Source organism: Phacochoerus africanus, chromosome 13 (assembly GCF_016906955.1).
Source record: "Phacochoerus africanus isolate WHEZ1 chromosome 13, ROS_Pafr_v1, whole genome shotgun sequence".
NCBI lineage: Eukaryota > Metazoa > Chordata > Mammalia > Artiodactyla > Suidae > Phacochoerus > Phacochoerus africanus.
In genome coordinates, this window is record NC_062556.1 from 47,095,621 (window position 1) to 47,167,709 (window position 72,089).

The following is a 72,089-nucleotide window of genomic DNA, read 5'->3' on the forward strand; positions in this document are numbered from 1 at the left end:
GCACAAAAAGCACCTCAATTTTTAACTACTGTATGTATTTTCCACTGGGTATACATACTGCAATTTAACCAGTCTCTTACCAAAGTACTACAATAAATATACTTGGGTATGTTTTATTTTGTGTGTAAATAATTATATCTAAATGATTCTATTTATCATTTATTGTTGTGTAATAAGCTACCTAAACAGTCAGTCGCCTTAACCAACAATTATTGCTACAGCCCACAATTTTGTGGGTCAGGAATTGGAAAGCCCTTGGCTGGGAGATTCTTCTGTCCCAGGAGGCACCAAAAGAGGTCACTTTTTTTTATTAAGTCTGTTGGACAGGTTGGTTGGATAGACCAACATGCCTCAACCACAAATCTAGCACCCGGGCAGTGATAGTTGGAAGGTTGCACCTAACTAGAATAACTGCCTAGAGAGTTTCATGTGACCTCTCTGGCATGGTTTGAACTCAGGGTTATTGAACGTCTCCCATAGAGTCTTGGGACTTCAAAAAAGAACATTAACTCACATTAGTCCTAGCCCTGCCAGTAGCATTGTCTTGAAGTCCAGGTGACTGTCATCCATATAAGATCCAAAGACAAGAACAGGTGATACTTCTCAGCACAGTAACTTGAGTAAGGTTCTCCTTGATCTGATAATTTATGAACTAAAAGAAAAAAAAAGAAAAGAAAAAGGGAAAAACAATTATCTGGTACTCTTATAGTGCCCCCTCAAACACACACATAGACCCAATACACAATGACAACATGGAGACCCAATAATTACAATAGATACTCTGTCAAAAATGGGGCAAAAGGCAATAACAAAAAAATATGATCTGATTAAATATGGGCAAAGGACCTAAGCATACATTTTTCCAAAGAAGATAAACAGAGAGCCAACTACTACAATGAAAGGTGCTCGTTGGCATGAATCCTTGGGGATGCAAATCAAAACCACAATGAGCTACCACTTCACACTCATTAGAAAAGCTGTCATCAAAAAGGTAAGAGATAAACAAGAATTGACAGGGATGTAAAGAAAAGAGAACCCTTGTACACTGTTCGGGAGAATTTAAATTGGTGCAGCCACTGCGGAAAACAGTATGGAGGCTCCTCAAAAAATTAAAACTAGAACTACCATATAATCCAGCAATCCTGCTTCTGGCTATATATCTGCAGGAAATGAAAACAGGGTATCAAAGAAACAGTTGCACTCTCATGGTAACTGCAGCATTATTTACAATACTCAAGATATGGAAACACCTGGTGTCCATCAAGAGATGAAGAGATAAAAGAATGTGGTATGTATAATGCAATTTTATTCAGCCATTAAAAAGTCCTGCCATTGGTGACAACATGAATGAAACGTGAGAGCATTATACCAAGTGAAAATAAGTCAGACAGAAAAAGACAAATACTGTATGATCTGACTTATATGTGGAATCTAAGAAAAACAAACTCACAGAAACAGTAGATTAGTGATTGTCAAGGGAGAAGAGGATATGGGTGGTAATGGTCAACGGGTACAAACTTCCAGTTGTTTTTTTTTGTTTGTTTTTTTGTCTTTTTGCCATTTCTTGGGCCGCTTCTGCGGCATATGGAGGTTCGCCAGAGCCACAGCAACGCAGGATCCGAGCCACGTCTGCAACCCACACCACAGTTCACAGCAACACCAGATCCTTAACCCAGTGAGCAAGGCCAGTCATCGAACCCTCAACCTCATGGTTCCTAGTCGGAGTCATTAACCACTGTGCCACAACAGGAACTCCCAAACTTCCACTTTTAAGAGGAATAAGTTCTGGGGATGTAACGTGCAGCATGGTGACTATAGGTAGCAATACTGTATTGCATACCTGTATATTGCTAAAAGAATAGATCTTAAATATTCTCACTGCAAAAAAGAAATGTAACCATGTAAGGTAATGGATGTATTGCCATGATCATTTCACAATATATGTATATCAAATAACCACATTATAGACCTTAAGGTTTTACAATGTTACATGTCAAATATATCACAATAAAGCTAGAAAAAAAGTGGAGAGAAAGAAAAGCATATGTTGCCAGTGTCTTGATTAGGGGCCAATTCCATTCTGTAGAAATGTTCTCTGTGACTCTTGGCTTCACCTTCTAGGTCCTGGGAACTCCCTTCTTAGTCATCTGTTATTTTCCATAATAAATAGCCCATTTTACCTCTTGAGTAACCTTTTCATCTTTCTGTTCTTAGATGGTCGAGGACTCATGGTTTGTGTTGTTTGAAATACTTCTATCCCTTTTATTCCAAGCTGATGCTACTAATACAATTATCTTTTAAACTTAGTGGGATTCCTCTGAATCTTAGTAAGTTTCTCTATACTAGACAAAAACTGTACAACAAATCTTTCAAGATTGGCTCTCTTGGGCTTGGGATACTGGTCAGGATGCTAAGGGAAAATGGCTTTAAATTTCCTAGAAGGTGTTTTGTCCAGTTGGGAGCTCTATGAGACAGGTCATTAAATATTTATGGCTTTTTTTTTTTTTTGTCTTTTTGCCTTTCCTAGGGCCGCTCCCGCAGCATATGGAGGTTCCCAGGCTAGGGGATGAATCGGAGCTGTAGCCGCCGGCCTATACCAGAGCCACAGCAACGCGGAATCCGAGCCACGTCTGCGACCCATTCCACAGCTCATGGCAACGCCAGATTCATAACCCACTGAGCAAGGCCAGGGATCGAACCCGCAACCTCATGGTTCCTAGTCGGATTCGTCAACCAGTGTGCCTCGACAGGAACTCCTATTTGTGGCATCTTAATAAAGGATCTCACAGGCATATCCTTGAGATGATCTTTACCCTGTAGTCATTTCTTTATTTGAGGACCTTTCAGAGAAGCTGAGAATGAGAAATACTTATTTTCAAATGACAACTACTCTCTATTTTCTCTAAAGTTTTCTTGAAAGCTGACTTTATTTTTCCTTCTGCAACTCATTTACCGCTATTTGTGCTTTATTATATAGGGATATGAAATGGCACTTTCAACATTGTTCCTGGACAATGGCTCAGCCAAATTCACCAGTTAATTAGTTACAGATACATGTTATCACAGAAGATAATGCTGCCAAATTTCAGGCTACTATATCACAAAGTTGCCCTTTTACCCAGATTCCAACAACAATTTCCTCAGTCTTCTTCCAGCTTCACAAGCAGGATCCGCAAGGCCTTCCAGCTTCAATCTCCCACCTGGTCCCAAAGTCAATGCAACATGTTTTAGCTTTTTGTTATGGCAGCACTTCATTTCCATATATCAGATTCTGTATGGGTTATCTATTACTGTTAACAAAATAGCCTAAAACTTAGTAACGTAAAGCAAAATAATTTGCTATCTCTCAATTTCAGGGGGTCAAGAATTCGGGCAGTGCTCCAATGGGTAGTTCTTCTCCAGCTGGCATCAACAAAAATCTTTTCGTGGCATTCAACTGGCAGATGGGCTGGCCTGGACAGCCCAGGATGGTTATACACATGTCTAACTGGTCTTTATGTTCAAGGTGATTTCTATAAAAATCTTAATCAAGTTCGTGAGAAATTTAATAAGCTGATGCTGAAATCCATATCGAATAACAAAGATGCAAGAACAGCCTAAAACAATGAAAAAATATAGAGAGGAAAATGCCCCCACTAAATCTCAAGACTTATCGTTAAACTACAGTAACTAAGAAGGTATATTATTGGCATACAATTTGACCAAGAGAGCAGAATTAAGAGCCCAGAAGCAAACCTGTGCACATATGGAGATGAATATATGTTAAAAGGATTGTAGAAAATATCATTGAATAAATTGACCTATGAAAATTGGTTAATATTAAAAAAAGAACTTAGGATTTCTACCTGACCTCACTCACACACACACACACACACACACACACACACACACACACACACACATCACAAACAACTCCAGATACACAGGAATAAAAGTAAAATTTGTGAAAGAGCACAAAGGAAATTTTTCTATTACTTCAAAAGAAGTAATAATGAGAGGGAGCTAGCTAATTAATGTGATTGGATTTACATTTTGTTCAAACACACACACACACACACCGAAAGAGAAGTGACAACCACAAAATTGGACAAGTATTTTAGATGCACATAACTGACAAACCTTAAGTATCCATAGGCATATGTAGCTAAGTAGATGGATTGAAGAAAGGGCGGCAGAGAAATATTCCACTTATGATTCAATGGGAAAACGTAGTAGAAAATGACAAAAGATACTGAGCAGTAAAATCCAGGAGAAAAAAACACAGATGGTTAATGTAAAATAAGAAGCTCAATCTTATTAATGATCAAAGAGATTATTAAATTCACAATGAGCTGTAATTTCCTACTCAACAGATTTGTACAAGTTAATAATTGCAAGACTAGGAGTTGAGGCTTGCAGAAAGAGAAACTCCAGTGCAAATACAAATGGGTACAACAACCTTGAAAATCAGTTTGGTATTCTCTTACACCTGAATATTCACATACCTCACTATCTAGCACCCTCAATACCAGATATATACAGAACAGTGTTACTAAAAACATGTTCCACAGGTAGGTACTGGTTCTCAAACTAGCAACTAATAGATGTCAATAAGATAAGGGGTTTGCACCAGAAAATTAAAAAACACAAAAATTCCCTCTCTGAGGAAATCTGAAAATAACAACAACAACTTGGCTGAATTAAAGAGTAGATCTTAAAGACAGAGTTGTTCTATATTTGAATACAAGCTACATAACTCATTTTAGACTGGTGTTTTGAATAGCTCTCATCTACAATGTTGGTGGTTGATAGTCATTACTGAGATGTGAATTAAACTTGATGGATTACAAACAGCTTTTTAAAAATGATATAAAATAGAATCAACTGGAATAGAATATATATAGTAAACTGAATTGAACAAAGAGTACATTATACTTTTGTTTCAGATGCAAAAGTAATGCCTCCCTACACACAAATACTTATATATTCACACACACACACGTATACTGGGTTACAGAATCACAAAGAACAAAGTACTTTGGAAAATATTTCACAAAATTATAGGACAAACACATTGAACTACAAATATTTTTGAAAAATATTAGGACAAAAAAATGAAAAGACATCCGATGTTCATGGATTGGAAGAATAATACTGTAAAGATGGCAACATTCCACAAAGTTGATATACATATTACAGGTAATTGCCATAAAAATTACCTTTTTAGGAGTTCCCATTGTGGCACAGTGGAAATGAATCCAACTAAGAACCATGAGGTTGCGGGTTAAGTCCCTGGCCTCACTCAGTGGGTTAAGGATCCAGCGTTGCCGTAAGCTGTGCGGTAGGTCACAGATGTAGCCTGGATCTGGCATTGCTGTGGCTCTGGCATAGGCCAGAGGCTACAGCTACAACTCGACCCCTAGTCTAGGAATCTCCATATGCCAAGGGTGCAGCCCTAAAAAGACAAAAAAAAAATTTACCTTTTTAAAGAAATAGATGAGCTGATTCTAAAATTTATATGGAAATGTAAGGAAACCAGACTAGTCAAAATCTCATGAAAGGAGAACAAAGATGAAAGACACCTGTTCTCAATTTGAAAATCTACTACAAAGTTACTACAAAGCTAGCTATTTAATGTGGTTGGATTTACAGTAATTGGGATAATGTGGGACTTGTCTAAGGATAAGATTATATGTCAAAGGATTAGAATTGAGAATCCAGAAATAAACCCATCTACATATGGTCAACTGATTTTTGAGAAGGGTACTAAGATTATTTGTATTAGTTTTCTATTGCTGCTATAACAAATAATCTGTATAGCTTAAACCAACAGAGGTTTATTCTTTCACAGTTCTAGAAATGAAGGTGTTGGAAGGCACTCACTCCTTCTGGAAACTTCAAGAGAGAACTTATTCTTTGACTCTTCCAGTTTCTGTTGGTTGCTAGTTTCCCTGGCCTGTCACGTCACTTCAATCTCTGCCTTCTCTTCTGTGTGTCTGTATCTCCTCTTCTTAGGTTTTTTATAAAGACACTGGACATTGAATATACGACCCTCTTGAATAATCCAGGATAATTTTATATCAAAATCCTAATTAAATTACATAAAGATTCTTTTTTTTCCAAATAAGCTAACATTCATAGGTAATAGAGATTACATCATTGACATATCTTTAAGGGTATTACCATTCATCATTCAATGGGGAAAGAAAATTCTTTTTGGTGCTAGGAAAACTGCATATCACATGTTAAAGAATGAATTTGGACCCCTACCTCATTACCACATGTATGTAACAGTTGAATCAAAATGGATTAAAATCATAAATTGAAGAGCTAAACCTGGGAGTTCCTGCTGTAGCACAACAGGTTAAGGATCCAGCCTTGTCTCTTTGGCAGTGCAGTTTCAACCCCCAGCCTGGCACAGTGAGTTAGGGATCTGGCATTGGTGCAGATGTGGCAGGTGCAGCTTAGATTTTATCCCTAGCCTGAGACCTTCTATGTGCCACAGGTGCAGCCAAAAAAGAAAAGAAAAAAAAGAATTAAAGCTATAAAACTTATAGGGGAAAAGGGAAAAATCTTTATAATATTGTATTAGGCAAGAATTTATTAGATATGACTTCAAAAGCACAAGCAACCAGGAGTTCCCTTCGTGGCTCAGTGGTTAACAAATCTGACTAGGAACCATGAGGTTGAGGGTTTGATCCCTGGCCTCGCTCAGTGGGTTGAGGATCCAGCGTTGCCGTGAGCTGTAGTGTGGGTCACAGACGTGGCTCGGATTTAGCGTTGCTGTGACTGTGGTGCAGGCCGGCAGCTAAAGCTCCGATTAGGCCCCTTGCCTGGGAACCTCCATATGCCGCGGGTGCGGCCCTGGAAAAGACAAAAAAAGGCAAAAAAAAAAAATAAAAGCACAAGCAACCAAGTCACAAGCAACCAAAGGGGGGGGAAAGAAAACAGACAAACTGGAATATTTTAAAGCTAAGAACTTTTATGTGTCAGAGGGTACTATAAAGAAAGTGAGAAGATAACCCACAGAATGGGGTTTATTTGCAAATTATATCTGATAAGGCGCTAGTAACCACCACATATAATGAGTCTTAAAAAGACGAGTAATTTATCTTAAAATGGTCAAATGAATAGGCGTTTCTATAAAAATGAAATACAAATGACCAATAAGCACATGGACAGATGGTCACCATCATTAGTCATTAGGGAAGTGCACGTCAAAGCCGCAATGAGACACTACTTCACACACTTTAAATTGGCTATTTTTTTTTAAATGGGGGGAAAAGATGTTGACAAGGATGTTGAAAAATCAGAAACTTCATACATAACTGATAGGATAGAAAATCATGCAGTCACCCAGTAAATTGGTTTGCAGTACCTCAAAAAGTTAAAAAGAGTTGCCACGTGACCTAGAAATTCTGCTCTTAGGTATGTTCCTAAGAGATTTAAAAGTACATCCACACAAAAAAAAAACCTTATACATGAATGTCTATAGAAACTTTATTCAAAGTAGCCGAAAAGTGAATATACTTCAAATGCCTACTATCTGATGAATGGATAAAGAAATGTGGTGGTATCCATACAATGGAATATTATTCATTCATAAGAGGAAATAAAGTACTGATCCACGCTACAACACGCATGAACCTTGAAAATATTATGGTCAGTAAAACAAGCCAGACACAATACTAAATGTTCAAAAAGAAAAACCCTGAGTAGTTATGTCGTGAGCCACACGGGAAGTCCATATGAGACCACTTACAACTGGAATCTAATATACAGCACAAATGAACATTTCCACGGAAAAGAAAATCATGGACTTGGAGAATAGACTTGTGGCTTCTCCGGGGGGGAGAGGGAGGGGGTGGGAGGGATCGGGAGCGTGGGGTTATTGGATGCAAACTATTGCTCTTGGAATGGATTTACAATGAGATCCTGCTGGGTAGCACTGAGAACTGTGTCTAGATACTTACATCGCAACACGACAATGGGAGGAAAAATTATGTATACATGTATGTGTGACTTTGTCCCCCTTGCTATACAGCTGAAAAAATAATTTAAAAAAAAGTTTTATCCTATGAAAAAACAAACAAAGAAAAAGAAAAACCCAAAGACAGTGATTGGCAGGACTGGGTGAAGGAGGAAATCGGGAGTTGTTAACAGGTAAGAGTTGTCTTGGTTTTACCTGTCTTTTTCGTGGTGGTAAAATGTTCTGGAATTAGACAGTGGTGATGGTTCCCAGCCCTGGGAATTTACTAGCCAGAGACTTGTACATTTTAAACAGGTGAACTTCTATGGTATAGGAATTACATACTAAAAGAAATTAAAATAAATGTTAAAAAAAAAATGAACTACAGCTACCCACCGCATAGATGGAACCGTGTAAAAACAATGTCGAGTTAAAAAATTTTACATATCACAGGAAGTTTCCCTTTGTGTAAAACTTAAAGGTGAGAAATTTCTAAAAAGCAAATAAAAAAAATAAGGTTCAGGAATCTCTTTAGTTGTGGGGGAGTCCCAAGGTATATGCAAAGCTAATGGTATGGGTTTTGTTTTTAAGGATAGTGACATACAAATGTTAATTTTATAAGTGTGCTTCCTACCAAACCTACATACTGTGCTATGCTTCAAATATTTATAATAAAATCATTCAGTGATTTTCTTTTTAATTGTATGTGGCTGAGGAACTATTACTGTCACTGGTAAAAACAGTGGTGTTAAAAGGAGATGCCAAGTTCCCACTGTGGTTTAGTGGTAACAAATCTGACTAGTATCCATAAAGATGCAGGTTCCATCCCTGGCCTCACTCAGTGGGTTAAGGATCTGGCATGGCTGTGAGCTGTGATGTAGGTCAGGACATGGGTCAGCCTTACTTCTTTCAGTCAATCTGTCCCACCACTCTCCCTCTAAAGATCACTTCTCATTAGTTCTGAGTCACCGGTCTGCTGTTGATGCCCAGCCAGCTGAGTCAGGAGTTGAGCTTTTTATAGACCTGAAGCATCAAAAGTGAGTCATCTACTCACTTCTGGCACAGTTCTTTTCAAAATTGTCTTCCACCTCCTCTCGGCTAAAATTAATCTGACTATTGTTTCATCTAAGTCTCCGTCATTGTTATTATGTTGTGCTTAATATTTAAATTCTTAATTCCCCCTAAATCATTATGTCCTATGATGTCCCACTTGTAGAATGGAAAGCATTTCAGTGCTTTATGAGAAAGTTAAATCTGGACTACATCCTTGCTCAGATTTCAAACCAAATTGAATTTTCAGGGTATGATAACCATCTTGGGAAAAAAATGTATTGCCAGAAGAAAGAATTTTTTTAATTATTATTCTTAAGGTTTTTGGAGGATTTTGTTTTTTATTTCTAAAAGCTTCTTTTTATACGACTTTATCTTAAGAGAGATCTCATAGGAAAAGAAGAGGCTGTAGTAAGCCTTCTAGGTCTCGGGAGGAACTAAGTAAGAGACAAGTAAGTTAAAGGAAGAAGTTCCCAATGTGGCTCAGTGGTAATGAACCTGACTAGTATCCCTGAGGATGTGGGTTCAGTCCCTGGCCTCACTCAGTGGGTTAAGGATCCGGTGTTGCCGTGACCTGTGGTGTAGGTCTCAGACACAACTTGGACCCCATATTGCTGTGGTTGTGGTATAAGCCCACAGCTCCAGCTCTGATTCAACCCCTAGCCTTGGAACATCCATATGTCACAGGTTCAGCCCCAAAAAGCAAAATTAAAAAAAAGGAAAAAGGAAAAAAATAAAGGAGATAAGAAATGAATGTCCCAATTTCCAGCCTTTGGACCAAACATCAAGTGTAAAAATTTACACGAAAGAGATGAAATTGATGCTGTGTGAGTCTGCAGAATTTCTCTAGCCAAAGAATCGTTAAAATGGTGAAAATTGTCAAACGACTATTTAAAGTCTCTAGAAGTTGACCTAAGGACAGGCTATAAGTTGAGAAGCATTTATTCAAAAAATTTACAGAATATCAGTAAGAACAGAGGATAATCGGTGGCACTTAAGACAGACACTACTCCTAGCCCCTGTCCCCTACTTCCTACTAAATTTTTCAGAAGGTTTATTCTGGTTGGACAAGGCCGAGAAGAGATTGACAACCTTCTCCCCAACTCCCCCTCCACTTCTCAGTTATAGGGCCATGGTTTCACTTGAGGCAGCTCCCTCATAACCAACCCCCAAGGGTTTCAGAAGATCTATTCCAAGAGAATACAGCCAAGAAGACAGAGTCTCCCAAATCTGTTCAGCTCCCACGCATAGAGTAAACGCTCTATCCCGGTCAGATATGTCAAGCCACGAGCTGTTGGCCAAAGAGACTAGGGCTTCCACCGTCACCCCCTCTTCCCCAGCATCTGCTCCTAGGGTAGAAGTTCCATGCCAATGAGGTAAATGAGACCACCATTCCCCAAGCTCCCTTTTGGGACAAAGGAATTACTCTGGGAGTAGACCCTATCCCCTCCCACCCTGCAGCCCTATCACAACTAACAGGGCTTCTGCTTAGTGGGGAAGCAAAATGAAGTCTGTCAGCTCCACGGCACTGCCTAAGGGGGGCAACCTAATTTAGAACAAAGAGTGTATGAACTCCTTCCTAAAGGCATTCTCCCTCCAATGGAGATCATAGTGGTATAAAAACAGAGAAGCAACTGGATACGAATGGCAGCAAACAAAACAGCGGACTCGCCAGAAACTTAACAAGGAATGACATGAGGGGAAAAAAGACAGCAAGAAAAAAAAAAAAAGAGAGAGAGAGAGAGACCTGATAACATTATTTTCATCCCTAGTAGTCTAGGAGGTTGTGCCCAGGTACCAGGGTCAATCCACTCTGGAGCAATTGGAGAGCTGTTAATCCCTGGCTAAAAGCAGCACAGATTTGAAATCTTCCTGAAATGGATGGAATCTTACTGGCTCTGAAGGTTTAATCATAATCCCAAATCAGTCACTGGCTAAAGACATAACTGTGCTGACCCAGAAGTAACTGCTAGATTCCAAGCTTAAAAATTTTAAAGAGGAAAAAACTCTAAGCAGTGACACAGAAATTGCACACTTTAAGAGAAATAGACTTTGCAGAATTAATTCAAGCAATCCACTAAACAAACAGAGATAGACAGCAACAACAACTCACAGGGTTAAAAATCAGAAAACACAGACACTACACTATATTAGAAAGGTCAAGGCCAAGAAGAGATTGACTACCTTCTTACCAACTCCCCCTCCATGAAAAAGTAAGACATGCAAAAAAACATAGAAGTGACCTATCAATAAGAGAAGATAATCAGGCAATGGATAATACTTTTAAGGGGTCCCATATATTGGACTCAGCAGAGAAAGAGTTCAAAGAACATTATAAATATATAAATACAGGCAAAGAACTAAAGAAAATCATGCCTAAAAATTAAAGGAAAGCAGAATTCAAATATGAAATATTAGTAAGTATATATAAATTAGCACAATAAATAAATCGACATTCTAAAGTCAAATATGAAAGTGAAGTGAAAAAATTCACTAGAGTGGACTCAATAGGTTTGATCTAACAGAAGACAGAATCAGAAAACCTGAAATATCAATAGAGATTATCTGGTATAAAAAACAGAAAGAAAAAAAATAATAAAGAAAAAAGATGAACACAGCCTCAGAAAAATTTGAGGCACCATTAAGAGAAGCACCATCTGTATAAATAGGAGTCTGGGGTTAATAGATGTAAACTATTGCATTTGGAGTGGATAAGCAATGAGATCCTGCTGTTTAGCACAGGGAACTATATCTAGTCACTTATGAAGGAACATGATGGAGGATAATGTGAAAAACAGAATATATACATGTGTGTGGCTGGGATACTTTTCTGTACAGTAGAAATTGACAGAACACTATAAACCAACTATAATGGAAAAAATAAAAATCATTTAAAAAATAGGAGTAACAAGAGGGATGATAAATACAGAAAAAAATATTCAAAGATATAATTGCTGAAAAATCTCTAAATATGATAATAAACATTATTCAACTCATCCAAGATCAACTAGCTCCAAGTAGGATGTACCCGAAGAGATGACCATCTATACAAATAGTCACAATGTTGTGAGCCAAAGACACAAAAAATCTTGAAAGCAGGAGAAAACTGACTCATCACAAATAATGCAACTAAGTTTAATTCTTACTAATATAAGTTCAAACGGCAAAGTTGCAGATAGAATTTTAGAAAATAAAACTCTCAAGTGATCAAAGTAAGGGGTCATAGGACACTTTCCAGCTAAAGAATGTTCTTAGGAGACAATGAAATCAATAATTGAATTTTTTTTTTCTCATAGTAAGCATCTAGGCTTGAAGATTTTATAGGAAAGTTCAACCAAACTCAATGAAAATTTTTTTTGTCTTTTTATGGCTGTACCCACAGCACATGGAGGTTCCCAGGCTAGTGGCCAAATTTGAGCTGTAGCCTCTGGCCTACACCACAGCCACAGCAGTGCCAGCTCCAAGCTGTGTCTGCAACCTATACCACAGCTCACGGCCATGCCATTTAATCCACTGAGCGAGGCCAGGGATCGATCCTGTGTCCTCATGGATGCTAGTCAGATTCGTTTCCCCTGAGCCACAACAGGAACTCCATCGATGAATATGTTGATTTAACTCCACACACATCTCTGCCCGAGACATGAGCAGTAGAGTATTCCCCTATTTTTTCTATGGAACTGGTATAACCTTCATACCTTTTTTACTTGGAAATGCTCCTTATTTCTTGTTCGTTTTAAAAGGCACTAGGGAGCATATACAGTTTTCCAGGGTGGGGAAGCCCTTAGCATTGATCATCACTGTTTGAACAACAGAAACTGGGATACAGAGACAGAGGTCACATAGTAAATAATGGCAAAGTTAGGATTTGTGGGCTTAGTGGTCTGGTTCCAGAATTCATGTTCACATTTATTGCTGAATACTTAGCATCCAGGTTGGCATACAGTAGATTCTCAGTAAGTGATGGGTTAAACTGCTAATGAGGCATTCATAGTTGGGTAAGCTAGCCTATCCTAATCAATACGGAGATATCTTTTATCTCCAGATGCATAAAAAGGGTTCACATATTACTCTATTTCATACTAAATTTATATTACATATACAATTACGGACTTTGCACATTTCTATATTTTAAGGACCTGGTTGTTTTGTTAATAAGAACTTGCAATTATAGAATAAAAATTCTTTTAAGGGAGTTCCTGTCTTGGCGCAGTGGTTAACGAATCTGACTAGGAACCATGAGGTTGAGGGTTCGATCCCTGGCCTTGCTCAGTGGGCTAAGGGTCTGCCGTTGCCCTGAGCTGTGGTGTAGGTCACAGCTGCAGCTCGGATCTGGCATTGCTGTAGCTGTGGTGTAGGCTGGCAGCTGTAGCTCCGATTCGACCCCTAGCCTGGGAACCTCCATATGCCGCGGGAGAGGCCCAAGAAATGGCCAAAAGACAAAAAAAAAAAAAGCTTTTAAGAATTATAACTGAATATTTTTAGCAGTCTGTACAATGTAAAAAGCATTTACATTTGCTTTCCTTGTGTCATTTGTACCGAGGAGAGATTCTGAAAAGAATCTGAAGTACTTTAATGTTGTCTTTGAGATGATTTTTAAGCTGAAACTAATTGCTTATAATGATAATTACCAAAATGCACTATAAATATAGCCTTAAAAACTAAAAACATTCTAAAAAGAATGTCTTTGGTTACCTACTGATCAAATGATACTCAATTTAAATGTTTTCCAAAGAGTGATTTCGCTACCCTTGATACTATTTCAAGTTCCCTCTGAAACCACTAACTCTTAAGGCATTTGAAAACTCTTCATTTTCTTTTTCTACGCTACCACCCTCTACAAACTCACTTTTCCTACAGTAGGAACTTTTGTGTCTTCTTCACTATAGAAATGACTGTAGAGACCAAAGCTGGCATTTCACCCACTCCACAGGGTAACCCTAGAGTCTGGAATCTTGGTCATTTTTGCTGCGATGGCAGATTGAATTTCATGGCCACATAGTATCTTCTTCAGATTTCTTGCTTTAAGATAACTAGCTTAAAGATTATATTACATCAGGTAGAAGACACAAATAAGTAGCTTACACAAGAAATAAAATGACTAAGAAACACCAAAAAATTTAATTCTACCTATAATCAAATTCAAAGAATGAGACACCATTTTGTGAGCATTTATTTTAAATGCAAATATTTTAAATGAAAACAATGCTTATAAGGCAGTAGAATAATGCAGGGTTAGACTGGAGTCTCCATAACCACATGGTTCTGTGTTGGAATTCTCAAACCTTAATTTATCAGCTGTTGCTTAAAATCCTGGGTTTAACTCTTAAAATCTTATGCCTTGGTTTCCTCATCCATGGACCTTAACAGGGTCTACCTCACCATTGTGAGGACAGAAAAATTAGTATTTGTGAACATTCTTATAACATTTCCTACGACATATTAATAGCTCCATAAGTATTAGCTACTGGTATTAAGTAGGAATTCCCATAAGTTGGTCCATGCTTTCTATGAAGCAGTTTGTTCCATGTGTATCAAGAGCATAAAAAAAGTGCTCAAAATTTTCATGCAGTTAATTCTCCTTCTAGGAAAACTATCTCCAGAAAACAGTCACTAGCTCAAACATTTTTGTATAATAACTTTTTATTAAAGCAAGAGTTTTAATAAATTGGAAACAATCAAAATCTTTAACATTTGAAACAAAATCAATAAAATCATGACATTATTATAAGTGTCATAATACAATAAAAGCTTATTATAAATCTTTTTAAACACAAAATAATTGGAAAGAGGGAGTTCCCATTGTGGCTCAGCGGTAAAGAACCCAACTAGTATCCATGAGGGTGCAGGTTTGATCCCTGGCCTCACTCAGTGGATTAGGGATCCAGCATTTCTGTGAGCTGTGGTGTGAGCCACAGATGCGGCTCTGCTTTGGCATTGCTGTGGTGTAGGCCAGCAGCTGCCCCTCTGATTTGACCTCCCTAACCTGGAAACTTCCATATGCCATGGGTGTGGTACTAAAATAGAAGAAAAACCAAAAAAACTAGAACTATTGTAGTTCCCTGGTGGCTCAGCAGGTTAAGGATCTGGCATTGTCAGTGCCTGGGCTCAGATCACTGCTGTGGTGCAGATTTGATCCCTGGCCTGGGAACTTTTGCATGTTGCAGGTGCCACCCAAAAAAAGGAAAACTAGAACTGCTATATAATCTAGCAGTCCTACTTCTAGTTACATATTTAAAAGATTTGAAATCAGGATCTCAAAAAGATATTAGTACTTCCATTTTCATCGCAGCACTACTCACAATAGCCAAAATGTGGTATATGCACACAATGGCATCTGTTCAGCCTTTAAAAAGAAGGAAATTTTGTAATATGTGACACCACGAAGATTGAGGACATTATACGAAGTGAAATAAGCCAGACACAGAAACACAAATACTGCTTGATTCCGCAAGACCATGATTTCAGTAGTAAAATTCACAGAATCAAAGAGTGGAATACTAGTTCTAGGGGCTGGAGTAAAGGAGAAATGAGGAGTTACTAATCAGCAAGCATAAAGTTTCAGTTAAGCAAGACGAATAAGCTGTGGAGATCTATACCACACTGCACCTATAGTGTGCAATAACATTGTCTATTTAAATTTTTTCCAAGAGGGTAAATCTCATTAAATGTTCATTCCATGATAAAAAGATAATTTTTTAAGTATCATCTAGAATTACTTTCCCAGTCAAAATAAAACTTCAAAGTTGAAGGTGAAATAAAGACTTTAAGGGGAGTTCCCTTGTGGTGCAATGGGTTAAGTATCCGGCACTGTCACCACAGCAGCACAGGTCAGTGGTGTAAAGCAGGTTCGCTCCCTGGCCCTGGAACTTCTGCATGCCATGGACATGGCAAAAGAAAAAAAAAAGACTCAGAGAAAAATGAAGAGATGAGAAACTGTCTAGTCTGACACTACATGAAATATTTAAGGAAGTTCTTTCAGCAAAAGACAAGTGACACAGATAAAACTTCCATTAGTAGGAAGATATTTACAGTGCCAGTATATTCATTGACAAATATTTTTAAAACATTTTCCTTATTTTATATCCTCCTTAAAAGATAATAGGTGGTTTAAAGCAAAAATAACAACAATACATTGCAAAGATTAAAAAAAGTACAATGTGGACAACAAAACAAAGGATTTCAGGGGAGAAATGGAAGTATATTGCTGTAAGATAGCTACATCATATATGATGTTGTATAATGTTTAAAGGAGACTGTAGTTAAGATAAAAATTTACCTATGGATGCTAGAGAAGTGGTTCTCAAAGTGTGGTCTTGAAATCTTTGGCATCGTCAAGGCCATTTCCAAAGTCCCACCAAGCAAAGCTTATGGCAATACTATGTTATTACTTGTCTTTTCCATTCTATTCTCTTATGATAATACAGTAAAGTTTTTCTGAGGTTAATTCATGTATGATGAGATTGTATAATGCAATATATCAACATGTGGATGATCTGCATAACTCAGGGAACTAATGAATTCAAACAAAAGACTAATGAATAAATGTTATCTAATCATGTGTAGGTAAAACATCCATTCAAGTGCAATATATCAACATGTTTTAGCAAACAGTATTTTGAAAAGTTTGAGGATTTCACTAAACATTCAAAAACTACCCACTTCTGATCTTGTGTGTAAGGAGCTTAGAAGTCTCCACTGCAACCTAATAAGTAAAAAGTTGAATAGCCTGAAAAAATCAACAACTCTTCTTAGATGTATATGAGAGAGGAGGACGTAGAGCATGCCACAGCCTCCAAGATTCAAAAGCCCAACAGGCAAATACAGAGAACAATTTACTGGAGCTGAGAGACTCACTCACAGGCAGAAACCACCCCAGGAACCAGTACCAGGGTAGGAAGACCTAAACTCTAACTGATAAATTGCTGGAGAATCAAAGTGGATAACTTGAGAGTTAAAAATTCCAGGGATGGACCTTTCATTGCGGGGGCAGGGGAGGGGGAACATTATTGTGAGTTCCTCCAGGAACTTGGCCAGATTCCCACAATAAGTATCAGAGAAAAATACTCTTGAGTTTTTCCAACAGGGGGAACAGAAGAGAAACCATTTTGAAATATACCACAACACTCTTCTTCCTAACATGGTCTGCCCTCAGGAGAGACAAGTTAACAAGAACTTAACCTGATGTTGTATTATCAGAGCCTTTCTGACCTGGCGAAGAGAACTACCCAACTCCAGTTCACTCTAGGCATCCTGTACCACCTAAGAAGAGAGAAGAAAACAGAAAGACTATGAAGCTCATAGTCTCCAGGCATAGCCACAAAATACTGAGACCTAATTACAGGACTCCGGGACACTTTCCCTCCCCCATAACTCAATGGCACATTACTAAAGCCCCATCTGCAGCATTTATTTTACCCAGGACATCATATCTGACTAAAGAGAAGAAACTACAAGGTATACCCAAAGGCAAAAATACAATTTGAAGAGACATCACAAATCAGACATGGCAGAGATGTTGGAATTATCAGACCAGGAGTTAAGACCTCTAATGGATAAAGTAGGCAACATGCAAGAACAGATGACCAATGAAAGCAGAGTGATGGAAATCCTAAGACAGAATCTAAAAGAACTGCTAAAGTTAAAAATCACCAACAGAAATGAGAAATGCCTTTAATGGGCTTATTGGTAGACTGGACACAGTTGAGAAAAGAATCTCCACATTACAGGATATATCAACAGCATCCTTGAAAACCAAAAAGCAAAAACAAATACCGAAAAAAAAAATATGACAATATCAAAGGGCTGCGGAATAATTACAGAAAGGCTTAACATGCACGTAAAGGAGAATAACAAAATTAATAACTGTGGATTTCCCCTAACTTAAGGTCAGACACCAAACTGTAGATTCAGAACACTTAGAGAACACCAAGCAGGATAAATGTCAAAAGTAACCCCAAAAAAACAAAAAACAAAGGTTAAGCGGGGGAAACTATGTTGAAGAAATAAAGTAATAAAAGATATTTGAATAAAGAGAGAAAACAAGAAAAGGAGAAATAAAGAGGGAAAAAAACATACTTAGGCCTATTTTCAAATTACAGAAAATCAAAGATAAAGAGAAAATCCTAAAAGAAGCTCACTGGCGGGGGGGGGGGGGGGGGGGGGGGACACCTTACTTGCAGAGCAACAAAGATAAAAATTACATCTGACTTCTTTTCACAAACCATGCAAGCAAGAAGAAAATGGAATAAAATATTTCAAGTGTTGAGAGAAAAAAAATACCAACCTAGAATTCTGTACCCTGTAAAATTATTCTTCTAAGGTAAAGAAATATTTTCTAAGATAAAGTAAATTTAGAAATTTGTTACCAGTATATCTGCTTTGCAAGAAATGTTGAAATAAATTCTTTACAGGTCAGAAATTCTGATGAATGACATAGAAGTACTAAATAAATGAAGATATTCCATGTTCATGAATAGGGAGACTCAGAATTCAACAGGAAGACTCAATTCTTTCCAATTTGATCTATATTCCAAATTATTCCAAATTAAAATTCCATCAAGTTATTTTATAGATATTGACAAACTGATGCTAAAAAGTTAATATGGAGAGCCAAAAGACCTGGAAGAGCCAACACAGTATTGCAAGAGAAGAACAGTTGGAGAACTGATATTACCAGACTTAATGACAATTATAAATCTGTAGTAATCAAGACAGTGTTATATTCATGAAATAGTAGACCAATTGATTAATGGAACAGAATAGAGAGCCCAGGAATAGACTCCAATTGATCCTTGACAAAGGAACAAAGGATTACAACGGAGCAAAGAAGTCTCTAACAAACAGTGATGCAACAACCACATACAAAAAATAATAATAATAATATGGACACAGACCTTCCACCCTTCACAAAAAAATTAACTCAAAAGTGATAACAGATGTAAACATAAAGCATAAAACTACAGAATTAGTAGAAAACAACATCAGGAAAAAATCTAGATTACTTTGGATGGTGACGCTCTTTTAGATAAAACATCAAAGACATGATCCATGAAAGGAATAACTGGTAAACAGGACTTCATTCAAATTAAAAAATTCTGCTCTACAAAAGACAATCTCACTAAAATTAGAAGACAGGCCACACACTGGATGAAACACTTGCCAAAAGCACATCTGCAAAAAGAGTTATCAAAAAATATACAAAACACTAGGTCAGAAAAATAAAAGCAAATATCATATGCAGTCACTTATATGTGGAATCTAAAGTATGGTACAAATGAACCTATCTGCAAAACAGAAACAGACTCATAGACATAGAGGTCTGGCTTATGGCTGCCAAGAGGAAGGAGAGAGGGAGTGGGACGGACTGGGAGTTTGGGGTTAGTAGATGCAAACTATTACAGTTTGAATGGATCAGCAATGAGATCCTACTGTGTAGCCCAGGAAGCTATATCTAGTCTCTTGGGCTAGACCAAGAAGGAACACAATGTAAGAAAGGGAAAGTATATACTCTTTCACTCTGCTGGGTCACTCTGCTGTACAGCAGATACTGGCACAACACTGTAAATCAACTATACTTTAATTTAAAAAAAAGAAAATGCAAAAAACAAACTCCAACAATACAAAAATTAAATCCTGATTAAAACTGGTAAACCTCTAGCCTCACTGATAAGGAAAAATATCAGAATGAAAGAGAGGATACCCTTACTGATACCCACAGATATTAAGAGAATAACAGGAAATATTTTGAATAATTTTATGATAATAAATTTTAGTACATAGATGGAATGGAGAAATTCCTTAAAAGGCAACCACAAAAGATTACTCAAGAAGAAATAATTAATATGAATGGGCTTATATGTATTTTAAAATTTAAGTTAGTAATTAAACACATTCCCACCAAAAAAAGAAAACAAAAAAATACACCCATCAGGCCCAGATCTACTAGTTAATTCTTCTAAACATTTAAGGAAGAAAGAAAACCAATTCTCTACAGTCTTCCAAAAAATACATAAGGGAGCTCTTTAACTTATTCCACAATGAGAATTACCCTGTAATCAAATCACAAATATTTTGGGCTATAATTTTCTTCTCATATCACTGACAGACTATAAAAGTTCCTTAGGAAAAATATATAAAAAGAATATTTTACATTATAACAAGTGGGATCTTTCCAAAAGAGTGAAGATTGGTTTAACATTTAAAAATCCAACAACAGGAACTCATAAACAAAAGAGAAAAATCATATGATCATTATCAACAGATACAGAAATAACATTTGACAATATTCAATACCCACTCATGAAAACCCTCAATATCCTAGGAATAAAAGACGACTTCTCCACTCTGATAAAGGACATCTATCAAAACCTAAATCACGTAGAGGGTGTGGAGAAAAGGGAACCCTCCTACGCTGTTGATGGAAATGTAAATCGGTACAACCACTATGGAAAACAGTAGAGAGGCACCTCAGAAAACTAAATAATAGCACTACCATATGACCCAGCAATCCCACTCTTGAACATATATCCAGACAAAACTTTTCTTGAAAAAGACACGTACACCTGCATGTTCACCATAGCCAAGACAGGAAAACAACCCAAATGTCCATCAACAAATGAATGGATTAAGAAGATGTGGTATATATACACAATGGAATACTACTCAGCCATAAAAAAGAACAAAATAATGCCATTTGCAGCAACACAGATGAAACTAGACTCTCATACTAAGTGAAGTAAGCCAGAAAAAGAAAGACACATACCATATGATATCACTTATATCTGGAATCTAATATAAGGCACAAATGAACCTTGCCACAGAAAAGAAACTCATGGACTTGGAGAACAGACTTGTGATTGCTAAGGGGGAGGGGAGGGAGTGGGATGGACGGGGAATCTGGGGTTAATAGATGCAAACATTGCCTTTGGAATGGATAAGCAATGAGATCCTGCTATATAGCAGTGGGAACTATATCTGGTCCCTTATGATGGAGCATAATGGAAGATAATGTGAGAAAAAGAATGTTTATATGTATGTGTGACTGGGTCACTTTGCTGTATAGCAGAAGATTGACAGAACACTGTAAATTAGCTATAATGGAAAAAATTAAAATAATTTTTTAAAAAAAACCTAAATCATACTCAATGGTATAAGAATTGTTCCTTCTAAAAAAAATCAGGAAAAAGCCAAGTATACCCAAACACATACCCAAACTTGTACTCAATATTGCACTGATATCTTGCAAGGGCTATAAGCCAAGAAAAAAAAAAAAAAAGGCATTAGGAAGGAAGAAGTAAAACGGGCTTTATTCAAAGACAGTTTTCACATAGAAATCCCAAAGGCATCTACAAAAAGGTATTTCCTCTAAGTAAATTTATCAAGTTTGCATTCTATGTTGACAACCTAACCCCAGGAATCTCAGAAAAATATTTTATTTAGAGAGGGTCTTTAAAGAGATGAGAAAGTTAAGATGAAGTCATTAGGGTGGGCCCTAATCAAATTTCACTGGTGTCCTTAAGACAGGGCATACATAGCGGAAAGACCATGTGAAAACACAGAAAAGAGAAGACAGCCATCTACAAGCCAAGGAGAGAGGTCTCAGAAGAAACTAAGCCTGTAGACATCACAATCTTGGCCTTCTAGCCTCCAGAACTGTGAGAAAATGTACTTAAGTTGTGGAAGCAACCCAGTTTATGTTACTTTGCTATGGCAGCCCTAGAAAATTAAATACACACATGAATATGTTCAATATCATTGGTTATAAGAAAAATGCAAATTAAAATGTACTAGAATGGCCAAAATTAAAACAGATTGTCAACATCAAATATTGGCATGGATGTGGGGCAACTGGAGATTTCATACATTGCTACTGGGAATGGAAAAGGTACAGGCCCTTTGGAAAACAGTTTGGCAATTTGTTTAAAATTAAAATATACACTCACCATAACACCTAGCAATTCCACTCTCAGATATTTACATAACAGAAATGAAAACATATGTTCACTGAGTCAGATTCAACTATTCATAGCAGATTCATTGATAATAACCCCCCCAAAATGAAAACAACCAAAATGTTCAACTGGTGAATAGACAAATAAATTGTAGTTTATATAACAGATTATTCATCAGCTATTAAAAAAGAAAATAGTACTGATACATGAAACATTACGGATGAATCCCAAAACCATTATGCTAAGTGAAAGAAGCCAGACGAGAGACTATATGCCGCATGTTTCCATTTATATGAAATTCTAGAAAAAGCGAAACGCTAGTGACAAAAAGCAGATCAGTGGATGCCAACCCACCACCTCACCATCTGTGCTCTATATATTTTTTCTGTCTCAAGGCTTTTTGCTAACTCTTGGCTTCTGCGTCTCCTTGATATCTTCTGCTGCCATCTCTGTGTGTTCCTCAGAGCTAAGATCAGTTTCTTGAGAGCAGGAATCAGACAGTTCCAGCTAATTATTGTTTGCGGTGACTCTAAACCAGAACCGACTTCTCTGAGAGGTAGAGGCTGATGCCTTCTTCTCCCCTTGAATGAGGGCTGTCATTAGCGACTTGCTTCTAGCAAATAGAATGTGGCAGGTATGATGACGTGTGTTTCTGAGACTTGGTCTCAAATGGCATATGCACTCTTGTCTTTCTCTGGGTCCCCTTGAGGGAAGGAAGCCTGTTACCATGTTATGGTAACATTCGAGATCCCTGTGAAGCAGCCCAAGAGGAATGAAAACTTCCTGCCAACAGCCAGCAGAGTCTCTCTGTCATCAGCATGCGAGGGAGCCACCTCAGTGAGGTGCTCCAGACTCACTCCCACCTCGGATTTCACAGTTCAAGCTACCACCGTGACTGCAACCCCAAACCGGTCAGGCTACCCCTAGATTTCCAACCTCCACAAAGTATAAGGTAATGAACATGTATTGCTTTCAGACACAAGGTTTGGGGTACTTTGTTACACAGCACTACTGCCTCTATAAGAGGAGTTTGTTTTGTCCTAAACTTCCCAAGACTTAGGGTACCCAGGCGCAAAAATAACCCAAAAGGGTTCTCTCAGCAAGCACACTAGGCTTGGAAATTTCCCTCAGAGTGGAGCTATAAATGGAAAGATTCCTTTTATTGGGCTATAGGTTATTAAAAAAAAAAAAAAAAAAACTTTTTTTTTCTTCTTTTTAGTCTTTTTAGGGCCACACCCGAGGCATATGGAGGTTCCCAGGCTAGGGGTCAAATCAGAGCTACAGCTGCCAGCCTACGTCACAGCCACAGAAATGCCAGATCTGAGCCACACCTACAACCTACACCACAGCTCACGGCCATGCCGAGTCCTAAACCCACTGAGCAAGGCCAGGGATCGAACCTTTGTCCTCATGGATACTTGTCAAATTTGTTTCTGCTGAGCCACGACGGGAATTCCACCAAAAAAAAAAAAAAACAACTTAATTTAAAAAAAGGCCTGACTTTCTTAGAATAATCTACTTACTATTACCTTTTAAAAAATCAGAAACATAACTTCCCAGTGTGGCTCGGCAGGTTAAGAACCTGACTAGGATCCATGAGGATGTGGGTTTGATCTCTGGCCTTGCTTAGTGGGTTAAGGACCCAGCACTGCCATGAGCTGTGGTGGCGCTGAAGGTGAAGGATCCAGTGTTGTCACTGCTGTGGCACAGGTTCGGTCCCTGGCCCAGGAGCATCCACGTGCTCTGGGCATAGCCAAAAGTAAGTAAACCCATAAAAGCTTAGGTCAGCCTTTTCCGTCTCCAATGTACTGTAATTTTTATCTAAGTTTAGTCAAAGACACCTTTGTCAGTCTAGAGGCTTTATCCTGATAGAGACTGCCCCAGTAAGTTTATAAATTCTTTGCTTCTTTTGGAAAATAGTTCCAAACTGGCAATTGTGCCCGGTTAGACTTGAGTAATCCTAGTAGGTAGGGGCCAAGTAACTCACGGTTTTGTGGCGGTTTATAAATCTGAAAAGTTTTAATTATATGGTTTACAACATACTTACTACTTCACTGGGTATGTTAACTGTATAGCCATTACATAACTGCTTTAAAATGAAATTCTTTTCTCGGCCAGTGATTTCTGTTCCCAAGGAAGCTGAGACTTCAAATTCTATTCCTGTGTTAGAATTACCCATTCTATTACAGTTGATTTATACAGCCTGTTCCAACACACCCACTTATTTGATATAATTCATAGATTCTTGCTGTTCATAAATAATAACTTATATTGGTACCAACCTAGGGAGACTAGATTTAAAGGAAATCCTCATGATCTGTTCACTACCTTTTTCTGTACATTCAGCTTTTCCTTTAATGAACCTCTTTTTATTAGAGCAGCAGCCGAGTCACTCAGAATGAAAGCGCACATTGATCAGGGATCAGCAGCATCATTTGATTGTATTAAATGTGGCATTATCCTTCCCTTTACTCCCTTCAGCTGAGTCTAACCACAAAACAGCCACAAGGACACCCTTCTATAGGCTAATCTCTTTTACAGATCAAAGATTCCTCAGGATAGAGTCCATATGAAATGAATCTATTAGATGCTTACGGTGGGTCAAAACCTCTTTTATGAAGACACTAAAACATCTCATTTGATCACTGTTTGGAACGACAAGGCAGCAGAAATCACCCTAGTGGGTTCATTTCTCCCGTATGGATCCAGGACAGAATATTCCTAAGAAGAACCCACAACTTGGCTTTCAAAAGAAAGCAAAAACAATGCTTCCCTACTTACTAAATGTTTCTATTGGCTTAAGAGATGAATTCCAATGGAGCTATTCTGGTTGGAGCCCTTCCTTATGATTTAGTTACTAATGCATACTTCATAATCATTTCACCTTTGAAATACATAATGATAAGGAGAATGTGATAATAAATAGCTACCAACTGCAACAAGTAGATAAAAATAAGCCCTTTTATATAATTCTTTCTGTTTAAGGCCATATATATATATATATATAGGTTTATTTTTTATTTTTTATTTTTTTTGCCTTTTGTCCTTTTAGGGCCATACCAGCAGCATATGGAGGTTCCCAGGCTAGGGGTCGAATCGGAGCTGCACTGCCGGCCTAAGCCACAGCCACAGCAACACAGGATCCAAGCTGTGTCTGCGACCTACACCACAGCTCATGGCAATGCCAGATCCCCAGCCCACTGAGCGAGGCCAGGGACGGAACCCGCAACCTCATGGTTCCTAGTCAGATTCGTTTCCGCTGTGCCACCATAGGAACTCCAGGATATATGTTTTTAAACTTTCTATTCCAAAGAAAGATACTTGATTTCTTTTTAATTGGAACACAAAAGAGAAACTGTTGCATAGACAATTGGCAGAGGCTATTCAAGTGGGGACATTAAATGAGTAGACACCATCTCTAAAGCTCTCTGCAACCACAAATCTATGTTCGGATAGAGGAAAAAAAAAAAAAGACAAGACAAGATGGATCTATCATAATTCAAAAAAAAAAAAAACAGTCTAGGAATTCGCTTGTGGCACAGTGAGTTAAGGATCAAGCATTGTTACTGCAGCAGCCCAGGTCTTCCACACTGCTGTGGGCATGGCAAAAAAAAAAAAAGTCTAAAATAATTTAAAAGATTCTTTAGCAATTTATGATAATGTCTAACCATATTCTTTCCTCCTAAAAGACTTTTGCCTACAATTGAATTTATTCCTTGTTAAGGTGAAATATCACTCGTCTTGAAACAGATGTGAAATTATCTTTATTAGACACTTTTCTTTGACGTTGGTATTTTAACACTGTGATTAAACCAGATGGAAGACAACCTTTTTCCCCTCTTTCTTAAAAAAAAGGGGAGGGGGAATAAAACACATGCAGAGCCAGGTACTTTCAGATTCTAGTTGCCATAACAACTTGAGCCAGCTTCCATCACTAAATCATTTTTTGATCACCCTTATGGGGTTTTTTGGTGTGTGTGTTTAACAAGTAAGGGATTCATTTATTTCACTTAATTATTTTCTATTGAAGACATTCTTCTCCTTTTTGAAAACAACTCATTGTCTCTTTTATTAAACAAAAGCAGAAGAGTACTATAAACTCCCCTCAAAACTATAAAGCACAAGGGCTCCCCAAAGAAAGCTTGGAAGTATTATACTGCACTTTCACAGACTTCTAATGATATCTTTAAAGGGTATTTTGTTTCCATGAACATTAAATACTTTTGGTAGTTTTACAATGTGAGAATTACCCACATATTTTCCTGTTTCAATAGGCCAATTCGAAAACTGTTTATGATAACACCACCAAAACATACTGCAGTAAAATGTCTTCCTTCTGGCCTCTTTCGTCTATTGTTTAATCTCTAGGTCTGAATACATCTGGAAAACAGCGAAATCAGTGGGAAGTGTGAGAAGCTGGTAACCAAACAAGTTGCTTCCTAGCAACAGCACTCAGCAAAAATAGTCTCATTTGTCAAGGGGCCCCAAAGCAGGAAATCAGGGGATCCTGGGGAAAGATACTGGCATATACAAGGTGCAAGAGATAAGTGAACAGTTACCTTCCCCAAAGTGGCTTATACAATGTCCTCTATAAACAGGGCATCCAAAGTGAAGGGAAATGGGAAGAGCCATGATGGCTAAGTGTAGAGAACTTCTCACTTTTCTGTGATGCAGAGGCCAATCCAATCTGTGTGTGTGTGTGTGTGTGTGTGAGATTCATCCCAGACTATGACTCTTGTGAAATATCATTAAAAATATATTCAGAAAAGTGAAATTAAAAAGACATGACAAAATGCAAAACCAAACTTTAATAAGAGTCACCCAACATGAGATCTTCCTGATTAACTGTTTTAACAGTTTCTAAATACTTAGCTGCCGTTTCTGCCCAGACCTCCTTAGGAGCCAGAAACAGCGGTTTAAATAGCTCAGTTTAGAGATGAGCTTCTCAAAGTTATTGAGAAGCTCACCTGAAGAGTTTAAGTGCAAATCCCTGAGCCCCACCTTAGAGGAGAGTCAGATTCAGTCAACCTAGGCAAGTGGGTGGATTGGCGTCTCTAACGGGGTCTCAGGTATTACGAGGGAGGACTTGCAGTGCTGGAGAAGATTCAGATGCGCTGTGTGGCACCAGCATCTCACACTCTCAATGCGGATAATCCATTACACTAATGCATAAAAGTCCCGAGAGCAGGTTGGGAGTCAGATGACCCAGGAGGAGAGGTGGGAAGCTAAGGCTTTAATTCCTCCGTGGTTCATCATCATTTTCAACACCAAAGGGAAACATGATGGCTTAGAACCCAAAGTTCTTCAAAATCTGTTTCATTCCCCATTTTTGCCAGTTGTTTTTTTTTCCCCCTTATTCTACACTCCTTATGGATCTGGAATGTATGCTCCAGATACAAGGAATTATGGGTAGACAGAAGCCAACAGAGAATCTGATGGTTCTGTTCCCCTGCCATCCCACCTTTATTCCCTCTACCTGGAAAGGCTCATTCTCCATTCATTCCAATTCCTCCTTCTGCTCATATTCTTCTTTCAACAAATATTTTCTTTCTTTCAACAAATATTTTGAGCTACCTGAGAAGGTTTTTATAGGAAGTTTAAATGAGATCATGTATTTAAAAGGCTTAGTAGGGACCGGGCACATGGTAAGCACTCAATAATGATGCTGACTTTGAAGATGATGCTAAAGAGAATAAGCTTGTATGATGATTACAGTACCTACTAGCCCTTTGTTTTGAAACCACTGACTTTTAAGTCGCTTCAATTAGACTGAATCTTCATGGTAGGAATTATGGTCTTTACATCAACATTTCTATTTCCTAGTGAGGTCTCTAGATACCAGAAGGTCTTCATAAATGTTTGCTGAGAGAATGGCAAAAACCTGAAGGGGTCATGACATACATCTATATTTAATCCTATTCTTTTTCCACTATGCCATGTTGCATCTTTAAAAACTTCCCTTCTTCCAGCCTATCCCAGTTAAAAACATACCAGAAAAAAAAAAATCTTTCTGACATTTCAAATATTCCTTCGGCAAAGCAATTAAGTTATTTGCTAATTTACTTGAATCATTTCAGACTTTGGAGAAATAGCTAAGCATCCATCATTCCTGCAAATGGCAGGGGGCTGTGGCAGCTGTGCAAGTGGCCCCCCCCCTCAAACTCCCCCTTCAAGAAGGAACTTTCGCTTCAGCTTCTAGTAGTATAGTTTCAGGATCTGTCTCAGCTTTCAACTCAAGCCCACGATCCTCTCCGACAGCTCCCTTCTGATGACTGAGTACAGGAAGCAGTGTTTGGCTATGTCTGCCTAGTTCCTATTCCTGTAATAAGGGTGTCTTTAAAGCTTCCTTCAAGCTGGTGGAACTTTCTGATCTGCCTTGCGGTTGGAGCTCTACCTCCCAAGTCTGCTTCCCTCCAACTTTCCTCTCAGGGGTATCCGATCAGCAATGCTGTCTGAAGATTTTCTCTGCCAATCCTGCATCCCTTAGCCTCTCATCTTTCATGGGTGTTACTTATTCCTTGTGGACGTCCGACTTCATCTCAGAGTTTCCTTCCTAGTGGCAGAGAAGCACGAAAATGCAAAGGTAGGCTTTTGGCTTCCTCAATGGGTCCAGCTAAGAAAAGACCTGAACAAGATATAGGTGAGACCTACAGAGCACATCCCCCATTTATCAGAGATTAGGCACAAAGAAGGGTAGGAATTGTGTCCTCCACCTGCTGAGAGCCCATTGTGTCTCAACAGGGAGTGGACCAAACACCCTTCAATGGCGTTCTCTCACTATTTCTATTTGAACCTAACTCTTTCCATCTTCATTCCTCTCCACTGTGTATACTCCTGATGCTTTCAGACTCCAAGACCAATATCCACAAGTCATTCTCCATCTTGTTTGTATTCAAAGAGGCATCTGTGGGTGAGCAAAGGCAATTTTAGGTGTCTTCTCAACTATTTAACAATGAGAGCAGGAAGATATAGCCAGACTTTTTTTTTTTAACACAGACAAAAGCTGCAGCTATGTTAACATAGGAAAAGGTAAATTTACTCAAACATCTAGTAATAAATTATGAGGACAGTTTGTACTAAATCAGTGGAGTCTCAAACACCTTCAAGTATGACACAAAAATCTTATAGACTCAATCCCTAGATAAAAGCACTATTATTAGAATAAAGAGCTTAAGGTATTGGTTCTACTATCATCCTTTCATTTTAATCAATGTTTTACTAATAATCCTGAGTATGTACTAGGATAATATTTTTCTCTACAAATCAATGTCTTTCACTCCCATTTGCTACTTTTACTTAATTGTTTTTCTACAAATAAAATGACTGAAATTATGTCTCAGGAAAGGGATGCTTCAGAAAAATAAATTAATAAACACACTTATACATACATATGTGTGTGTGTGTGTGTGTGTGTGTATAGGTGTTTAGTTTTTCAAAGCTGGCTTCTTGGCTTAAGCAATACCGTTGGAAGAATACCTGCCTATCCAAGTTTTTTTCATCCTACATCAGACCCCAGTGCATATGTGGGAGAAAGCAAAATTAGAGAAGTCAGTTCACATTGCTAAGAGTGACATTTCCCACTCAGAGGAACGGGACAAGGAGGAAACGAAGGTCTAAAAAGATAACTTGTACACTTGAATACAAGTATAGGAGCAAATAAATATTTATGTTACAGGAGTTCCCGTCATGGCTCAGTGGAAACAAATCTGACTAGTATCTAAGAGGACGTAGGTTTGATCCCTGGCCTCGATCCCTGGGTTAAAAATCCAGCGTTGCCATGAGCTGTGGTGTAGGTCACAGATGCAGCTCGGATCTGGTGTTACTGTGGCTGTGGTAGCTGACAGCTATAGCTCTGATTCGACCCCTAGTCTGCGAACCTCCATATACCACAGGTGTGGCCCTAAAAAAAAAGGCAAAAGAATAAAACAAAATCTGACTACTTTTGAGAATTAAATGAAAACTTAAATACCTGGTATCCCCCTAAGAGACTTAAAAAAAATCCTAGAATAGGAGAATTTTGCTTCCCCTGAGAAACTGCTTTAATTTCCTATTTTTAATAACAAGCATTATGCAGCCATTCATGTCTTCTATTTCATTTCACCTTCCAGAAAGTTCAGAGCCCATCTGAAACTCGACTGTCGCTGACCCTTATAGTCTTGGAATTTGTGTTTTTCCTTTCCCTGATATTGAAGTTTTACTTTTATGTACATTTTCCCTGATCTTCATTTTCAACTTCATTGCTTTGTTTTTAACAGGTGCATTCTCACCTCAGCTGTTCCCGATCCTTTTGGGGCAAAGTTGTAGAAGTAGAAAGTCAGAATGGCCATCATTAAGAAGTCCACAAATAACAAGTGCTGGAGGGGGTGTGCAGAAAAGGGAACCCTCCTGCACTGTTGCTGGGAATGTTAACTGGTACAGCCACTATGGAGAACAGTTTGGAGATACCTCAGAAATCTATACATAGAACTTCCATATGACCCCGCAATCCCACTCTTGGGCATCTATCTGGACAAAACTCTCCTTAAAAGAGACAACATGCACCCGCATGTCCACTGCAGCACTACTCACAATAGCCAGGACATGGAAACAACCCAAATGTCCATCAGCAGATGATTGGATTCGGAAGATGTGGTATATATACACAATGGAATACTACTCAGCCATAAAAAAGAATGACATCATGCCATTTGCAGCAACATGGATGGAACTAGAGAATCTCATACTGAGTGAAAGAAGCCAGAAAGACAAAGACAAAGACCATATGATATCACTTATAACTGGAATCTAATATCCAGCACAAATGAACATCTCCTCAGAAAAGAAAATCATAGACTTGGAGAAAAGACTTGTGGCTGCCTGATGGGAGGGGGAGGGAGTGGGAGGGATCGGGAGCTTGGGCTTATCAGACACAACTTAGAATAGATTTACAAGGAGATCCTGCCGAGTAGCATTGAGAACTTTGTCTAGATACTCACGTTGCAACAGAACAAAGGGTGGGGGAAAAATGTAATTGTAATGTATACATGTAAGGATAACTTGACCCCCTTGCTGTACAGTGGGAAAATAAAAAAATAAAGGAGGAACCAGAGGGAGGAGGGAAAAGGAGGAAGCGGCTGGGGAGAATCTAACATTTCTTTCCTCAAATGCTCAATCAGCATTTGCAAAAAGGAAAACAAAATACAACTCATCTGGTTGTTCATGGCTTCTGGAACGGCTGCACTAGCGTGTTTAATGACTAGACTTTCTATCTGGAGAGCACCTTTACTTCCCCAAGATGCTACGTCCACGATGCGAGAGTCTCACTGGTCACACAGTCCCATTATGGAGCGTTTTCTGGCACTTTCCAGCAGGCAGTGAGCAGTCTTCTCCCTCTTCTCTCTCCTTCTCTTTATCACAGTTTGGATTATTAAATATAATACACTGGAGCCTTGTTATAACAACCAATCTTTGCCACCAGCCACATAATTTATTTATGTACCTAGAACTATTCCTGTAAAACATCTATATACTATAGATGGGTAGATAAATGGTAAGTGATAGCTGAAAGAAAAATAGTCTAGACCTCAGAGGAATCTAATAATTCAAACTTACTACAGACAGCCTGAAGATAGTTAACATATATAGTATTGATTATACCAAGATTTAGTACTCGGGAAAAAAACTCATAAAAAACCAGTATTTTGCTGTCACAGGGATTTGAGAGAGAGGCAATTAACATGCAAGAAACACCAGTCTTGTTCACGTGAAATTTTACAAACATTCCCAGGAATAAAACCACTGTCTCCCAAGAATAGCTGTTTGGTAACAAATCTAGCTTCTGAAAAATCAGAGAACACTTTTTCTTCATTAAAAAAAGGCTCTGCCCCCCCGCCCGTCCAACAGCAACGTGATCCAGGCTTCTCCCCTTAGTTTTCATGTCACAGCCCCATAGGTGTTCCCTCTGAAGGAGGTGTCAGCGATCACGCCTTGTGACAACCTGATCAAAAGAGGGCTCTGGCGCTTCTGAAGACAGACTCTTCCTACACAGAAAAGCTGAATATTCCTTTGGAGCATAGCAAATATAAATAGACACCGTGTATTCTGTCCATTCATATCTGCGTATCTCTCCTTCCTTTCTTTTACATAGGTGATCTCCCCTTTCCCCCGAGTTTCTAACATTGCTTTCACGCCATGTCTTCCTAATTTACAGCTTTATCCCTGATTGCTTTTCTCTTGAACCCCAAACTCAGGGTTTCAGGCTTTCCAGGGTATACTCCACTCGGGTGTCCTGACCACATGCCAAATTTATTTGTTAGCACACAGACTCCTCCTTCTCCCTGATCCCCTACCCTTGCTGCCTCATAAGGTAATTTCTTTTCAGAAATGACTCTGGCATCCCCTGCCCATTTGCTATCAGAGAATCAGCAGGATCGCCCTGCAGACATGAATACAGGGAAGAAGCTGATAGGGTGTGTAGGACAGACTCAAGCTTTGGGTCCACACCCTACATCTCCAGATGGTTGTTTTTATTTCTGCCTCTGTGCTCGCAGAGACTGCTGCCTTCGCCTCTGTCAGAGAACGCAGCTCACCACCATGGACTATCGGATGGATGTCTTTCCTTTGGGGGGATGTGAGCTCCAAGGATGGAGAAATGTCCTTCTGCCTTAATGTAACCATCTCCCAAAAGTATGTTTCTGAATGAATTTTTCTTAATTTATTTGGAGAATCACTATTGAATACCTACAATGCACTAAGTGAAGGTTGACAGACTCTGCCCCGCCCTCGGCGTCTAGGACCACAGACCAGAAAGGCAAAATGCTGTTATAGTTATAAGTTCAGATGCTCTAGAAGTACAGAAAGATGAGAGAAACAGGGAGAGTTTGGTAAAAGGGTATAAGGTCCAAGGATCTAATGTATAACATGGTATCTGCAGTTGATAACACTACATTGTATAACTGAAATTTGCTAAGAGAGTAGAACTTTAATGTTCCCACCAAAAAAAAAAAAAAAAAACTGCATAGTAGGATGATAGCTGTGTTAACTCAGTGGGGGTCATCCTTTCGCAATGTAGACATAAGTCGAATCATCACATTGCACACTTTATTGATGTAGTGTTTTTAGGGTTGCAACCGCAGCACATGGAAGTGGAGCTATAGCTGCCAGCCTACACCACAGCCAGAGCAAAGTGGGATCCGAGCCATGTCTGTGACCTATACCACAGCTCATGGCAACGCCTGATCCTTAACCTGCTGAGCGAGGCTAGGGATCGAACCCGTGCCCTCATGGATACTAGTCGGATTCTTTACCGCTGAGCCACAACGGGAACTCCACATCGCACACTTTTAAATATCTTACAATTTGATTAGTCAAGAATATTTCTTTAAAAAAAAGACTATCTCTAAATAAAGCTGGAGGAGGGGGGCGGCGAGCAAAGGAGATGGTGCTTAATCTTCAGGAAGAACGGTGGAAAACCTGGGTGAGAACTAGGGTGAGGCCAGCAAGGGGCTTAGAGCACAAATTTAAGGAGGCGCTGACTCTTGAAGTTGAGCAAGCCTAGGATTGGCAACTGAGAGCGAGCGCCTCCTTAAATGCTGTTTCCTGGGTGCCTCACTGTAGTCCTGGCCCTGATGGAAAAACTTGCCACCCACATAAATACTGAGTCATTTGCAGAAGCATCCGGAGGAAGGCTGATAGAGTCTCAGAGACCAAGCTTTTCTCTAACAGGAAGTTAAATATTTTATAGGACCTGGGCCAACTCCCTTCTATTAAAAGGAATGCTTGAGATAGTCAGTGTAATCACTTTAGCTGGACTGGAAAGTACAACCACCACAAGTATAGGAATAATACAGATGTGCTTACACAGTATTAGTGATGAGACATGTTAAATAGAAACAGTTACAGCACAGTGACAGGTCTAGCACTTCACTCTTTGCTAGCTCTCTGGCTATGAATAACCACACTTTGTCTCTACGCCTTGACTTCCTCATATGGAAAAATGGAAATAATAATAAAACTCTATCTCATAAAGATTCTTGGCAACATTATATGATTTTATATACCTAAAGAGCTTAGAAAAGTGCCAGGCATACAGTGCATATTCAATGAAGGCTAAGTGTGAGTATTTTTTAATTTTTCTAACTAGTCTTAGCAGATACGCCCAAAGTATGTATTCCTCCGGAGAATAACAAGTTGACCACCAAGACTCTGAATCTGAGGATCAGAGAGCTCTTGAGGATTAGTTGAGGTATTTTTACAACTACTTTTAGGACATCCTGCACAGACACTTAAAATACTTCAAGGAGTTCCCATCGTGGCTCAGCAGAAACAAATCCGACTAGGAAGCAGTGAGGTTGCAGGTTCGATCCCTGGCCTCACTCAGCGGGTTAAGGATCCGGCGTTGCTGTGAGCTGTGGTGTAGGTGGCAGACATGGATCGGATCTGGCATTGCTATGGCTGTGGTGAAGGCCAGTGGCTACAGCTCCGATTAGACTCCTAGCCTGGGAACCTCCATATGCTGCAAGTGCAGCCCTAAAAAGACAGAAGAACAACAACAACAAAAAAATTTAATTAATTAATTTTAAAAAGACCCTTCCAAGGATCGAAATTGCCCTAAAAAACGAACAAATAAACAAACAATAAAACCCATCATCATGAGTCATAAGATTTTGAAAGATGCTCAGATTTCATCTCTAACTTCACTTCTCACCACTCAGGTGATTTGGTTTGAGGTGGGCCAAGGAACCTTAATTCACTTTATCCTATTTCATTAAAGTTCTATAAATGTTGTCGTTATCAATGAGCATAAGGAAGCAAAAATAATGCCACATATTCTAGGTTTCTATGTCAGTTAGCTATTGCTGTATAACAGCCTAAAACTCAGAATCTTAAAACAATATATATATATATTTATATATATATATTTTTTTGCAGGGGGGCCATGCCTGTGGCACGCAGAAGTTCTCCAGGCCAGGGATGGAACCCCCACCACAGCAGTAACCTGAACCACAGCAGTGACAATGCTGGGTTCTTAACTGCTAGGCCACCAGAGAATTCCAATAAACATTTATTACTGCACAAGAGTCAATGTGTTACTGGGGCTCCCTTATCCATGTGTGGTCAGCTATGGGTCAGTTGTTGGTGTTCAGCTGGCTACAGGCTTGATTCAGTTGGCCTTAGCTGAAACATTGAGTTCCTCCACATGGAATCACAGCCTCCAGAAGACCACTCTGACAGCTGGGCAGGGTGCCAAGACAGGGAGGAAGTGCTCAGGGCTGAAGGCTTGGATTGGCCACCGTCACTTTCACCAAACGCTATTGGCCAGAGCGCATCATAAGGCCAATCCATATTCAAGAGGTGGCAAAACTGACACCATCTCTTGATGGGAGGACCCCCAAAATCATATATGCTTAAGGTATGATGGACAGACACGGGGTAAAAAACTGGGGCAACACATTAACCTACTAAAACCCCCAAATATAAACCATTGAAACATGAATAATGCATTTCCCACTACAGCATAAAATGCTAAGGTCCTGGTGAGATGGCAAACATATTTCTAACCTAAACTCAGTATTTTAAAAAACTTCATTATACGAAGCAATGGAAAAACCACCATTTGTTAAAGACAAATGATTATTTTTTTCTGAATTCCTCTACGGTTGTACAATAGGCTAGTCTTTAAAAATCTACTGCTTTCTTCCTTCAGCCCCTTTGTCTAGGCTTAATTTGCTTTGTATTTTTTGTTCAGTTTCTGTCTTAATGAAGTAGCTTAGCATTCAAGCCGCAGCAGCCCACTCCCAGGGAGATCTATTGTTTAATATTAATGTTCACCTAAAAATGAAGCAACACCCGCTGCCTTCGCATTCATTCAGTGAGAGATCTAATTCTTGGAGAAAGGTGGGTAAGGGTGCTGCGGCTGCCCTCATTTTGTCCTCAGGGTGCAGGAGACCAAAGCGGGGAGCTGCCAGACGGAGGTGGGGAATTTGATCCCGCTGCCCAAGTTCACGTCAGTTGCAAAACTCTAATCATCCAAGTGGGCAGGAAGTCACCTAGGCAATTCAGCTGGTGGGCGCCCATGTGAAAGGGAGAGATAATCATTAATGTCACTCCCGAGATAGGAAGGTCTTTGCAGACAGAAATAGATTCTACCAGCACATTGCGTGGAGCCTATTGAAGTGCAGACAGTGATTTGTAAAACGTTATGGGAGCAGTAGAGCAGACTTAAATCAAATTCAGCAGCATGTGATTAGCTGATAAAATAACTATTTTGTTGTGCTTTGGACTCTATGGAGGAACATGACTTTAAATTTTGGATGACAAGTCATTTCTGCATATTAAGATGAAAAGCTTTTCCCAAGTACCATTTGCTCTGCGAAATTCTTTATATAAATGTTACTGGCAAAGAGTGGAAAAGAATAAAGTCTGCCTACCAGCTTACCTATCTGACACAATGCCCTGGAAAATGAAACCACGTTCTTTCCCTAAAAAGTCTCTTTTGAGGATCAATTTCAGCTTCAAAGAAAGCAAAAAAATTGTGCATTATATGGAATAAAGTCTACTGGGATTAAAGTTCTTCTTGGTGTCCATCCATATTCTTCAATAGCAATCCCTTTATTTCCTTTTTGCGTTGACTGAAGACAGGGAGAATTGCAACTAACTAGGGCAGATTTCCTTACCTAAAAAAATGCTCAAAGCCCGAAGTATTTCGATATTGATGCATATGGAAAATTTACATATGTGAAAAACAGGGGCCATATTTTACCTCGATACACAGATTTGTTCAAGCAGAGGAAGAACGTGTAGTCTCTCATACCTTAGGAAGACAACATGCAAATCTTGGTAAAACTTCAACTGCTTCTCTTACTTTGACCCCTAGTACACATGTATGATATGAAATGCCAAAAAACTCAGTAAATGGAGATACTGTACAAATAAATGCATGGAGGATTATATGTTTCTCAGTGGTCCTTTTAGGCGAAATGCATGACACGCACTGGCTTGTTCAGAAGAAGGCAGAATGTGATTTATAGGTCAAGCTGTATACATACTTCTGGACCATTTGTTCTTGTTCAATGAGTCAGATGAGATCACAAAAATATCCTAAACATATGGATGGGTGGCCAGCTACTAATCACTCAAAAATGACTCTATACATTGTACCCATTATCTACATTGTACCCATTTTCAGGATACTTTTGAATTTACAAAACCACTTGCCTCTTATTTATTTATTTTATTTAAGTATAGTTGCTTTACAATGTTTCTTCAATCTCTGTTGTACAGCAAAGTGAGCCAGTCATACACAGTTCCCTGGGCTGTATGGTAGGACCCCACTGACCATCCATTCCAAGAGTGTGCATCCCCTTTATTTAAATTTCAAATTCTTATAACATGAGGTAGAAGAGGAGTGAACTGAAAGTACTTGAGATTCAAAAGATCAAGAGGGTCACTCCAGACCCCTCAGGAAGTGGCCAAACAAGGATCCCAACCTTGGGTGCTCTGACTCCACACTGAGTTTTCTATCACTATTATTCTGATAAACAGAAAAACAGCAAACAATAAACAACAACAAAAATCCCTCAGCCTCTCTTCACCCTTGCCTAACTCTCTTTAAAGTGATTTTTTTTTTTTTTTAAGGTCACACGTGCAGCATATGAAAGTTCCCGGGCTCGGGGTCGAATTGGAGCTGCAGCTGCCAGCCTTCATCGCAGCAATAGCAATGCCAGATCCAAGTTGTGTCTGTGACCTATGCCGAAGCTCGAATCGCCAGATTCTTAACCCACTGAGCAAGGCCAGGGATTGAACATGCATCCTCATGGATACTAGTCAGGCTCTTAACCTGCTGAGCCACAACAGAAACTCCCAAACAGTGATTTAAAAAATTTTAAATTGTGTCAAGATTAAATGGAATGTCTCAAATGAAATTGTCCAGGATAAAAAGCAAAGCTCCATGGTCACAGAAATGAGTGTCTAATTAATTTTAACTGTTACTAACAGCCTTTGAAGTAGGCAGACGTGAGTACTGTCTTCCACATGACAGGTGAGGCAATAGCATTACAACCCTTTGCCAATCTGAAGCCACTCTGCTCTTCCGGCCAATTCAGGATGAGGATGGCACCCAATCCTCCTCTTACCATAGATCAAAGCCAGAGAGTACTGGTACGAATGGCTTGGAAATTAGATAGTAAGACTGAGTTGGGTGGCTTGTAACTCTGAAAGTGATACATGCTGCATAATAAAGCCATCTTTCAATGTGCCACTCCTAAAAACACTTCCCGTAAGTCCACAATGAGAGATGAAAATATGGAGCTAATACCTGGAGTTAATTAACTCTGGAGTTAATCTACCCTTTGAGTTTAAGTTCTGACCACTTCTTGAGCTCTTTGGCAGGTCTCCAATACCTCGCATATTTGAGTGAAGATTAAATGAAAGAGTATAGAAAGGGCCTGATTAGATATACCATGCTTAGGGGCTCCCCAAGTGTTTACTCTTTTTTCTATTCCACTCAAATCTCTCTTGCTGCTCTCCTCTCTTGAAAATGCTCTATAGCATGTGGCCAACTCACTGATACCTAAACTCTGCAACTAACATACCTCGCGACCCTGCTCATGCTGGTCCATCCACTTCAAATGTCCTCTCCCTACCCTGCTTAGCAAATCCAAGCCCTACCACTAATGTTCTCACTGAAGGTTTGTGTTCAGCTTCTCCCATCACCAGGTTCCACTCCCTGGCCCCCAACCTTCCTCCATCAACGACATCATGACAAGCAACACATTGTGATACAATCTGCTGATAATACATACGCCTATAAGAAATTAGGAGGAGTTCCCGTCGTGGCTCAGTGGTTAACGAATCCGACTAGGAACCATGAGGTTACCCGTTCGATCCCTGGCCTTGCTCAGTGGATTAAAGATCCAGTGTTGCCGTGAGCTGTGGTGTATGTTGCAGACTCGGCTCGGATCCCGCGTTGCTGTGGCTCTGGCGTAGGCTGGTGGCTACAGCTCGGATTCGACCCCTAGCCTGGGAACCTCCATATGCCAAGGGGACAGCCCAAGAAATGGCAAAAAAAAAAAGAAATTATGAGCTCAATTAGAGTTCCCATTATGGCTCAGCAGAAACAAACCCGACTAGTAACCATGAGGACTCGGGTTTGATCCCTGGCCCTGCTCAGTGGGTTAAAGGATCCAGTGTTGCCGTGAGCTTTGGTGTAAGTGGCAGACACAGCTCAGATCTGGCATTGCTGTGGCTGTGATGTAGGCCAATAAATATTAATTAGATTAAATTTAGCAGAAGGTATCCAGCTGACTGTATCACCTGAAGAGAAAACAAAAAGAAGAAAAGGTAGAAAAAACTAGGAAACGCATTTGACCTACTTACACTATCATTGCCTTGAGCCATGTCTAGAGGCGTATTTGGACCTATTTTCAATAATTTCTCTAAAGCCCTTGTTTTCATAACAGAGTAAGATAGTGGCTACAGCACAGTATAAATATGGACCCCAACGAGTATCTGCACATAAGTGGGTTGACTAGGATCCTTTACATTCTGTGGCTTGCTCGAGAAATAAATTTTCATTTTATCTTGAGAAAAAATCTTTTAGGATGATCAATTATTTGTTTGTTTTGCTTTGTTTCACTTGGTGATGTTTGCTCGATTTGTTTTAAGCAAGGAATGACAAACACGAATACTTCTTAGATCAACTATTTTGTACTATACTGTCTCTGCTGGTCTTTATGTATTAGGATAACTACTGGATACCACAGACACAGAATTGGGACAAAAAAAAAAAAAAAAAACAGCCTGATAAATAACCCAACAGGGTCTGAGGTTTAGGGTACATGGGCTTTGGAGCCACGCTATCTGGTTCAAAGCTTGGCATAAAATTTACAAATTGTATGACCTTGGGCTTCTGTAGGCTTCCATTTTCTCATCTATAAAATAGGGTCATTGTGGAAGCCTTCCTATGTGACAAAAGCCATTTTGTGTAAACCTCCAACTGACCAATGAGCAGCCTCGCATATTAGTCAAACAAAACAGACATGTTTCAGTTCTTTATTTGCATGGTGGGAGCCCAGAGAGGGTGTTCCCAGAGTCAACTCCCCTATAAAACAACCCCAAACCGCTGCCACTGGGTAGACAGCTCTGATGTCACTGAAGGGTCCACTGCTCTCTTGCAGTGGACTCAATAAATCTGCCTTTGCTCTACTCTGACCTGACGTGGGTGAATTCTGGCCAACTGATCACTGCCCACGACAGTAAAAGTAGAACCTAATTCATGGGCCCACTGTGAGAATTAGAATGATACCCAGCATATAACAAGTACTATGGAGTTATTCACTGTTATTATCCGACAAGTGGAAAACGTAATTTAAATCAGAGATGTCCTAGATAATCCAATACATACGATCACTGTTAACAGTCATCCACTGCCATGTAAAAAGCTCCCGCAAACTTAGGGGCTTAAAACTGTAACCATCATTTATTTTATCTGTCTTGCTTCTGAAGTTGACTGGGTGTAGCCAGGTGGTTCTCGCCCTCACACAGGGGTTCCTGTGTAGTTGCAGTCACACAGTGCCTGGGGCTGAAGCCAGCTCCAAGGATTCCTCATTCTCAGGTCAGGGATAAAGTGCTGAGAGTTGGCCAGGACTTCAGCTAAGGTGGAATTTCTACATGTGGCCTCTCCATGTATTCTGAGCATCAACAACATGAAGATCAGATTCCAAGAGCAAAGAGAGAGAGAGTCAGGGGAAAGTATATTACCCTTTATAATCCAGTCTCAGAAGTCACACGGTGTCACTTCTACTGTACCTTGTTGGTCTAGACAGAGTCATTTTTTTTACATTATTTATTTATTTATTTATTTATTTATTTTTGGCTGCACCTATGGCATGTGGAAGTTCCAGGGCCAGCGATGGTACCCATGGCACAGCGGTGACAGCACTGAATCCTTAACCTGCTGAGCCACCAAGGAACTCCTTAAGCAGTCACCTTCTAAGTGGAGGTGACACAGACTCAGCTACTGATAGAGGAGGGTAAGAGGGTCGAGTGGGATGGAAAGTACTGTTGAGCCATCTTGGGGCATTACAACCTGCCGAAGTCAGTATGCCTGCGTTAAGCATTCATTTGGTACTTGCTGAATTGCAAAGACTATAGAGTTGATGTCTTAGTTATGAATTTTTTATTCCAAGACACAGAAAAGAACACAAATGTGTTAAAACAAAAGAAACAATTTTTAGAAACTTGTTTTCTCAGGAAGTTTGAGAAAGTTATGACTCTTCGGAGACTACTGCCAGGAACTACTGGATTTATCTTCAAAATATATCTGGAATCTGCCATCTTACCATATTATTAATTCTCATGCTAACAACCATCATCTTGAAACTAAGCAGAACCCTAGAAGGCCCTTCTTCTTCTTCTTCTTCTCCTCCTCCTCCTCCCCCCTCTCCCTCTCCTCTTCTTCTCCCCACATCTGCAACCTACACCACGGCTTGTGGCAATGCCAGATCCTTAACCCACCCAGCAAGGCCAGGAATCAAACCCACATCCTCACGGACACTATGTTGGGTTCTTAACCACTGAGCCACGATGGGAACTCCCATACCCGCTGCTTCTTGTTTGCAGGGAATAGGCTTCAGTCTCCATACCATCCCTGAGTTCCAAAGGGCACGTTCAAACAATTGCTAATTGGGGAGGAGAAGGGATGCAGAGATCAGGGAGGAATAGTCAAGAAACAAGAGTGCAGCCTTGGGCCAGCACCCTGGTTCCTCCTCAAGGGGTACACATAACATTATCTTTGAGCTCTTCTGAAGAACTTAAACCCCCAACAAATGGAAGATGTTAACTCCTTGACCAAAGCATTATTCATTCCAGAGAGGTCACTGTGTGATGCTCTTGAGAATGCCAGAAGCTCATCAGGAGACCCCTGAGGCCAGATTAAAGGAATTGGGGCTCTGCACACACCCTGGTCCAGTCAACAACCCTGCCCTTGAACCACCTCTACAAAACTCTTCATCAATCCTCCTGGGCAGCGCACACAGTTTTTGGAGGCATTAGCCACTTAGTCTCTCTTCACCTGGTAAGGCAATAAAGCTATTCTTTCCTCCTTTACCCAAAACTCTGTCTCGGATTCAGCATCAGTGCACAAAGGCCAGGTTTCAGCAGCAATCTCTTGCTTGGATTATTGCAATGGCTAATCCCTAACAATTCTCTTTTTTTTTTTTCTCTTTGGTCCTTACTGTCTGTTCTCCACATAGCTGGTAGGGATCTTTTTAATATGTAAGTCAGATTTTTTTTTTTTTTTGGCTGCACTTGCAGCACATGGAAGTTCCTGAGCTATGGGTCGAGCCACAGCCACTGGAGAAGCAACGCCAAGCAGTTATGTTGTGAGCCACACGGGAAGTCCAGATTTTTTTTTTTTTAGGGCTGCAGCTGCAGCATATGGAAGTTCCTGGGATAGGGGTCGAATCAGAGCTACAGCTGCCGGCATACACCACAGACACAGTCATGCAAGATCTATGCCACAGCTCATGGCAACACCAGATCCTTAACCCACTGAGCAAGGCCAGGGATCAAACCTGCATCATCATGGATACTGCTCAGATTCGTTTCCCCTGAGCCACAACGGGAACTCTGTAAGAAAGATGTTTAACACTTCTTTGCTCAAAATCTTGCCCTGGCTTCCCGTCAGATCAAAAAACATCCAGAGACCTTTCCCTTATCCACTACGGCCTCACCTTCTAGGTATCTGTCTGCTGCCCTCACCTATCACACTCCCCTTTATCTGCCACACTCCCATCCTGGACTTTTTGCTAGTCCTTGAGCATTCTAAGCATGCTCTCACCTTGGGGTCTTTGCTTCTGCTGTTCACCGTGCCTGGAAAATGCTTTGTCTAGATGTCAGCATGGTTTGCACTCTCTCTCCATTCAGGACTCTATTCAGATAACTCCTTACCCAACAGACTTTCTCTGACCCATCATTTCCAAAGAAGCTCATACCTCAATACCTTGTTTTTCAGCCTGGATTCCAAATTCCAAAAGGAAAAAAATGTGACTGGCTTATCAGAGCTTCAGTTATGTCTTTGGCTGTTCGACTTTGGTTGGGAGTGCCAGGGCCATCATGCAGCAAAATGAGCTGGGAAACTGGGGTTAGTAGATAACAAACTATTCCATTTAGAATGTATGAGCACTGAGGTCCTGCCATACAGCCCAGGGAACTACATCCAGTCTCCTGGGATAGACCATGATGGACGATAATATAAGAAAAGGAATGATTATATGTGTATGACTGGGTCACTTTGCTGTACAGCAGGAAATGGCACAACACTGTAAATCAACTATACTTCAATAAAACTTTAAAGAATGAAAAAACAAAAACAAAAAACAGAGCTTCTAAGCCCTAGTCATACAGAGGGTATACATAGTTCTTGAGAATAGGGGCCATTGAGAACTGTTATTTCAAGGGGTCTAGTAGAGCTTAAAAAAAGGTGATCATAGCTCTGCTACTAACTGCTTGAGTGACCACAGATGAGTCAAACATCTAGGCTTCGGTTTCCTTCCCTATCAAGTGATGTTAGTATTACCTGCTACAATCACTTACAGTAAGATTGGTAAAGTGGAAAGCAAGTGAAATTAAAACACATGGGAAACTTAAAATGTTATCAATGGGGTCTTAGATGTGCTTCAAAATATTTCAGCTCAAAACAAGATATAGATAAAGAGAGTATCTTCTTTTCTTCCTTTCTTTTTTTTTCTGATTGGGGGTTGGGGTGCACCCACAGCATATGAGCATTCCCGGGTCAGGGGTCAAATCAGAGCTGTAGCTGCCAGCCTGCACCACAGCTACAGCAACACAGGATCCTTAACCCACTGAACAAGGCCAGGGATTGAACCCAGGTCCTCATGAATACTAGTCAGGTTCCTTACCACTGAGCCACAATGGCAACTCCTGAAAAATCTTGATAATCCAGGTAGTAGGTATACAGGAATTCATTATATTGCTTTCTGCACTTTCGTGTATGCTAGAAATTTTGCATAATAAAAAATGTGAAGTCCATCATAAAGGTAGGGAATAAATGCTACAGTTAGTAGTGGAGTCTGTACCTACAATCCCATGATTTGGCCTTTTATTGGTAACTGATTTTAGGATGTCACAGTTATCTTTTTTTTTTTTTGCCTTTTTCTAGGGCCACACCCACGGCATAGGGAGGTTCCCAGGTTAGAGGTCCAATCAGAGCTGAACCCACCAGCCTACGCCAGAGCCACAGCAACGCCAGATCCGAGCCACGTCTTACGACCTATACCACAGGTCACGGCAACACCAGATCCTTAACCCACTGAGCGAGGCCGGGGATTGAACCCAAAACCTCATGGTTCCTAGTTGGATTCGTTAACCAGTGAGCCACGATGGGAACTCCACAGTTATCTTCTTTTAGTCTGTTTCTAAAATAACCCAAATGTGAAAATTACTTTTATTACATGTGCCACCATTATCTTGACAAGAATGATGATTTTTTTAAGTGTAAATTCTGTGGACATTTTTTAAGATTTCAGATGTTTAGAAATGACAACACAATATTCTAAAAAAACATCTTTTTTATTTTTTTGTATATTGGTTTTGCAATTGTTTAATTTGCATCTTCCTAACGGCATATGACTTGGAGCATCTTTTCACATACCTATTTGGAATCTAAAAATATTTTTAAATGTTCTTTACAGTCATAGGGACAAAGGTTAGGAACATTTCAGGAGTAAAAGTCCTGGCCACTTCTTTTTCTATTTTTTTTTTTAATTTAAGTATAGTTGATTTACAGTGTTGTGCCATGGACACTTCTTTTCCTGTGTGACATTCCTTTTGGTGATGATGGCATCACTCCTATCAGCAAGCATGGCTCTGAGGACAACGTGAATAACTTCTTTCATCACTGCCCCCCAAAACTAATAATTTCAGACTTTACATTTTAATGTTTTTACAGCTAAGCGTTGCAGGAAGTACATAAGATGAAAAACATAACGCAGAGAAATCACAAATCTCTGGAAATCTTCCTAATGCATGGCCCAGGCACTGGTTTCAGAGATGAATAAGAGCCCCATTAAACTTCCGCCCTCAGCCTGAAAGCATGCTCTTCTTTCTCTCAAGTACCAGGGCAGGGTTTCTGCAGATCCCATGCTCCTGAGAGCCCTGGAAGAACCTAGCGCCCTTGGTCTCAAAGTCTCTTGACATCTCTTAGGACTGTCAAAGCCAGTGAGCCTTGTCCCTGGATCTCTGCCTTTCCAAGCAACATCTCCGGGGGATTTTTCAAAGCAGGTACTATAGTTATCAGGATCCCTCTGGTATAGCTGAATATTTAACATATTATCTAACCATTTGAGACGGTCCAATTTCATTTGTTCAATTAATTTAAATTTAAGGTGTCTAAATTTATTTTGTTTTATTTTTTATTATCGTTGATTTACAAGGTTCTGTCAATTTCTGTTGTACAATAAAGTGACCCAACAACACACACACATACATTCTTTTTCTCACATTATCCTCCGTCGTGTTCTATCACAAGTGACTAGATATGGTTCCCTGTGCTATACAGCAGGATCTCATTGCCTATCCACTCCGAATTCAACAGTTTGCATCTACTAACCCAAACTCCCAGTCCCTCCCACTCCCTCCCCCTTAGCAACCACAAGTCTGTTCTCCAAGTCCATGAGTTTGTTTCTTTTCTGTAGACAGGTTCATTTGTGCAATTTATTAGATTCCAGATATAAGTAATATCATATGGTATTTGTCTTTCTCTTAAGGTGTCTAAATTTGAATGTTCAATATTCAAATGTCTAAAAGTTATATTATTTTTAGTTTTAAACCAGTAGGTGCAATCCAAAATTGAGAATTCAGAATCTCATTAAATGTAAATATATAGCAAGCTGGCACTTGAGAGATATTCGGCATATCTAAAAGTAGGTCTGATGGGGGATGGAAGAGGGAAGATGCTGTAAGGTTTCCAGAGCTGGCTTACAAGTCATCTCAATGACTGACCAGGAGTTCCCACTGTGGGCCAGTGGGTTAAGAACCTGACTTGTATCCATAAGGATGAGGGTTCGATCCCTGGCCTCACTCAGTGGGTTAAGGATCTGGCATTGCCACAAGCTGCAGCATAGGTCACAGATGCAGCTCAGATCCCTCGTTGCTGTGGCTGTGGTGTAGGCCTGCAGCTGCAGCTCTGATTTGATCCCTAGCCTGGGAACCTCCAAATGACCAGTGTGCTGGTCCCTGTTTCTGTTTTTTGTTTGTTTTGTTTTGCCACCGCAAGGCATGCAGAAGTTCCTGAGTTAAGGACAGCAGTCAGAGATACAGCAGTGACAACACCAGATCCTTAACCCTTAGACCACCAGGGAACTCATCTGGTCATTTTAAAGTACTCGCTGTGCTTCAAACAACAGAAAACATAGGGCTAGTGCAGTGAGAAAGCCTCAAAGATGTCGTTGTTAAAGACCAGGATGTGGTCCAATTCAGGTTTTACACAATCCCCTCCTAGAGATTCATGAACTCACCAACCCATTAAATCTTGGAAGTGAACAGACCACTGGGAACTAACTAGGATATATAGTAACAGATTGTAAAGGCAGCATTCTCCTCCTGGCCCTTTCCCATTTCTTCTATGTGAATCCCAAGGGGAGGAAAACATCTCTAAGTGGAATGGAAGTGGGGGAATATTTTAAGCCATTCTATAGTCTGAGAGAATACCAAGCCCATCAGGTTCTATAAATTGTCCATCAAAACTCAAAAAAAATTTTTCTATGAGAAAAATATTGGGGAGATACCTAACGAGGTCCTATTGAGTACACTCACATGGCTTCTCTTAAAAATACGTATTTCTGATATTTTTGGAAATCTGCGTATTTCCTATCTTCCTATAAAATATACTTCACCGCCACAGAAAAAAATACATTCTGACCCCCTATCTAAGGAAATAACAGTGGAAGGCCAGTGTTTCAGGCTTTTTTACTCCCTTGAGTTATAAGAAGGGATCAGGAAGACACAACAACATACAAGGCATGCCTCAGGGAGGTTCTACAATAATACTGAAGATTTTGTAAAGTCCATGGCCAGCATCAGATACTTGAAATGAAATTAAATAGAGAATTATGTCATTGTTCTTCATCCTATAAAATACATCAAGCATCTGATATGTGCCAGGCACTCTGCTAGGCTCTGTCATCTGTTACATGGTTCATTTAACCCTCACAACCCAAGGCAAATGATAGTATTAGCTCCATCTTACAAGAGGAGTAAAGCGACTCTTCAAGATGAAATAAGAAGCTTGACCTGAGTTACACAGCAGTGGTTCAAGCCTTCAACTCAAGCCTCCTGTTAGGAAAGCTAGTGTTTTCTTTCTCTCGGAACTGATTGACCATGGAACAATCCAATAGCTCTAGGGTTGATACAAACCAACTGCATACCTACAGAATGGAAGAAGATATTTGCGATAAATATATCTAATGAAGAAATCACATCCTGAAAACATAAAGAACGTATACAAATCAGTATGACAAACACTCCAATCGAAGACTGGATAAAAGATATGAATAGGCACTTCACAAAAGGGAATGCCGGAAAGGCTAATGAGCATATGCAGAAATGTTCACTCATTAGTCATCATGGAAATGCAAATTAGAATTACCAGGAAATATCACCCTACATGTATCAGAATAGCCAATATAAAAATGACTATATGAGGGTATACAGCAGTGCACCACAGTGATGGCAGGAGCTCAAATTGCACAACCCCTGTGAAAAACCGGCAATAGCTACTAAAAATGAACATGCGTGTGTCCTATGACCCAGTGATTCTAACTCTAGGTGTAGAACCAAGAGAAATGTACACATATGTGTTCCAAAGTTATGTTCAAGTATATTCATAGCATCACTATTTGTCATAGCCAAAAATTGAAAAATGTCTAAAGGCTCAGAAGGTTTGGTCTATGGTAATAAATAGTATGGGTTACTAATAATTATCTATGTATATATATGAACTGGAACAAATCTTTAGTTGATTTATCCTGAATAATTGATCTGTTCCTAATTATTCTCAGATGGCATCAAATTCACTTCTCTAAAATGGAGGTTTACTGTGTCTAAACTTTAGTATCCATGTGTATGTGTATCTGTACATGTAATGTGTGTACAATACACACAAATACAGGTATCAAAGTAATCAAACATGTGTCTGTTCACACAAATCATAGGGTAAGAAGAAAAATATATTTCAATATTGTGCAACAAAATTTTGTGCAACAAGTTAATGCAAAAAGTGAAATTCTACATCATAAAGGTTTTTTTAATCACATAGTTTTTAAATTAAGAGGTCTCTGATGATATTTTAAAATAAAGGAGCAGCTGTTTCAGATTGGAATTTTTATAGTTAATATGTAGGCTGAAATAAATCTTTTTAGAAATTCCTTTTCTTGGCAATTCCACTAAATGATGGAAGAAAATGTTTTCTGTGATTTATTTTTTTAATAAATTATTTATTTTTCCTTCGTTACCTCTTGAGAAGATCTGCATGGAACAGGTATCCATTGTACCATGATAATACGGCCCAAACCAAAATCTTGCTACTTATCAGTAAAAGCCATTTTCATAATTACATATGTGGACTAGTTTATAGACATCCTCGTTACCTCAGGTTTAGTTAATTTTAGCTTGATTAGGGTGTCAGGGAAGGTGGCTCACAGTTCAGAGTAAACAAGTAAGAGAATGCATTACCCTCCATATATCTCAATGAACATCAGACACAATTTTTTTTTTTTTTTTTTTGCTTTTAAGGGCCACACCTGTGGCATATGGCAGTTCCCAGGCTAGGGGTACAATCAGAGCTACAGCTACCAGCCTACACCGCAGCCACAGCAACTCGGGATCCAAGCCATGTCTGCGACCTACACCATAGATCATGGCAATACCAGAACTTTAACCCACTGAGTGAGGCCAGGGATCAAAACTGCATCCTCCTGGATACGAGCCACAATGGAAACTTCCAAGACATAAATACTTTAATGCTACTTTCAAGTTACTAAAAGTCTAAAGTGCATGAACAAATTATAATTTTTAATTAATGTCTCTAGTCTTGGTCTGTGGTGTGGTATTGCAAAAGAAATACTGACCTGAGAGTCAGAAACTGGTTTCTACTCCTAGCCTCAGTTTCCTTACCTAAGGCTTAAAGGACTTGGAAGACACCAGGTCTCCTGAGCAGTACAATTCTGTTTTGCCAACTCAGCATCCGTCAGACAAGGTCAAGGCCTGGATACCCTTGACTCTTTCGACCAGGTAGGTCTAGAAGCTCTAAGATCTCTACCTAACCTAATTCAGTGGATGAACTACACATGATGCTGTGACCTACAGCTTCTGACCCATTGCCACTTAAATAGGTCACTACATAGCTGGTGACTTCTGTTCACCAGGTAAGTTCACCCCTAGTTGTGCTTGTTCCCAAGCCTATGTATGCAAGTTTCACATGCAATAGTAATTGTGTAATTGAATAAGATAGTACAGAAATGGATAACATGAGTGTATAAGGAAAAAATAACTGTCTCTGCCGCTAAGTTGAACCGTCTGGAGAGAACTGGTAAAATGGAGTCTCAACAAAAATTGCTTTTGAATTAGGTATGTCCACACAATTGTAAAATAGCTTTTAAGTCTAAAAACCTTCTACACTCAGCCTTGCATCTCTATTTAGGTTCCTACTATGTTTAAAGAACCTGAGAGGTGAACTTGTAAGTGATACATAAGGATCTGGCTAATGCACAAAGGTAGAATGCCAAGCAGAACTGTAATCAAAGGAAAGGCATGTTCCTACATCAAAAGACAGAGGCAACACCGGTACTGTTTATTTAAGTTAAAAGAAGAGTTGAAGGTGTGTGTTGTAGGTCAGGTACTTTGGAAAGACTGAGGCAGATCTCCATGCAGGGAATTTATGAGGGATTATTCCAGGGAACTACAGAAAAACAGTGCGGGGGAGAAATAAGCCTGCAAAGGAAGAAGCTAAAATGCACCGTAGTTGCAAAAGAAGAATCAGAGTTGCCCCAGCTTTCAGAAGGGTGGGGGAGGCAAAAGGTGGGGGGGCAGGGGTCATGTACACTCCCCATCCCTCGAACATTCACCAGCTACTGGATGAGAACTGCTCCCTGGGGGAGAGGTGTAACCCGGGCAAAGGGCTTCATCGCCCTTGGGTTGAGGGTAAAAGCCAGAAGGACTCAGCTTTGAGCCATCAGCAGCTTACACTTTCTGAAGGGAGGAAAACGAGTACTTTGATCCCAAAGCAGGAGCTCATCCATACATAATTGAAAGGCTATTTGAAAAGAGCTTAAATACCAATAAAATAGACTCAATAAGATATACCATGAAGGAGTTCCCATTGTGGCTCAGCGGAAACGAATCTGACTAGTACCCATGAGGACACAGGGTCATTCGACCCCTGGCCTCGCTCAGTGGGTTAAGGATCTGGAGTTGCCCTGAGCTGTGGTGTAGATGGCAGACATGGTTCGGATCTGGCGTGGATGTGACTGTGGTGTAGGCCAGTGGCCAGCACTCCAATTCAACCTCCATATGCCGTGGGCCGGCCCTAAAAAGACAAGAAAAAAAAAAAAAAAAATATATATATATATATATATATATATACCATGAAAAACTTAAAATTGTGTCTGTATCTTTCTGAGCATCCTTTAATTGGGGAGTAATTCTAGTTAACGTCCTGTCATTCCTTCTAATAATATCATTTTGGGTAAAGCAGTGGTTTTTAACCTGGGGCAATTTTGCTGCCACACAGGAAACATGTGGCATTGTCTAGAGACACTTTTGCTTATCACCCTGGAGGGGAATGTGCTACTGGCCTCTAGTAGGTAGAGGCCAGGATACGGGTAAACACCCTACCATACACCGGACAGCACCAAAATGTCAATAATGGCAAAGTCTGATCTTAATGCTTTGGTTAGTAGTTGCAGATAGCAAATATTTAAGTCTGAGATGTCTCTGGTATTTCAACCTTTGGTTACAAAGCCATGTTTCTTCATCCTATTCTAACCATTGTACACAACTATGTTTGAAAAGAGTCAGTGTCATGGGTTAAGAATGTAGCAGAGGCTGGGAGTTCCCGTTGTACTGCAGCAGAAACAAATCCAACCAGTATCCATGAGGATGCAAGTTCGATCCCTGGCCTCGACCAGTGGGTCAGGGATCCGGCACTGCAGTGAGAGATGCGGCTTGGATCCCGTGTTGCTCTGACTGTGGCTGGCAGCTATAGCTCCAATTCCACCCCTAGCCTGGAACTTCCATGTGCTGCAGATGTGGCCCTAAAAAAAAAAAAAGAAAGAAAGAATGTAGCAGAGACTACTCTTTGTTCACCAAAACCCTTTCCTCTTTTTTTCTCAGGTATGGACCTGGACTGCATTTCCCAGTCTCTGCAATTCGGGGTGGCAGAGGACAGTTCTAGTCAATGGAAGAGAAGCAAAAATGATGTGTGACACTTCCACAAAGAGACCACAGAAATCTCCCACGCGTGATCCTCCATTCTCACCCTCTATCCTCCTGCTGGAAGATGCTGACTCGTGAGCTGAAGTTCCTAAACAGTACGCTGGGCACCTCAGAGAACTGCAGCGAATTCACAGGGTTTTCCTGAGATATTATAACACATAGATTGAAAAATAAATGTATACTTAAATACAGACCATTACTTATGCCTGCCTATTGGATATGGCACAACTTTTTTTTTTTTTTTTGGCTTTTTACGGCTGCACCCTTGGCATATGGAAGTTCCCAGGCTGGGGGTTGAATCGGAACTGCAGCCACCGGCCCACGCCACAGCCACAGCAACTTGGGATCAGCGCCGCCTCTGTGACCTACGCCACAGCTCACGGCAACACCAGATCCCCGACTCACTTATCAAGGCCAGGGATCGAACCTGCATCCTCAGGGGTACTAGTCAGATTCTTTTCCACGGCACCACATCAGGAACCCTCCACTTGATAACTTCTTAGACCTTGAGATTGGATTGGCTATCACCCACCCTCATTTCCTGGTCTGTGTTGATTTTTATACAGCACTTGCTTTTTATTTCAGCAACCACAAAGGTGAGAAGTTCTGTAAAGAAGTATAGGTGATCTAATGCTGAAACTGTAGATGGGCTTGAGCGAGTCGTTTATGCAGAATTTGATAGATGTTGCTCTGTTTCCCTTGAAAAGTTATATCTCAGGAAAACCCTGTGAATTCACTGCCCCCCCAAGTCTCTCACCTCCTCCTCCCAATATGGACCCCATTTCTTCCTTCCCACTGCTTCACAAAAGTCAGATTGCTTTTCCTTAAAGATGCTGCACCTACTGTATTTCTTGAGTTCTGGCTCGTCTACACTAGGTTTGGAGTGGGTAGCAATCCCCGGGGCTCCCCTTCCATGGGATCCAGGAAAAGAAATATACATTCTGAAATATTTATTACTAATAACACCTGAATTCTGATCAGGAATTACAAGAGCAATAAACACTATATCACCATGTTCTCAGAGAGTGTACAAGAGATTTTAAAGTCATATGTTATTCTGCCATAAATCTCGGTCCCTAGTGGTTTTTCCTCACTGGAGCCCCAGGGAAGGGAAAAGTGAGAAAGGTGGATGCCACATCTGGGGAAGAGGAGGTATGATGTTGGAAAGCTCTTGGAAGAAAGGAATCAGAGGAAGGAAGCCCATCCTTTCTGGCCCCCACTGAAGTGTAGTGGTGATGAGAAGAGCCAGAGGAGGAGGCACAGATGAGGGAGTTTGTGTGTCTTGAACTTCCTCCTCTGGGTCAAAGGCTGGGAAGAGAGAAGAGTATTGGATAGGCCATCGAGCAAAACAGAAGTAGGAGAGGCTTTGGCTGGACCTCGCATATGGGGTCCTGAAAAGAGTGCACTGCAGATTGACATCCTTCCCAGGTGGCTGCGGCAGAGCAATAGCGGTGGAGCAGCAGGTGTGGGCCGGGCAGGAACCCAGAGCCTCCTCGGGTGCTCAAAAGTCCTGGAAGGGTTCCAAAACTCCCTATGGGCTCTCTCAAGTAGTGCAGAAAGGACTTTACAGGACTGGATTTCCAGATGTTATTGTGGCAAGAAGATCCTGAAACCTCAGTCTGCCAGGAGGAGTCAAGGTCAGACATCACAGCTGAGCTGAAGCCCTGGCTTTGATACCTAAAGAACAAAGGAGTGTCCCAGATTTCGGCGTCAAACAAAGGCCATCTCTGCAGAGACCAGGAAAGTCAGCGGGCATTGCAAGAGGATGCCTCTCTTCCCTCCCCCTGGCAAGTGTCATAAGCCTTCCAAAAATTATGAAAAATAAAGGCATCTTCTTTGCATATGTGAATGTAGAATGCAAAATTTTAATTCTCCTGCTGTGCCAGCTACCATGTTAGGCACTTCGATTAGGGACATTGGTTTTCACTGATGGAAGCCCTACGTCCTTTTAATCTTTTTTTTTTTTTTTTCCCCACTGTACAGCAAGGGGATCAAGTTATCCTTACATGTATACACTACATTTTTCCCCCACCCATTGTTCTGTTGCAACGTGAGTATCTAGACAAAGTTCTCAATGCTACTCGGCAGGATCTCCTTGTAAATCTATTCTAAGTTGTGTCTGATAAGCCCAAGCTCCCGATCCCTCCCACTCCCTCCCCCTCCCATCAGGCAGCCACAAGTCTTTTCTCCAAGTCTATGATTTTCTTTTCTAAGGAGATGTTCATTTGTGCTGGATATTAGATTCCAGTTATAAGTGATATCATATGGTCTTTGTCTTTGTCTTTCTGGCTTCTTTCACTCAGTATGAGATTCTCTAGTTCCATCCATGTTGCTGCAAATGGCATGATGTCATTCTTTTTTATGGCTGAGTAGTATTCCATTGTGTATATATACCACATCTTCCGAATCCAATCATCTGCTGATGGACATTTGGGTTGTTTCCATGTCCTGGCTATTGTGAATAGTGCTGCAATGAGCATGCGGGTGCATATGTCTCTCTTTTTTTTTTTTTGTCTTTTTGCCATTTCTTGGGCCGCTCCCATGGCATATGGAGGTTCCCAGGCTAGGGGTCGAATCTGAGCTGTAGCTGCCAGCCTACGCTGGAGCTACAGCAATGCAGGATCTGAGCCGAGTCTGTGACCTACACCACAGCTCACGGCAACGCCAGATCGTTAACCCACTGAGCAAGGGCAGGGACCGAATCCACAACCTCATGGTTCCTAGTCGGATTCGTTAACCACTGCGCCATGACGGGAACTCCCATATGTCTCTTTTAAGTAGAGTTTATATATATGGAACAACAAAAGACCCAGAATCGCCAAAGCAATCCTGAGAAACAAAAACCAAGCAGGAGGCATAACTCTCCCAGACTTCAAGAAATACTACAAAGCCACAGTCATCAAAACAGTGTGGTACTGGTATCAAAACAGACAGACCAACCAATGGAACAGAATAGAGAACCCAGAAATAAACCCTGACACTTAACGGTCAATTCATCTTTGACAAGGGAGGCAAGAACATAAAATGGGAAAAGGACAGTCTATTCAACAAGCATGGCTGGGAAACCTGGACAGCTGCATGCAAAGCAATGAAACTAGAACACACCCTCACACCATGCACAAAAATAAACTCCAAATGGCTGAAAGACTTAAATAGAAGACAGGACACCATCAAACTCCTAGAAGAAAACATAGGCAAAACACTCTCTGACATCAACATCATGAATATGTTCTCAGGTCAGTCTCCCAAAGCAAGAGAAATAAGAGCAAAAATAAACCCATGGGACCTCATCAAACTGAAAAGCTTTTGCACAGCAAAGGAAACCCAAAAGAAAACAAAAAGACAACTTACAGAATGGGAGAAAATACTTTCAAACGATGCAACGGACAAGGGCTTAACCTCTAGAATGTATAAGCAACTTATACAACTCAACAGCAAAAAAAAGCCAATCAACCAATGGAAAAATGGGCAAAAGACCTGAATAGACATTTCTCCAAGGAAGATATACAGATGGCCAGCAAACACATGAAAAAATGCTCAACATCGTTGATTATAAGAGAAATGCAAATCAAAACTACCATGAGATACCACCTCACACCAGTCAGAATGGCCATCATTAATAAGTCCACAAGTAACAAGTGCTGGAGGGGGTGTGGAGAAAAGGGACCCCTCCTGCGCTGTTGGTGGGAATGTAAACTGGTACAGCCACTATGGAGAACAGTTTGGAGATACCTTAGAAATCTATACATAGAACTTCCATATGACCCCGCAATCCCACTCTTGGGCATATATCCGGACAAAACTCTACTTTTAACCTGCTTTTCCTCATAATTAAGCCTTGTCTTTTTCCATCCTCCTCTTCTGTACTGCGTCACACAAGAACCATCTCCCGTGGAAGTTCTTTTTTCTAGCAGGATGTTTTCCCAACTTCCCTGATGATAAAAAGTCATCCATGGTGTATGTCAAAACTAAAGGCTTCCTCAGTCTGTCACTGAGAGATTCCACTTCAGTGAGCCTAGGATGGGCTAGGTATTTTTAACACCACCCCCAAGTGACTCTTTCTTTTTATTTTATTTATTTATTTTTTTTTTAGGGCCACAGCTGCAGCATATGGAAGTTCCCAGGCTAGGGGTTGAATTGGAGCTGCAGCTGCTGGCCTATGTCACAGCCACAGCCACAGCCACAGCCACAGCCACACAGGATCTGGGCCACATTTGCGACCTACACCACAGCACGGCAACACCAGATCTGAGCTGCTTCTTTGACCTGCACCGAAGCCATGGCAACACCGGATCCTTAACCCAGTGCACAAGGCCAGGGATGGAACCCACATCCTCATGGACACAGACACTATGTCAGGTTCTTAAGCGGCTGAGTCACAATGGGAACTCCCCAAGTGACTCTTATCACGAGGACAAATTGGAAGATCTTTATTCTATTGTCTAACCCATAGATTGCAATCTGCCCCTACTGTCAGCTACGTATCAGTAAAATGGTATCACTATCTACCCTGATGCACAAACCAAAGTTTTAGTTCTTACTTCTGCATTTTCTCTCAACCCCTATGTACAATTTATTACCCATGATGAATTTGATGTTGTCATATTAAATCTAAGATAAACCCACTTCTCTCCTTCTTCTCTGCTAACCACGGTCATCTTCTAGCCAAAACTTCTACAGCTCTTGACAATGTTTCTGCATCCACTCTTCCTTGTTTTCACTACATTCTACACTCAGAGGCCAGAATCGTCTTAAAATATCAATCAGATGTTATCAAGATCATGTCACACTTCTGATTAAATCTTTAAGGTGTTATACTTGCGATAAAAATTGAACTTCTTTCTCTTGGCTCACAGAGCCTACATTCCTTGGCCTTGACAAGCTCAGCAACATCACCCAAGCCCTTTGTCTCACCCACTCATGATCCCATCCACACTGGTTTTCTTTGAGGTTTGCAAACACAACAGGCTCTTTCTGCCTCATGGTTTTTGTACAGACTCATTCCTCATTTCTCTATGTGAAAACACTCCTTTATCCACTCTTTGGATAAGTAAGTCCTTCTCATCCTTCATTTCTAACTTAAATTTCACTTTCTTGGGAAAGTCTTCCTTGACCGCCCTATAAACAGTGGAACTGTCCCTTCTCAATCTCAGACCATTGTTCTTGCCCATCATATCTCTTATCACAAGTTATAAATATTTCATGTTAAGTGGTTTGGCCTTACATGCTTTCATTTATTTATTTTTAGCCTTCAGACTGAAATGGGAGCTCCATGAATGTAAGATGTGTATCTTCTGTGTATAACATAGCGAACAGCACTCAGTAAATATCTGTTGAATGAATGAAGAAATAAATGAAGGCTAGAATTATTAGATCTTTGAGCTGCTCTTAGTTTGTATAAAACAAAATCCCTTCTCAAGAGTTCCCTCTGGAAAACCAAGTCTTGGCATTTCCTCACAGATATGACAAGAAAAAAGTATAACTATACCAAATCCCTAAAGCAATTTTCTAAAAGCAGAATAAGGGGGAAGCATTTTAGAATACATAGTCTATACAACAACTCTTACTGAAGGAATTTCAGAAAAATTTAAAAAATATATGTATTAGAGAATATCGTTGCAGGAGACAATTTTTAATTAAATCTTAATAATTGTTGACTATAACAAACAAATCAGAATTATGTTAGAGCCCAAGTCAAAAAAAATAAGAATAAGGGGGAGGTAGGCAGAGAAAAAAGGAGTCTAGGAAAATTTCTAGAAGAGCAATACTCTGGTTCCTTATCACAACTTGCAAGATAACCCATATTCTGCTCCTAAGTTCTAATTACTACCATGTATGAATTATGTCTAAAGGACTATTTGATAGCAACTAAGTCAAACACACAGACAACAAACTAGTATGTAGATAACTGAGGCAGGAGCAGAAGGTTGGTAGATTTTTTTCCAAGGAAAACTGTTTTTTTTTTTTTAAGATTTTAATTTTTTTTCCATTATAGTCAATTTACAGTATTCTGTCAAGGAAAACTTTTTTGTTTGGATAAGTTAGGGTTCTCTAGAGAAACAGCACCAAGAGGATAGAGAGAGTATGTATAAGAGGATATCTTTTATAGAAATTGGTTCATGTGATTATGGAGACTAAGAAATCCCACAATTTGCCTTATGTGACCTAGAAAACCAGGAAAGCTGGTAGTGTACTGTAGCCTGAATCTGAGCCCTGAGAACTGGGTCAGGGGCTGATGGTGCAAATCCCTGTCTGAGTCTGTAAGCCTGCAAACCAAGAGTACTGATATCTGAAGGCAGGAGAAGATGGCTCCAGGGGTACCGAATGGGAGAAAATAGTTTCAAATGATGCAACTGACAAGGGCTTAATCTCTAAAATATACAAACTACTCATACAACTCAACAGCAAAAAAACCAATGACCCAACTAAAAAATGGGCAAAAGACCTAAATAGGCATTTCTCCAAAGAAGATATACCTATGGGCAATAAGCACATGGAAAATTGCTCAACATCACTGTTTACTAGAGAAATGCAAATCAAAACCACCCCGAGATACCACCTCACACCAGTCAGAATGGCCATCATTAATAAGTCCACAAATAACAAATAGTGGAGAGGGTGTGGAGAACAGGGAACCCTCCTGCACTGCTGGTGGGAATGTAAATTGGTACAACCACTATGGAAAATAGTATGGTGGTACCTTAGAAAACTAAATACAGATCTATCATATGACCTAGCAATCCCACTCTTGGGCATATATCCAGACAAAACTCCTCGAAAAAGACATATGCACCCACATGTTCACTGTAGCACTATTCACAACAGCCAAGACATGGGAACAACCTAAATGTCCACTGACAGATGAATGGATTAAGAAGATGTGAGATATAGATATAGATATAGATAATGGAATATTACTCAACCATAAAAAAGAACAAAATCGTGCCATTTGCGGCAACATGGATGGAACTAGAGACTCTCATACTAAGTGAAGTAAGTCAGAAAAAGCAAGATAATTTCATATGATATCACTTATATCTGGAATCTAATACACAGCATAAATGAATCTTCCATGGAAAAAAAAACTCATGGACTTGGAGAGGAGACTTGTGGTTGCCAAAGGGGAGGGAGAGGAAGTGGGATAGACTGGGAATCTGGGGTTAATAGATCCAAACTATTGATTTTGGAATGGATAAGCAATGAGATCCTGACGTCTAGCACAGGGAACTATATCCAGTCACTTGTGATGGAGCAATGGTGGAGGATAAGTGAGAAAAAGAATGTACATATATATATATATATATATATGTATGTGTGACTGGGTCACTTCGCTGTACAGTAGAAAACTCACCAAAACTGTAAACCAACTCTAATGGAAAAAAATAAAAATCATTAAAAAAAAAAAAAAAAAAGAAGATGGCTCCAGAGGGAGCCAATCTGCCCTTCCTCCACCTTTTCTTATTAAGACCCTTGACTGATTGAAAGATCCCCATCCACACTGGAGAGGACTTTACTCAGTCTCCCAATTCAAACGCTAATCTCTTCTCCAGACAACCTCTCAGATACAGCCAGAAAAAGATTTTATGGCCTATCTGGGCATCCTTTAAGCCAGTGCAACTGACATAAAATTAACCATCCCAATACTTATATACATGTATCAATAATTTTATAGTGAGTTGCTCCCTCAGGCATGCTGTAAAGTCATCTCTCCTTTACCTCTTAGCCATACTGAATATCACACTCAGGAGTGTGTGAATGTACTTTCTATTGTCTGACTTTGTGCCTACTATTTCTGAGTACATGTTACGGTGGCCTTCTCAGTTCCATAAGATTTTATTTTTGAATACTGTTTAAATCCCCTATCACACAACTTCTTACTAAAATTTGTGGCTTCGTCTTTTTCATGCTGCTTAATATTAAATTGTTTAGTCCCATTCTATCTTCAACTTGACAGCTCAAGGAAATTACTTTCAAGGAGTTTGTGGACATGTTGCAATGCTCGGACCATACAAGGAGCACTCTTTTATTTCAAACACTTAAAGAGTTATTATATTCGAGGAGATTAATTACATCCTCTCCGTATCAAAAGATAATTGGAAAATCTCTTCATCTCCATTTCTTGATCATGTATTTTTTCTTTCTCTGATAATGAAGAATTCTGAACAGTTACTATCAACACAATTGCTGGTTGATGCCTATTTTATTTACAAATTCCTTCTTCAACACTAATGAGTGTGCAATAGCTCTTCCAAATGATCCTGTTTATTTATAGTTTGTTGTGAAGTGTTAAATCCTTCCTAACCTGACACCTCTGGGACATACATTATTGCTTCAGCTGTATTTGCATTCAGCAATGAGATTCAGGATGAGTTACTGATCTGCTCTACCCAGTGAAATACATTTATCCACTGAAATTTCATTCATCCTAACTGACAAAGGGATTGGGCTTTCACTGCCTAAAGCGTGGTCTATTAAGGCACTAGACAATGTTGATGACTGACATTTAAAAGGTGCTTATTCTGGAGTTCGCACTGTGGCAGAGCAGAAACAAATCCAACTAGGAACTATGAGGTTTCAGGTTTGATCCCTGGCCTCACTCACCAGGTTAAGGATCTGGCGTTACTGTGAGCTATGGTGTAGCTTGCAAATGCGGCTCGGATCTGGCGTTGCTATGGCTGTGGTGTAGGCCGGCAGATGTAGCTCCAATTGGACCCCTAGCCTGGGAACCTCCATATGCTGTGGGTGTAGCCCTAAAAAGAAAAAAAAAGAAAAAAAGAAAAGGTATTCATTCCAGTACCTCCTGTGATTTCCAAATATGGAGATTTAATTCATTTCACAGAATGCACACTTAAGAAAAATAAGACCTCATTAAGGAATGGATTCTGGTCAATTAGGCTTACTTACTTACTAGCTAAATTTTTCTCCATATTTGTCCTCAAAGACCGGCAAGCCACAAAAGTGTGGAAAATATCACTCTTACCTTCATATATGCCAGAATAAAATACTTAAATATGTTTGGTGACTTTGTTGATAATATTAACATTTCTAAATTGTTGCTTATTCTTTGAAACCACAAGGCCAAAGAATTCAACATGGACTTTTAAAAAATGATTTTGCTATAAGAATGTTTATTCTCACTTAAAACAGTGAAAAATTAGTAGTATCAAAGGAATTTAGCTACATAAATTTTAATACATCCATGAAGTGGAATACTATGTGGTCATTAAAAAAGATGCTTTAAAATAATATGTAATGAAATGGAAAAGTTTTACAAAATACTTACTCATTCAGTAAATATTTATTGAGCACTCGTTATGTACCAGATACTGTGCTAGGAGCTAGGACCTTTATAGTGACAAAGACAGACACGGTTCCTGACCTTTGATAAGGGGGGAAAAAACACGTGTTTGACAAAATCTAATTTTTTTATCTTAGATATACATACACATAAGAATACTGGTGAACATAATCCTGATAATCTCTAAATATCTCTGATGACAGAACTGCAAAAACTTCAGTATTCTTCCTTCTGCTACTTTTGATAAAATAGTGATGTTTTAGTTTTACTAAAAGGAAACCATTTTGGAAACAGTTTTCAGCAAATTGCTGCAAGCCTGCATATCATGGCTACTGGTATCACTTGAGAATAAACCAATTGTAAATGACACATAAGTAGATGCCAAGATACCCACAAGGACTAAGATAAAATGAGATTATAAATATGAAAAGTGTTCCTGTCCCTTCAGCCAGTCACCTACCTTCACTGAGAATCTGTATGCAAAGTGTCACATCAAATGCTTTGTGATCTACTTTATGGGCTATTTTCCTTTTTATCGAATGTTTTCAATATGAAGCAAAAATTGCAAGATATTGCATGATTGTAATTTAAGCTGAAGGGCACATGCACACAGTAATTTTTTTTTTTTTTTTTTGGTCTTTTTGCCATTTCTTGGGCCGCTCCCAAAGCATATGGAAGTTCCCAGACTAGGGGTCTAATCAGAGCTGTAGCCTCCGGCCTACGCCAGAGCCACAGCAACTCAGGATCCGAGCCGCATCTGTGACCTACACCACAGCTCAAAGCAACGCTGGATCCTTACCCCACAGAGAGAGGCCAGGGATTGAACCCTCAACCTCGTGGTTCTTAGTCGGATTCCTTAACCACAAGCCACGACAGGAACTCCAAGACAATAATTTTAATTATTATCTTTTATTTTTTGGCCATGCCCCCTGCATACAGACATCCTGGGGCCAGGGATTGAACTGGTGCCACAACTGTGGCCCAAGCCACAGCAGTGACAATGCTGGATCCTTAATGTGCTACACCACCAGGGAACTCCTTAAATATTTTCTAATGCTGAATATACTTGCTCTCATCCTACAAAATATTTGGCCACCAACCAATGTGATTTCAAGGTGTGCTGATTTTCGCCTTCACCCCACCTGAATTTTACAAAAATCCATTAGAGTATCCTGTTAACCTACACCTCCGCATTCATTGTGAGATTTTGTTGTTTTGTTTGTTTTTTTCCTTTAGTAAATCCAAGGTGAATTCAAATGAATAAAATAATGTAAATTAAAGAGCTTGGATGTTTAGTAAAACCTAAGGGAGATTACATTCATTCTGTTGCACAGCACAGTATAATGAAGATCAGACTTTCTCCTCAATGCTCACTTTGCGTGTTAAATGCTTTAATCATTTTAAGCATAAGGGCTTTCCTTTATTACCACTGCAATGCTAGGAAGGTCTAAGGTTGTGTCTCTTATACTAAATGATAAGAGAAACCTGCCTTTAGAAACTGATTTGTATTCAGATGTTTCCAAGTTTATTTTTCCTAAATTTTTTTTTTTTTTTTACTTTTTTGCTTTTTAGGGCCACATCCACAGCATAGGGAGGTTCCCAGGCTAGGGGTCGAATCAGAGCTACAGCTGCCAGCCACAGCCACAGCCATACCAGATCCAAGCCACATCTGTGACCTATACTACAGCTCATGGCAATACTGGATCTTTAAACCACTGAGCGAGGCCACGGATTGAACCCGCAACCTCATGGTTCCTAGTCAGATTTGTTTCTGCTGCGCCATGATGGGAACTCCTATTTTTCCTAAATTTTTATATGCAATTTATTTTATTGCTCTTGCCTGTTTATCATGAGCTTCTTTTACCTGACAATTTAAATGAGGTCAAAGCTTTATGAACTGAATGATTACATTAGATTCTTAAATACAAGTACTTGATGGGTACATTGGAATGTGGCCAGGAGGTTGGGAAAAATATACCTGGGCTGGAGCTTGTATTTTTACGTTTCTTTATTCAATTTTTGTTCCTACAAGTACTTATGAAGTTTTCCCTTTAGTAAAGATTATTGTTGAAAGCTTTTTTTTCCTTTTTTCCTTTTTTTTTGTTTTTTTGTTTTTTGTTTAAATCTACTCCAGTTTTGGGGACACAGCTTAAAAAACCCTGAAGTCATATTGAGTCTGATTTTAATCCTAGTTATACAATTTGGGGCAAGTTATTTAATGCAAGGCTAGTTTTCTTACTGCTAAAAGAGGAGACTAATACCTTTTTCACAGGCTAACTATTTGGAATAAATGAGATGATGCATGAGAGGCTTATTGATTAACAAATGGTAGCTATTTACAGCATCACTTATTGCTTAGTGGGGACTCACACCGAAAATAATTAAGGACAGTAACAGACTATATATCCACTCTCAAGGAAGACACTACCACACTGAGTTTGACTTTCTTCCTAAAGCATTAAAAAAAATAAATAAAAAACACAACAACAACAACTAAACACAATCTCACAAGAAAAGATGTAAACTTAGTTATCCCACCCTATACTTGTTTTGGAGACAGCAAATGAATTCTGGTGACCATTTCCTATGATGTTGAATGCCAACTAATAATTGCACTTATAGAGTCCAACAACCTGTGCCATCACCTCACCCACTGTGACTCCCACTCTGCCCAGTGGTGAAGGATTAGCAAACACAAAACAGAATTTTTAAATATTTCTTCCAGTGATGAACATGTATGCTCTTGAAATAAGAAAAAAAAATGTTACTAAAGACTAAAATAAATAATCATGGGAGTAAAAATAAAACTAGAGTGGGGAGAGGCTCAGAGCCCCAGCTATGCAAGCTCTTTACCAAAGAATCAAATACTAATCAAAATGACAACAGCAGGAGTTCCCATCATGGCTCAGTGGTTAACCAATCTGACTAGGATCCGTGGGGACACAGGTTCGATCCCTGGCCTCACTCAGTGGGTTAAGGATCTCACCGTTGCCGTGAGCTGTGGTGTAGGTCACAGATGCAGCTCGGATCTGGCGTTGCTGTGGCTGTGTCTGTGGCTGGCAGCTGTAGCTCTGATTCGACCCCTAGCCTGGGAACCTCCATATGCCGTTGGTGTGGCCCTAAAAAGCAAAAAAAAAAAAAAAAAAAAAAAGAACGACAACAGCAAGAGCAGCCAGTTTAATAGAACACTTACTGCATGTCAGGTATGACTGCTGTATTCACCTCCTTATTTAGACTATCTTAGTTGACTTTCAACATAACTACGAGTTAGCGGTTATCACGATACCCATGTTACAGATGGGAAAACAGAATTTGAGAGATTGAGTAAATACCCAGGTCTACAGGATAAGACACTGCACGAGTTGAGGTCTGAAACCAGACAGTCTTGCTGCAGAGCCCCCAACTCCCCCATGAGGTCCCTCAGCAGTCTAGACTTAGCCAACACATTAGGGAGGAAGTATTCAAATTGAGAAACTTTCTGAATCCCAGATCCAGAGCAGCACATCAGACCCCGTCTATAAGGATGAGAATCCTAACGTAAAGTCCTGTCGAGGACCATCTCAGGACCTTCTCTTAGTGGCATCTGCAAATAAAGGAACTCAGTATTAGTTACTTACTCTGGACATTCTGACAGCCAAGTGCCTACTGCCTTCGTTCCTTTATTCCTCAACACAAATCTATGACTTCGGAATTATTACTAGTATTATTTTATCTTCACTGGAAGAAACTAAGATATAGAAATATTAAGTAACTTGCCCAAGGGCATATATCAATGATTGACAGGATGGTGCTGGCTCTCAAATGCAAAGCACGCATGCCAGAGTCCATGCTTTAGAATAGCACATCCTGAAAATACAAAGTATCTACAAATTGGAGATATTTAAGAGCAGAGAGCCTGTGCTTTCGTCTTTGTATCCACAGCCTGTAGAACAGAGCCTGACACAGAGGTGGCATCCATAATAATCACGGACACTTAAAATACTTCCACTTTGAGGCAGTCACTCAAAGGGTTTTTATATATATACGCACATGTATATCAATTCATATAATTCTTGAGATAACTCTATAAGGAGGAGGCTATTATTATCTCCATTTTTCAGAAGAGAAAACTGATAAATGATTGACAAATGGAAAATGATGGGGAAAGAAGGAAGAGATACAGGAAGGAAGAGGGGAGAGACTATTTCAGAAGACAGACATGGGCTTCTCCAGATTCCTTCTGCAACCCTGCTCACAGGTGAAGCTCACACATGTACCACACAAAAGAGCTCCCTCTGCCTGAGCACCCCCTGGGACAGAGGCAAGGAATGGCTTTGTATGATTCAGAGTTTCTATCCCAGGTACGTTATTAGTCACTATTCAGATTTAAAATGTCACCCAAACTCAACAGCTTTTCTGGGCGTACAGACACAGATGCACCATTCTATTTCTGAGATTTTTGAAGTTGTTTATATGATATGTTGCACGATCACTCTAGGTAAAGTCTCAACAAAGCTCTCTGAATGTCGTTTCTGAAAAAGACCAAAGCTGGCATCCACAGTCACACTAGGGCAGCATTCTGGGGTGAACAAGGACAAAAGCAAGGGCAACTGAGGGGCAGAATCAGGCCAGGTGGAAGCTTGGGACCCAGCAGGTCTGGGGACATGTGAAAAGACATCCAGGTAGGCAGGCAGAACTAAGGAGCTCGCCAAGTAGGCCACGGCTCTCTAGTCATAGAGCTGTGTTCAGAGCCAGACTCGCCATCCCCAGGAGTCCCGGAGAAACCAGAAGGCCAAGTGGGCTGTCACTCACAAAGAAGGACAGGCACCCAGCTAGTACATTTGGAGTTCAAATTTGATCTCAGTCATTTAAACTAATGAATGAGATGGGGCTCCTTAAATTCTAATTGTAACATTAGTCTCAGAAGCTGGTAAAGGCCTGACCTTTCAACGTGTCTGCTCACTTTGGGTTCAGCCACCTCCCTTATGGTCTAATACCGTTTCAATTGAGTCTCGTGGATTTTCCAGGCTACACATGGCACCATTTGCAAATGGCCGAGCTGTTTCCACTCTCCCAGCCATTATAACCTCTTTGTCCCCTCTTCATTGCACTGTGTAGGTCTTTGAGAACAGTGCAGGCCTGCATTCCTTCATCCAAAACCCGGGGGACCAGATAAGTTTCGGAATTCAGAATTTTTTAAGTTTGAAAAAGGTGGTAATAGAGTTTCCCATATTAAGGTATAAGTGGCACTCCTTAGCCAGACACATTAACACTTCTTCAAGCGACAAGATGAACGTTCTAGGGATGAGTAAAGGCTGTACAGCACCTCACACGTGCAGGAAAGGTTTCACTGCCAGATAAATTATTAAAATAAAATGAAGCTTCTGGTTTTCAGAGCTTTGGGGTTTCATGATTGCAGATAAAGGACTGAGAGCATGAAGTAAGAAACAGCAGTTAGAGAGGGAATCGTTTTTGAGAAGGGACGAAAGTGGCTGAGACTGGAGATTGTTTCGAGGTAGAGGGGGGAATTGCTACAAGAGAATGAGGTTAAATGGGCAAGAGCAAGAAGAAGATCAAGGAAATGGACCCCAAAGAAGCAGAAGCCCAACGACCCCAGACAAGCAGAAAGCCCTGTCTTCAGGTGTAGCCCTAGGCCTTTAATTCTTAGAACAAGCGCGCCCTGAGACAGATCTTACTAAAAAGCACTACAACACTTGTCTGGTTTCCATCCGGGCATAAGCTCCAAGGACTAGATCATGGCTCTACCCTCTTTGCATCCCTGAAAACACCTCGCCTGGGACCTATATTTGCCATTGTTTTAATAAACCAGCTTTTGTGGAGTTCATTTCTTCGGGTATGTAAAAGATACTGAATAGAAAAAAAGAGTAACTGTTTTGAGAAGGCATTAATCTTGGCCATGCCATACACAGCGTGCATCGGACGTTTCCATGACAGCGTTCGCTAAAGCCTATCTGAGGCATCATGGCAAACTGGGACAAGACTGGAAGTGATGGAGCAGGCTTCAGTTACTCAGCCTTACTGCAAAGAGTGAGCAGACACTTGACCTCACTGATTTATGAGGTCACTGCAGGGAAGGACGTGCTCCTTGAGCAAGCGGACTTTCTCATAAAATAGTTCTGGGTCCCCACCTTTCAGCACTATTGTTAAAAACCCTTCTGAGGAACCTTTCCAGCAAGATCCTCTAATAGCTTCCAGCCCATTATTCCTGCCTCATGCTTCCCTCTCCAATTTATTGATAGATCCACAATCACCCCCCTTTTCCTGCTCCCTGCCTCTGGCCAATCCTCATTCCTGCCCACCCTCCACCCAACCAGTGGCCTGATATTTTCTCTGGCAACTTCTCTCCTGAGAAAGAGCCTACTGGATCCACACCTCTCATTGTTATATTCATCTTAAGTTCGGTATGTCCAAAATCAAACTCGTCGCATTCTCACAAGCCCAATCCTCTTCCTGACTTTCAAGTGGTGATAAACTACATTGCCGTTTCTCCAGTGACAAATTTCAAAGTGATCAGTACACCAAAGAAAATCAGGTTCCTAATTCCTCTTCATTTACGTTCTTTCTCCTTCCCACTCAGACTATTTCAATAGTGTCTGCCTGGATCTCCTTTCCTCCAATTCATCCATCACATCAACAGCAATCTTAATCAGTTAGGAATGGCACTCAACTGCGAGTAATAGACCTCTGAAAAACACTGGCTGAAACAAAATTAGGGTATTTTTTTCTCTTTGATGCAGGTTCCTTCTAGTTTTGTACTCTGCCATCTTTAGGAAGGGTCTCTTCTCCTTAAATTTTAAAGATGATTGCTGGAGTTCAAACCATCTTGTTCACTCCAAGAAAAGAAGAGAGACCCGAGAGAAAGGTGGCATATGCCATCTGAGTCAGCTGGAGCTTTCCTAGAAACTCCCCAAATAAGTTCTGCTTAGAATACAGTTGCATGGCCCCCTCAACTATAAAGAAGCCTGGGAAATAGAGATTTTTTTGTGTCTGTCTGTTTTTAACCTGGCATTCATCATTCCCCCTAAAACTGAGACTGAGGTAGTAAGAAGGCAAATTGGCAAAACAGTTAGTAGTTCTCAAATAAATCTGTGATAAAAAAGAAAGCATTCAATATAGCCTCATTGCCTAAGAAGGTAAATCTAAAATTGTAGCAGAATGGCCCAGCTTTTCCAGGATCTATGCCCAACCAATCTCACCAGCCCTTTCTCCTATTCCTCAGAGTAGGCACTCTCAGATTTTATGTTTTTATTTTTATTTTTTTAGGGCTACACCCACGGCACATGGAAGTTCCCAGGCCAGGGGTCGAATCGGAGGCATAGCTTCCAGCCTACACCACAGCAATGCAGGGTCCGAGCTGCATCTGTGACCTATGCCACAGCTCATGGCAACACCAGATCCTTAACCCACTGAGTGAGGCCAGGGATTGAACCCGAATCCTCATGGATCCTAGTCAGGTTTGTTACCGCTGAGCCATGAGGATTTGGGGTCAATCCCTGGACAGGAACTCCTGGAATACTCAGATTTTAATGTACATATATACAACTCACTTGGGAATCCTGTGAAATGCAGCATCTGTTTCCGCAGGTCTGGGATGAGGTCTGCATGTCTGCATTTCTAACAAGTTCCCAGGTGATGCTGATGCTGCTGCTGGTCCCTGGAGCCCAAGTTTCTAGAGCAGTGACTCTCGAGCTGTATGCCCTCCACACCACCCTCGGAGACATTTGGCAAAGTCTGGAGAAGTTTTCGTTACGAAATGGGGTAGGGGGAGTAGGGAAGGCGGGGTGCTACTGGCGTCTAGGAAGTAGAGGCCAGGGATGCCGCTAAATAGCCTACAACGCCCACCCCAGGGATGGCCCCCCGTGTCAAAGAATTGTCTGATCCAAACTGTCAGTACTACTGAGATTGAGAAGCCCTGTTCATAAGCAGCTGGAATTCCCGTTGTGGCACAGCAGAAATGAATCCGACTTGGAACTGAGAGGTTGCGGTTCGAGCCTTGATCAGTGGGTTAAGGATCCGGCATTGCCATGAGCTGTGGTGTAGGTCGCAGACGCAGCTCGGATCCCATGTTGCTGCGGCTGTGGTGTAGGCCGGCAGCTGAAGCTCCTATTGGACCCCTAGCCTGGGAACCTCCATGTGCCATGGGTGCGGCTTTAGAAAAGACAAAAGACAAGAAAAAAAAAAAGAAAGAAATGATGATCACATATATATATATATATATATATGATGTGTGTGTGTGTATAACACGCAGGAAGCCTGTAAGAAGTAGTCCTAACGCAGCTAACTCACTTTGGCTCTATCTTTCCTAGTTTTTTCCTTATAACAACCACCAGTGCACCTTCCTGTCCTCATAAAACCCAAATACGATTCCCACAGACAGGTTTAAAATGCAGAAGAAATGAAAGTTAAAAACCTCTCATTTAGGGCCACTGTCTGGCTTTCATTAAGTCTCGCCTGATTCTTTTGGGCCAAGGTTCATGGACCAGTGCCTATTTACCTGGTTGGCTGAGATTAAAATGAGTAATAGACCCTCTGTGCCATCAGTACAGTCCTAATGCATTTTTCATTAAGTTGAACTCCCACTTGGGTCCTCTTTCTGAGGTTCAGACAGAGGTAAGAGAGGTATGTCTTGCTTGTTTACTAGCATTTAAACAAGGCTGCTCTTTCCTCACAATGATAACAATTTGGGGCTTAAGATGATTTCTGGGAAGGTAGAAACATTGTGTTTATTTGACCATCTGTTAAGAGGGCACTGATGCACTGGAACAGACTTCCAACTGATTCACAGTTCAAAACCTTAATAAAATATTTTAAGCAAAGATCAGATGGACAGACCACTTTCCATTTAAAAATACCCATACACAAGCATACCGATCACACACACACACACACACACAAACATGGATGTAATTGCACACGCAGTTACCTACATACGCACTGTGCACACACATACACACAAGTGTATACACCTAACACTCATACCCCTACACACTTATGCACATACACCCACCATACATATGCATACACACACACTCACATATATACACAAACACCCACACACATATACCCATCATTCACATATATACACACTCATATCCCCACACACATGCACAAACATACCTGAGGTAGGCTGGAAAGTGCCCCCACCCCCAACACCCCGCCACAAAGACATCCGGACCTAATCCCTGCCACTTGTTGCCTTATTTGAGAAAAAGGTCTTGACTAATGTCACTAAGGATCTTGTGACAGAGAGATTAGCCTGGACTGTCGAGATGGGCCCTAGTGTCTTTCTAAGTGAGGGTAGGTGGAGAAGTTCCTGCCGAGGCGCAGTGGAAATGAATCCGACTAGGAACCATGAGGTTGCGGGTTTGATCCCTGGCCTTGCTCAGTGGGTTAAGGATCCGGTGTTGCCGTGAGCTGTGGTATAGGTCACAGACATGGCTTGGATCTGGTGTTGCTGTGGCTGCAACGGGTAGCTGTAGCTCCGACTGGACCCCTAGCCTGGGAACCTCCTTATGCTGCAGGTGCAGCCCTTAAAAAAAGAGAGAGAGAGAGAGAGAGAGAGAGAGAGAGAGAGAGAGAGAGGGTAGGTGGAGACTTCACATACACACAAAGGAAAAATTCCAGGGGAGGACAGAAGCAGAGACTGGAATATGTGGCCACAGTCAAGAAATGCCCTGTCACCAAAGACTGGAAGAGGCAAGAATCACATTCTCTGTTAGAATTTCCAGAGCCCGGCTCACACCTTGCTTTTAGCCCTGTGATGCTGATTTCATACTTCCGAGCTCCATAACTGTGAGGGAGTGAATTTCTGTTGCTTTAAACCATCGAGGTTGTGTTGATTTGTTACAGAAGCCTCAGGAAACACTCATCAGTGTATGCACATACATGCATACATCCACACGTGTACACACTCATATGTCCATGTGCACACACACATGCACACATATATACACTCTGCACTCATGTACACAAACATGAGCCTACATACACATTCACACACATGACTCTATATGCATGTGCAGACGGGTTAAGCTAGTTATCTCTTAAACACCTTCGATGAAACCAAAAACTTGAATGATATCCTTCCCAAATAAAATAAATATAAATGCTATAAAATTGGGTTGTGATGATCGCTGTACAACTATAAATGCAATAAAATTGATAGTTAAAAAATCAAAAAATAAATACATATAAAAAGACGTCAATTTTTTTTTTCGGTCTTTTTGTCTTTTTAGGGCTGCACCTGCAGTACATGGAGGTTCCCAGACTAGGGGTCCAGTTGGAGCTGTAACCACAGGCCTAGGCTAGAGCCACAGCAACACTGGGTCCTAACAGCATCTGCCACCTACACCACAGTCACAGCAATGCCAGATCCTTAACCCACTGAGCAAGGCCAGGGATTGAACCCGTGTTCTCACAGATGCTGGTGGAGTTCAATAACCACTGGGCCATGACGGGAATGCCAATGTCAAAATATTAATAACAATTGGAAGAGACCATGAATTTTTCCCTAGATTTAGTGTTACACCCCTACTTAATAATAATTACGAGCATTAGGCAAACGCCTGTTATGGGCTAAGCCACTATGCTAATTGTTTCACAGGTATAATCACAACAATCGCACACAGAAGAAACAGAGGTGCCGAGAGTATAAATAACTTGTTTAAGGTCACAGAGCGATGGAGCTGAGATGGGAACCCAGACATAAGGATTCCAGAGGGCACATTTTAAACCAGTAAGAAAGAGTGTCATTTAAAATCTCAAAATTTTTCTGTAATCAAAAATCTATGTATTTGGTTACACATTTTAAGTGTCACTTGCTACTTTATTTCAAGCCAGGGTACCTGTGTGTATGGCGGAATCAGGGCTAATTGGGTCATCTTAACTGAAATCAGTGTTCCATCTGGTAGGGGCCTTTTCTTTACCCTGCTCTCCTGTGCCAGCCTCCCACTGGCAGGACACGTGCTGTGTGCAAAAAGGCCAGAGCCCACCCCAACAGCATCTCCCCCAGGGCTCCCCAGACACCTGGAACCCTACTCCTGCCACTGGGCCAGCTGGACCCACACAGGTCCTTGGAGCTCTTTCTTGGGACTGTGATTTTGGAAATACTGTGGTCTTTTATGTTGCTTATACATGGGTCACATATTCCAATGCACACATCAAAAATGTGTTATGATGGTGTTCTCTTGTGGCACAGCAGGTTAAGGCTTGAGCCACTGCTGTGGCATGGGTTCGATCCCTAGCCCAGGAACTTCCACATACCTTGCAACCAAAAAAATAAAAATAAAAATAAATAAATAAAGAGTTATGATAATGCTTTTTTTTTTAGGACCGCACCTGCAGCATATGGAAC